A 72,089-nucleotide genomic window follows, 5' to 3' on the forward strand; every position below is an offset into this window, starting at 1 on the left:
CTGCCACTCTCACCATCTCCATCTGCTGGTTTCCATTTCTGACTGCAGTTACTGTCCCCCCTTATTATCTCCATCTGCTGGTGTCCCTGTCTCACCACAGATATTGTCGCCCTCTCACCATCTCCCTCTCCTGATGTCCCTGTCTCACTGCAGTTACTGTCCCCCTCCCACCACCTTACATTCACTTCGATTTTCAGCTTTGTCCACTGGCTACATTTTTTGACAACGCAACCACTAGGTGGCGCTGTACTGGCACATGCTCACATGTAGACAGTTCCACTAAAACGTCGTGATCTGCCACGTTCGGGCAGCTACCAGGATCAAAGATGGCGCCGGTCAAAGGCAGGTGGAGGGAGGGTGGTGGAGCGGGGTGGGGGGCGGAATGGGATTTAGTTTCAGTGTTTGAAACCCTTCGGCTCTTTCTATGATTTCACTAATTTAACAATGAGATTGAAAGGGTATTTCACCGCCTTCTTCAGCTCCTGTCTGAATTTAGTCTGGGTCACAGTGTAAATACATGTGTTGGTGCAGGAACTGAGGAGCTGCAGCATCCTTGATGTGTGATCTGTGATAAAGAGAGGGTCAGTGTAGGAGGAATAATCGTGAATTTCTGCAATTCGCACATAAATGATCAACACAATCCGGGTCACCCATAACAGTGTAAAACTGCCGGATATACTGAAGAGTAAAATTATTGATTTCCTGCGATTCTCCATCTCTGGGTCCTTGTGATTCTCTGTATTGCTGTGGCGCCGGAAACCCCTGCGGACTTTGCTGGAGAATAAAATCCGTCTGACAATCAGAACATTAAGCAGCAAAACCAGAAAGACCGGGACACAAGGGGTTAAAATGCGGTTAATCAATTCAAATGCCACCCACGCGGGGGACGTAAAGAAGCTCAGTTTACCAACACAACTCATGGGAACATTATCAATAATGTACTCTTGTTCCAGAGTAAAGTACCAGGGGAGAGACTCGAAACAGCCCAGCACACTCACTGTTCCTACAACTACAGCCACCGTTTTCTCGCTGCAATATTTTGTTTTCAGCTTCTCACAACAAATGGCCACAAATCGATCAAAGGTGAAAGTGACTGTGAGCCAGACAGAAACAACTGTGGCTGCAGAAAACAGGACGACAATCAGAGAACACACGGGAGTAAGGTTCAGGAATGAATATGGGAAATAAATTGGAACAATCCAGTACAATATAGGATAAGTGATAACGACCAGTAGATCAGACACTGTCATTCCCACCAGGTAGACGCTGATACATTTGGAGAGACCGCACTTTCCTCGGGACAGGATCACAATCGCCACCAAGTTAACTGGAAGAGAGAGAAAAGGAAGCAGGGAAATTACTGATCAGACCTGGAGGCAAAACAGCAGTTTGACATGATCTGGGCTGAAATTTCCAGCTTGGTTGCTGCATCGAGCAGTGAAATCTAATTCATTGAGCTGGGCAGTCCTGAGTGAGGATGCAGTGCCAGTGGGAAAATGCGATGGGGTTTTACAGATATGGAATCCAATGGGTTAAGTGGGAATGCGTCTCCAGACCGTTGGTTAAGAAGGTTTGGGGAGAGTGGGATGTGTAGCTGTTTTTTTGCTCTGGTCTCGGAGAACCGACAGGGACTGTTGCCAAATGGAAAAAGGGTGACAACTGCAGCGCTGAGTTTGACTATCGGCCATGATCCAGAATGGTGGAGCAGGCTCGAAGGGCTGAATGGCCTCCTCCTGCTCCATTGTTCCTGTATTCCTATCAGGTTGGTCGAGGCAGCTGGAAGTAGAGCCATTGAGTGAGATTGGGAGGGAGAGAAGGAAACGGACATGTTGGAGTTCGAAGGAAGACTGAAGCAGATGGTTTTGGAAAGTGGATAAATTGAAGCAATGGATGAGGAGACTGAGGATTCAGTACAGTGAAAGGAGAGGCTGAGATTCACAGGGAGAGACTGCAGCAGAGTGTTAGAGGAAATCTAATCGATAGATCCCAGTAATACAACTCAATTCTTGCATTCAAATAATAATCCCTGTGGTTATTGGTGTTGGAGAGCAGTTCATTGTTTATAGAATATAGTCAATATATTTAGTTAGAACAGGGTATTAAATATAAAGTTAAATACATTTCTGATGTCAAACGCGCTCTTTATTGAATTCAGTAGTCACAGCGATTTTAAAGTGCAGTATTTAAATAATGAATTCCCTTTAGTGAAGAACTGATTCTATTCTGTTTATTCAATCACTAAGTAAGGAACAGGAACTTTCTACAAAACAAAATGAGGCCTGACAGAAATCAACACAGAGGATCAAGCCCAACAGAAAAATGAACACGATCTGACAACAGTCAACTTCAACTCACAGTTTCTTTCACTAATTGTTCTGGACATTCCAGCACTTTATGATAGTGAATTATTCACGCTGCTGCTTCTTTCTCTTTCTCTTTCCTTCTGCTTATTTATTTCCCTCGGTTTCATTCTCCCTGCTCCTTTTCTCCTTCCCTATCTCCCTGGAGTACTCACACCCTTCAAACTGTTACTTGATGCTACTTTTGATATACGATTTACTCCTAACCTTCTGCTTCTGTGTTCTGTTCACCTGCCCCAGGTTCAATGATTCTATTTTCAAAGTCAGTTTGTTCAATGGTGAAACCTCTGTGAATAATTTATTGTATCCACAGAACACCCAAGTCTCCACATGTTCACCTGCACTCTTCACTTCATCTACAATGCGTGGAATAAACAGGATCGAAAGCTTCTTCGAGACAAACCTCCCAATCATTGAAATTCCTTCTCCTGGAATTATAAAGTAATCCGTTGTAATGTGGGATTGTTTAATTAATGAAACACCAACATCAGCGCTGGAGCTGATAATCCACAGAAAGATGGAAAGACTCTTGATTCCAACTGATGGAGTATAAACCAATAAAATATGACTTCAATACTTTCTATTTTACAATGTAGTCCAGTGACAGTGAACGCTCCACAATGAAGCAGAGAAGGAGAAGTGAAAGTGTTAGCAGCAAACACAGTTCAGTTGCCAGACCTCTGAAGCAGCGTCACACACACAGAAAGAAATAATATTTGAAACAGTGATGACCAATACGTACATTGATATTCCAGTTAAACTGAAACATGTTATTGGGGAGGGAGGACATTGTGCTGTGTCCTTGCAACACTGAGACCGTGAGATGTCTCAGGATCAATTACTGAAAAAAAAAATCATAAAAGTATTCCAGTGCCAGTTAGATCCACATCATGGAACTGTTAAAAGCTCCTGATGGTCTGATTCTTGACCTTCACCGAGCTATCTCTTTGAACTGCATTCAATACACAGAATAATCCAATAACAATGCCAGAGTTACAGAAAACAATGTCATTAAAATGTAATACAGCTCCTGCACGACTGAAAGAATAGTCAATGAGGTGATTCCATCGGTAACTTGCTGGAAAAGAACACGTGGCTGCGTAACGCACGCAGTGTGAAATAATTCCGAGTACAGCAGCACAGTTAACATCGATTTACACCATTATCAGATGAGATATTGGTTTACCAGGAACTCCAATTGCTGCAAGTGTAGGATAGTAAATGTCTTCTATCTGAAATATTACTGGATATCCCATTTGTGTTTGAAGCAGAGTCTTCTGTTAGCCTGTAATACACAGCTCCAGCAGGCGCTCTGAGCTGATCCATTCCAATGTGTCCTGATTTATACAGGGGATAGGTCTCCACTGACACGGTTATACACCTGAGCATTGCTGTTAGTTACATTCACCTGAACAAACACATTACATCAGCAGCTTTGACTCTGATGTAAATAATGTGGTGGATTAAGCACAATCATTTCAATGTCAATCAAATTTTCTTCGTAAGCCTTCTCTCGGGGATAAATCTGAAATTTCTTCTCACACTGGATGGTGCTACCATTATGAGTGGCATCATTTACATTTTCCATATTATTGCATTGACCTTGTTCACTCCTGGCGTTTCTATTGTAAATGCAACTGATCTGTCTGCAGTGGATACTGAATCCGGGGACAAAAACAATCCCACTTCACTCTGTTCCTGCCTTTTCCCAGTTAAAATAGAAACTTTGAGCCTCTGATTCGGGAACATGTTCAGAGTTACAGCCTAGAAATTACTGTGGGTGATATTAGGCGGCAGGCACTGTACATGTCCACTGGGGAGGCAGTTCCATAGTGATGATATCCAGAAGCCCAGACCAATGGCCTGGTGACTGGGGTTCAAATCCCAACATGACAGCTGCTGGAAGTTATATTCAATTAATTAACAGAAGTCTGCAATTGAAAACTGGTCTTTATAATGGTGCCATGAAACTATCACCGATTGCTGTAAAAATATATTTGGTTCGATAACTCCTTTCAGGGAAGGAAATCGGCCATCCTTACCTGGTCTGGCCGACATGTGCCAACAGACCCAAAGCAATGTGGCTGACTTTTAACTGCCCTCTGAAACGGCCCAGCAGGCTGTCAAGGGCTATGAATGCTGACCTTGTCAGCGGAGTTCACATCACACGGAAGAGTAAAAGAAAATCTTCTCTCTGCTATTTCACTGCAGATATTTACCTGTTTATTCTACAGTAGTTCATGGCTCCGGTAAAATTACAACTCTGACAACTCCTTACTCCTTTCCTCCAGTTCACTGCTGATCAGAAACCCAAATCCCACCTTCCCTCACTATCAACTGCTTAAATGCCTGCTTCCATGTCCAACTCTCACCAAGTCCATCTCACCCAATACCTTCAGCCTAACTTACCTGCATTGGCTCGCAGTCCTCCTGGTGCTGACATTTATAATTCTTAGCATTGGGTTAAAATTCTTCCATGTCCTCACCACTCCTCATGTTCTGCCACGCCTCCAAACCTGCAGCAAACCCTTCCATGACCTCCCCATATCTCTCACAATGATATCTTTCAGTGGGACTGTCCCCGTGTGGTTCCAATATTACTGATCTGATTGTAACCAGAACATCTCCAGCAATGGCCTTTTTTCCTGCACCAGCACCATAACCTCTGGAGTCCCGGAACTTTCCATTTTTACTCCATCCTCTTCCGTATCGACGCACTGCCCACTGGTGACATCATTGACAGATATGGGGTTAATCTCCACATGTGTGCTGACAACACCCAGCTCCAGCTCTCCATCATCTCTATCCATCCTCCACTGTCTCTGTTATCAGACTCTCACAGTCTGTTTTCCATGAGCTCCAATATCCTCCAATTAAACAGGGGACAGAATGAAGCCTCCACCTTTGGCTTCACCACAAAGTCCACACTCTGTCTGCGATTCCATCACCGTACCTCGTTGATGCATCGGGGTGACTATGGTGTTGTGTAAAATATGATCCGCATTCATCCCTGACCTGATCTTCTGACCTGATGTTGTAACCATCGGAAATGACGCCTCCATCCACCTCCATAATATCTCCGACTTCAGCCCATCAGTGAAAACACTCAAACACTCATCTGTGTAAGATTATTAGGTTATTAAAAGTTACCAAACAGTGTACTCATTGTTAAATGCTTGTAATCATAACCTAACAATTGTCTTATTATTATAAACTAAAATCTAACTTCATTCGAAATTTTCTTAGTAGCATAGACACGATGTCAAAGTATAGTGAATCTGGGAGATTATGTCAAGTTTTAAAATGCTTACTTGCAGTACAAGGGTGGGACCTCAAGAGCAGACAGTGGAAACAGCTTCAGTGTAGATATGCCTTGTAATGAGATAAGGAACCTAGAAATGTAAAAGCATTGAGATACAGTAGTCAACACAAAGGGGTACTACATGTAAAAATGCAAAAGGTCACAAAATGATTCCTGTATTCTTCAGAAAGTCATCCTTTGATACAAAGCTAATCACTGATAGGGAGAGAGACAGCGCGTGAGAAAGAGGTTGGGGAGGAGAACGTGATTGGTGGAGTCCGTTCCAGTTCAATAGCCGGCTGCAGTGCAGCCCCCCAATGTTGAATATCCACTTTGCACGCAATGAATTCAATCATCGTTCCAAAGGTTGGCCTGTCATCCTGTGAGCGGAATCTTTACCCCAGGGGCCCCGAGAGCAGTTGTTACAACCCCCGGGCCTAGTGGCACTGCCGTACCAATTGTGCAATATTCAACATCCCTGCCCCCCACCCTCCCCACCTCAGCTCCCCGCACCTCCCCCCAGGCAGTGGATGAAGCCCCGGTTAATGCAATTTCCTCAACAACATCCCTGCCAACACCTCCCTCTGCCCCACTACATGCCCCTGCAATCGAAAGAAAGAACAATAAGTCAACGTTTCAGAATTCTTTAAATGAGAACTGCACGATGCCACTGCAGTCAAATAGCTTCCTCATGGCACCGTATCTAGAGTCGTGAAGAGAACCTTGTTGTTCAGATCTTTAAAAGTACTTGGACAAGATGTGTTGCGTGGAGACAGAGCACGTTTTATGCACAGGTAGATCCCATGAGCACGTCAGTCAGGTTTCTTGTTTGCTGCCGGTGTATCTTCCTAACAGGGAAATGGGGATTTTTCCATTTGAATTATCTGTTCTAGGGTTGTGTGGGCATCGCTAGCAAGGCCTAGCATTTATTTCCCCTCTGAAATTGCCATTCAGGAGATGGCCTTCTTGAACCGCTGCAGTCCATGTGGGGTCGGTACACCCACTGTGCTGTTAGAGAGGGAGCTCAGGGATTTTGATGCAGTGTAGTAGTTATTCTATTCAGCAGGACACTGGTCCCAAATTGGTTTAAGTGGAGCCCGTCCCAGTGGAACAGCTCCCTCTTTCCCCAGCACTGGCGCCAGCAGCTGCCTCTCACGCCCCTCTTTCATATCCATATTTAATCTTCTAATCTGGTTCACGCTGTGCCAATTGGTGGGCTGGTGAGGCTTAGGTTCAGCTGAAAGTGTCCAAACTGAGATTGATAGATTTGTGTTTGACACGGGGATTAAGGGTAAAGGAACCAAGGCAGGCAGATGGGTTTAAGGTCCAGATCAGCTGAGATGTCACTGAATGGGGAACTTGATCAAGGATCTGAATGGCCTCTTCCTGTTCCTATAACAGTTAGAGACAGAGAGACAGAGGCAGTGAGAATAATGGTGTCCCTGTCTCACTGATATATATGATGGTTTCAGAACTGATCATTGTGGAAAATCATTTCCCTCTTATAGTAACTAGAAAAACACCAGTACAATGTCAACAGTGAAATTGTAATGTGTTTATTGAGACATTGAAAGCGCAGTGTTGCTGTACAATGAAATGTACAGTACTTTATAAAAAATATTAAAGCATCTTAAATATCGATACATGCAACATCGCTTCCCAGTAACAAACACAACCAAATTCCCCTGTCCTATTGGATTGGAATTTTGCCTTTCGTTTCTGGGCGCCTGGCCTCAGAGCAGAGAGAAAAATCAGCTGCAGCAAGGGAGCAATCGCCCATCGATCACAGGGTAGAACATCCTTAATATCACTGTAAAAGCATCAGTCACATTCCATAAGAGTCACATTGACATCCCTGACAGTTTTTCCTTCTGGCACATGGCTCAGGTTTTACTGAGCGTCCAGGAGGTAAAGAATAAAATCTGTCTTCTTTCATACCCTGCTAATAAGAACAAATTCACTACTGGGGTGAGGGAATGTATCAGTGAAGGATGAAAATGATGTTCATGCATGTTCCGAGTGTATTTTAGTTTCCCACGGTACAATATCCCGTATTTAATGTGCCAGGATATGAAGCAGGTCTGAGTTATCACAAGTCCCGTATTGAGAGAGTGGTGAGTAAAGCATATGGGATCTTCGGCATCATAAATAGAGGCACAGAGTACAAAATCAGGGAGGTTACTCAGAGCCTTTATCAAGCTCCAGTTAGGCCCCAACTGGAGAATTGTGTCCAGTTCTGCTCACTACACTTTAGGAAGTAGGTGAGGGTCCTTGAGAAGGTGCAGATGAGATTTACCAGAATGGTTCCAGGGATGGGGGAATTTAGCTGCAAGGTTAGGTTGGAAAAGCTGGGTTTGTTCTCTTCAGAAGAATGGAGATTAAGGGGAGATTTATTCGAGCTGTACAAGATTATGACAGGCTTAGATAAGTTGGACCATAAAAAACTGCTCCCATTAACAAATATTACAAGGATGTGGGGACACAGGTTGAAGGGTTTGGGCAAAAGATGCAGGGGGGAATGTGAGGAAGGAGCTTTCTACGCAGTAGGTGGTGATGACCTGAAACTCGCTGGCCACAAGGGCGGTGGAAGTGGAGACGATCAGTGACTTCAAGAGGAAGTTGGATGATCGCCTAAGAGAAATAGACTAGCAGGCATACGGGAATTGAGCCGCAGAGTGGGACAGACTGAATAGCTCAGTGGAGAGCCAGCATGGACTAGATGGCCCAAATTGCCTCCTTCTGTGCCATGATAGACTCTATGACTCTATGAGTCCAGTTTCTACACTTACACCACAACTTGGGTGCTGTTAACCTTTGTTAAATTGTTCACCTGGTTAATCCACAGTTCAAATTGTTGGACTGGAGGCTAAGTTTGTGTTTTACCCCCACACAACGCAGAAATAGCGATGCAGTATGCAGTTATCTCAAGAAGATTGGGAATACAAAAACGATGGAAGATAGGCTTCAGTTGTACGTATTCATAGTAGGACACCTTCTGGAGTCATTGTGTTCAGTTGTGCTCGCCACCCCTCAGGAAGGATCTATTGGCCTTCAGAAGGTGCAGCATAGATTGTCCAGACTGAGACTGGGCTCAGAGTGATGCATTATGAGGGCACGTTGCATAGGCTTGGCTTGTATTCCCTCGGGTGTAGAGGTTTGGTGAGAGATCAAATTGTGGTACTTATATATCAATTATATTAGTGATTTGGATGTGAGTAATGTTTTCCAAGTTTGCGAATGACACAAAACTAGGTGGGAATGTGTGTTGTCAGGAGAATGCATGAGGCTTCAAGGCGATTTGTAAGGGCTGACTGAGAGGGAAAGAACATGGCAGATAGAATATAATATGGAAAAATGTGAAGGTATCCATTTTGGCGGGAAAAGCAGAAATGCAGAGATTTTATGAAATGGTGAGAGGTCGGAAAGTGTTGATGTTCGAATTGGGACAATAAATGGCATATTAGCCTTATTTGCAAGGGAATTTGAGTGCAGGCATAATGATTTGTTAATGCGGGAAGATGGCACTGAGCTAGATGATCATCCATGATCTAGTTGCATGGTGGAGTCGATCGAAGGGCCGAATGGCTTACTCCTTTTCCTATATTAGAGCGAGGCAGCTCAGGAGCAAAATCCAGAAGCATCTTTGCACACAACAATCAGCAGAAAGTGGATACTTTTCTCCCCAAAGGGTGATGGATGGTGCTGCACTGTTGCAGCTTTAGAGACTGTGATATTTTTTTCTTAATTACAGGTATCACGGTTGATGGAACAAAGACGTGTAAAGTGAGCTGAGGTGCAGAAAGTCATGATATAATTGAATAATAGCAGGCTAGCTGGGCTGAATTGCTTACTCCTGTTCGCTATGTTTCAAAGGTTTCGTGTGATTGACATGTGAAGAAAACTCCATACCAGGATTGGGGTAGGATTTCTCTTGCAGATTCTGTTTCTTAAGCTGGCTGTTTGGAAACGCATATTCTCTCTTGGTAACAATGAATGAAGTGTCAATGATTATCATGTTACTTGGCATTGGACCTCTTGCGGAGGGGCCCACACCTTGTGCCCAGGAGATCTGTAAATGCTCGATATCTTCACCGCTGCATAGACGGTGGAGTCCTCACCAATGGTTGGGACAGTCTCTGGCTGACGCTGAAATAAATGGTGAAATTGGTCAGAAAAATCAACCTATTGTCTTAAAATCTGATAAAAGTTCAATGACGTTCTCTCAGCAGTGGACGACAGCAGAAGGAAGCAAAAATAGAAAATTGCCTTGTTTAGACCAAACAATGCTGTTCATCGTCTAGCCATAAACCGAAAGTGAAACAGTAAATGCTGTACAATACTTACATCTGGTTATATAGCGGTATATTTAACATCTACACTGAAATTGTCCTAACTTAATTGTCAATGCCTTTCATTTCTTATAGAGGGCGCAGCTCTGCTCTTCACTGCTCAAAGATTCATCTTCAGCTGGGGATCAATCCACTGAGAAAAACACAAACGGTTCACTTCCCTTGCCTGTGTGCATTGCTGTGGTCATTTTCAGATAGTTTGAAATGTGAATGAAAAACTATGTGTCCTCATGAATATTTACTACAAGAACCAGTGAGCTGAGATATTAATAACAGAACATGGATTCAGTGAGTGAAAGCAGCAAGATATTCGGGTACTGCTTGCCAAGCGCATGAATGAGTGAAATAAGAGCCGACATATTAAAAGGTTGGATGTAACCCCCAGGGCCATTTGTAACTTATTTTGTTTCTCTTCGGTTGTACTTTTAGGTTAAGGACAGCGTCTAAATGAAACAAAAAAAATAAATCATAAATGTGCAAATACTTAAAATATTTGCTCGTTTCTTGAAGAGTTCTGTGTCGATTGTTAGATTTTCCTCATTTGCACTTCAGTAAATCATTGCACCTATTGAGCATTCCTGATTTTATTAACTCCAGCTTTGGCAGCCGTATCTTCAGCTGCCTGGTCTCCAAGCTCCTGAATTCCCTCTCCAAACCACCCCAAACTCTATTTCCCTTTCTTCCTTTAAGATGCTCCTGAAAGTGGACCTCTTTGACTAAGCCTTTGGCCTCCTGCCCTATTATCACTTTATGTGGCTCAATGTCTAATTTTGCTGGATAACCCTTTTGTGACGTTATTTGGGATGTTTTTTGTACTTTACAGGCGTTATATAATTATAGGTCGGTGTTGTATCATATGGACGGGACACTGACTTTACTGCCAAGTGTTGGTGGCAGCTGATCCTTGACAAACCCTAAAGGCTCTTTGATTGTTCATGAAGAAGTGAATATATCTCCTTTGCTGACCTTTTCTTTCTCATTTCAACTATTGCTGCAGAAGCTGGATGGGATGGCCAAGATTTCCCTGGGGATGGGGAGCATATTTTCTGTGTGTGACTTGTTTTTGTTGAGGCTCTCACTAATGCAGCATTGCAGCGTCTGGTCCTGAGCTGAGCAATGGTCAAAATGATTGCTTAACTGTATCACTTTCCACTTTGACTATGAATCCGTATTTATCCATGTGCTGCAGTCCGAAGCATTTCTACAACGACATGCATTACTGTTGACATATTTGGATAGCTGCCATATTTGATCTTATTCCCTTGGACAATTTCTTACTAGCAGTGTCATGTTTCATATCCTACCTAGGGGTTACACTCTTCCCGTTATAACAACCTATGGCCATCACATCTCCACCACTGAGCAACTGTCTAAGCAAATAGAATAGGAGGGTCAGTGTCCAATTAGATTAGAAATTGGCAGCAGGACAGAAACTGTGAGTCACAGTATGTGGTTGATTTTCAGACTGGAGGATGGTAGACGGTGATGTACCCCAAGGATCAGTGCTGGGACCACTGTTTCTTTTCACTGTATATAAATGAATTGGATCTTGGGATACAGAGAAGAATCTAAATTTTTTTGGCGACAAAAAACGTGGAGGTGAGGCAATTACTGAGGATGATATGAACCGCCTGCAACAGGACATAGATAGGCTGGCAGAATGGGCAAAGAGGTGGCAGATGGAACTTAATACTGACAAGTGTGAGGTGATATATTTTGGCACAATGATAGGAAGAGACAATATATACTTAATGACACAGTTCTGAAGATTGTGCAGGAACAGAGGGCCCTGGGGGTGCATGTGAATCGATCTTTGGAAGTGGCAGGCCATATTGAGAGAGTGGTTAGTAAAGCATGTGGAATTTTGGGCTTCACAAATAGAGACATTGAGTACAAAAGCATGAAAGTTATGCTGAGCCTTTATAACTCTCTGGTTCGGCCCTAACCAGAATTGTCAGCAGACAATTACGAGGAATATTGTAATAACCTATTCTTATTCATTAAATGCTGAGAAAATTCTAAACGTTAATGACAATTCTGGAAGCAGGAATGCCAAACAGAACTTACATGTAAATCTTCGCTGGTTTGGTCGCGAGGATGTTCTGTGGTCGTTCAAACAATAAAACATCACCAATTATTAACAATGAATTTCATGACCCTGGTTATGAACTTATTAAGGCAGGTATTAAATGTGTTGCGGGCGAGGTTTATTTGTTATGTGTAAAGGTGCCCCTCTTTGCATGGGCAGGAACACATGTGCCTATCCAACTGTTCAATGTCCATATATATTTCTTAGATTGAAAATAAATTATTGAGTTGAATGAACCCAGCAAAGGTTTGGATGTGCGTGCATGTGTGTGTGTGTGTCTATTAGAGTGTGAATGGGTGTGTACGTTTCCCTGCGAGTATATGTATGTGTCTGTGTGTGATTGGGTGTTCGAGTGTGTATCTATATGTATATATAAGAACATATGAAATAGTAACAGGAGTAGGCCATTCAGCCCTTCGAGCTTGCTCCACCATTAAGGTAGATCAGGGCTGATCAACTTCAACACCATTTTCCTGCACTATCCATGTTTCCCGTGATGTTTTTAATTTGTCGAAATCTACTCGACCTCAGTCTTGAATGTACCCAAATGCTGAGATTCCACCGCCCTCTGAGGCAGAGAATTCCAAATATTCACACCCTCTGTGTGAAGAAATTACACCTCATCTCAGTCCTAAATGGCCTACCCCTTATTCTCAGACTGTGTCCCCTGGTTCTAGACTCCCCAGCCATGGGGAATGATCCTCTCTGCATGTACCCTGTCACACCCTGTAAGAATGTTGCATGCTTGAATGGGATCACTGTTCATTCTTATAAACTCCAGAGAATAAAGATCAAATCTACTTAATCTATCCTCCTAGAATAATCCCTCCATCCCAGGCCTCAGTCTAGTAAACCTGCAGTACACTCCCTCTCTGACAAGTATATATTTCCTTAGGTAAGGAAAGCAAACGGCACATAATACTCCAGGTGTGGTCTCACCAAGGCTCGATATAATTTCAGTAAGCCATCTTTACTCAAATCCTCTTGTAGTAAAGACCATCCATTTACCTTCTTAACAGCTTGCTGCACATGCATGTCAGGAGTCTGATGGAATACTCTCCACTTGCCTGGATGGATGCAGCTCCAACAACATGCAAGTAGCTCAACACCATCCAGGACAAAGACTTCTGCTTGATTGCCACCCCAATAAAAAACAATCATTCCCTCCACCACCGACACACAGTGGCCGACTTGAAGCTATATCAACCGTTGCTTCACTTTCGCTTGGAATCGCTGAGCACTGACTATTGCATGCAGCTTACGCAGTTTGTCACGCAAGTAGTCCTGTGTTGTAGCTTCACCAGGTTGACATCTCATTTTGAGGTATGCCTGGTGCTGCTCCTGGCATGCCCTCCTACAAACTTCATTGAACCAGGGTTGGTGTACTGGATTGATGGTACTGGTTGAGTAAGGGATATGCCGGGCCATGAGGTTACAGATTGTGGTTGATCACAATTCTGCTGCTGTTGATGGCCCACAGCACCTCATGGATGCCCAGTTTTGCATTGCTAGATCTGTTCGAAATCTATCCTATTTAGCACGGTGGTATCCTCAAGTGAAGGCGGGACTTTGTCTCCATAAGGACTGTGCGGTCGTCACTCCTGCCATGGACATCTGCGGTTGGCAGATTGACGAGGATGGGAGCAAGTATGTTTTTCCCTCTTGCTGGTTCCCTCACCACCTGCCGCATACCCAGTCTAGCAGCTATGTCCTTTAGGACCCGGCCAGCTCGGTCAGTAGCGGTGCTCCCGAGCCACTGTTGGTGATGGACATTGAAGTCCCCCACCCAGAGTAATTTCTGTGCCCTTGCCACCCTCAGTGATTCCTCCAAGTGTTGTTCAACATGGAGGAGTACTGACTCGTCACCTGAGGGAAGGCGGTTGCTGGTAATCATCTGGAGGTTTCCTTGCCCATGTACGACCTGATGTCGTGAGAATTCATGGCGTCAGGAGTCGATGTTGAGGACTACCAGGGAAACATCCCTCCAGTCTGTATACCATCGTGCAACCACCTCTGCTGGTCTTTCCTGCCAGTGGCACTGGACATAACCAGGGATGGTGAACGCAGTGTCTGGGAAGTTGGCTGCAAGATATGATTCCGTGAGCATGACTATGTCAGGCTGCTTCTTGACTAGTCTGTGTCATAGCTCTCCCAACTTTGGCACAAGCCCCCAGATATCAGTAAGGAGGACTTTGCAGGGTCGACAGGGCTGGATTTGCTGTCGTTTCCGGTGCTGAGGTCGATGCCTGGTGGTCCGTCCGGTTTCACTCTTTTTCATTGACTTCAGAACTCGCTTCCTCACAGCACTGTGGCTGTGCCTACATCACATGGACTGCTGCGGTTCCAGAAGGCTGCTCACCACTCAAGGGCAATTCGGGATGAGCAATAAATGCTGGCCCAGCCAGCGATGCTCACATCTCGTGAATTAATAAAAATAAATGTTAGCTTTCAGTGACTCATGAACAAAGACACCCAAGATCTTTTGAAGTCCAACTTAGCTCATATCATAAATGAAAAAGATACAATGCGGACAGAGAGAACACATTGTGCTTCACGCGTGCTTCTGAGAATTTTAATGGTTGGAGTGATTGAAGGTTTAATTTTCTCAACTGATTTCTCCGCTGCTTCTGCACTTCCCTGAGAAGGAAGGAATAAGTGTCAGGAATTGCAAGCCAGTTACTGGTCGACAGAAGAAGAGCATGAGAAAAGTCAAAGACCGGAAAGTTCTTCAAGCCCCAATGCCCACTACAACAGGCGGAGTTGCTTTGTTGCTAAGTGATGAGACATGTCATCCGGAAGTTTACACTAATGATCTGAAAGCAAAAATTCAAATCCCATCATGGCAGCTGGAGAATGTAAAGTCTGTTAGTTCCAAAGGTTTAGAATAATGAAGCCAGCAATGATGACCGTTTAAAAAAAATGGCTTGTTGTGAAAATAAAAAACACATCTGGCTCACTAATGTGCTTTCGGAATACAAATTCACCACCCTTACCCAGTCAGGCTGGGATGTGTTTCCAGATCCCACAACAACTTTATCGACACATGGTTACCTCTGGAATGCTTCCAAGGGCAATAAAAGCTGGCTTTGCCGGTGAGGCCCTGATCCCATGAACTAACCATAATAATAAGCACAAAATGTTTACATGGAGTGGCCCAAAAATTGCCAAGTGTGAAATGGCCATATTAGGCTCGCACTTCCAGTACATGCTTCTTAACACTGTTAATGTGCAAGATGATGATGAATATGTTGAAGGACAGAACCCAGGGTACAGTTGAAATACTGTATAGACAAGGTAGATGAAGCAAGATTAGATACTGTTATCACTCGTTTATGATACATAGGAGTAGCAGTGAAAGAAAATAGCTCCAGGGAGGTTGTCTGTGCAGGGCACAGGGTTTGGGAGCTGATCAAGAAGTGAGGATCTCGGAAGGACTGGAGATAGTTTCTTGATGGCAGCAGTTTCGAGGGATGCATCGACTGAGCCAAAAGTGGATCAGGGTACAGAGGGAACTGAGGTGAGGAATTGGATTGTGGAGATGTTCAGAAGGGAGCGGGTCCATTGAGCAGTTGGTGGGTCTCATGAACAGGGTAAGTTTAACAATTATGGGTGAGGGGATATCAAAATTGCACAGCAGCGTTGGAGCGGGGTACCCAAGCGGGACGGGCAGGCGCCATGGAAGCAGAGTGGCGGGAAGGAGTCACGTGGAGAAGCGAGTTATCTTTGACTTTGAAAGACAATCGTCATATGGAGAAGGGAACTGCATTTCAAAACATCTTCCAGGAAGTCTCTAAAGTTACCCCTGACCCCATTGCAGGCAGCATCTAAACATTCTGTTAATGATTCCAAAATAGTCACATCCGGAACTGTAGTTGGGAGTCCATTACTGACACTATTACTCATTGAAGGACTACTCCCTTATATTTTTTTAATTCATTCACGGGATATGGGCGTCGCTGGCCAGGCCAGCATTTCTTGCCCATCCCTAATTGCCCTTGAGAAGGTGATGGTGAGCTGTCTTCTTGAACCGCTGCAGTCCATGTGGGGTAGGTAGACCCACAGTGCTGTTAGGAAGGGAGTTCCAGGATTTTGACCCAGCGACAGTGAAGAAACGGTGATATAGTTCCAAGTCAGGATAATGGGTGACTTGGAGGGGAACTTGCAGGTTGTGGTGTTCCCATGTATTTGCTGCCCTTGTCCTTCTAGTTGGTAGCGGTCGCGGGTTTGGAAGGTGCTGTCGAAGGAGCCTTGGTGCATTGCTGCAGTGCATCTTGTAGATGGTACACACTGCTGCCACTGTACGTTGGTGGTGGAGGGAGTGAATGTTTGCAGATGGGGTGCCAATCAAGCGGTCCGCTTTGCCCTGGATGTTGTGGAGCTTCTTAAGTGTTGTTGGAGCTGCACCCATCCAGGCAAGTGGAGAGTATTCCATCACACTCCTGACTTGTGCCTTGTAGATTGTGGACAGGCTTTGGGGAGCCATGAGGTGAGTTACTCGCCTCAGGATTCCTAGCCTCTGACCTGCTCTTGCAGCCACGGTATTTATATGACTATTCCAGTTCAGTTTCTGGTCAATGGTAAACCTTAGGATGTTGATAGTGGGGGATTCAGCGATGGTAATGCCGTTGAATGTCAAGGGGAGATGGTTAGACTCTCTTTTGTTGGAGATGGTCATTGCCTGGCACTTGTGTGGCACGTATGTTACTTGCCACTTGTCAGCCCAATCCTGGATATTGTCCAGGTCTTGCTGCATTTCTACACAGACTGCTTCAGTATCTGAGGAGTTGCTAATGGTGCTGAACATTGTGCAATTATCAGCGAACATCCACACTTCTGACCTTATGATTGAAGGAAGGTCATTGATGAAGCAGCTGAAGATGGTTGGGCCGAGGACACTACCCTGAGGTACTCCTGCAGTGATGTCCTGGAGATCAGATGATTGACCTCCAACAACCACAACCATCTTCCTTTGCGCTAGGTATGACTCCAGCCAGCGGAGGGTTTTCCCCCTGATTCCCATTGACCTCAGTTTTGCGAGGGCTCCTTGATGCCATACTCGGGCAAATGCTGCATTGATGTCAAGGGCAGTCACTCTCGCCTCACCTCTTGAGTTCAGCTCTTTTGTCCATGTTTGAACCAAGGCTGTAATGAGGTCAGGAGCTGAGTGGCCCTGGCGGAACCCAACCTGAGCATCACTGAGCAGGTTGTTGCGAAGCAAGTGCTGCTTGATGGCACTGTTGATGACACCTTCCATCAATTTTCTGATTATTGAGAGTAGGCTAATGGGGCGGTAGTTGGCTTCGTTGGATTTGTCCTGCTTTTTGTGTACAGGACATACCTGAGCTATTTTCCACATTGCCGGGTAGATGCCAGTGTTGTCGCTGTACTGGAACAGCTTGGCTAGGGGCGCGGCAAGTTCTGGAGCACAGGTCTTCAGTACTATTGCCGGATTACTGTCAGGGCCCATAGCTTTTGCAGTATCCAGTGCATTCAGTCGTTTCTTGATATCACGTGGAGTGAATCGATTTGGCTGAAGTTTGTCATCTGTGATGCTGGGGACTTCAGGAGGAGGCCGAGATGGATCATCAACTCGGCATTTCTGGCTGAAGATCTGTCCAGGCTTACCTCCCACATGTTGCCGCTTTCTCTCTTCCATGTCATCTGAACAACATCTATACAATCACCTCTCCATGATCTCCCTCCAGAGAGAGAAGCCTGAGAATTCCCACGCATTCCTCAGAAACTGGCATGATTGGGGCAGGGAATTGTTTTGTTGGATCGGCCTGTGCGATATGACGCCTCTGTTTTTTTTAACCAGCTCAGGTACATTTCTAACCCAGCCATATGGCCCAGAAGCAGTGCTATGTATGAGATTCCACATCATAAATCCAGCCATGTATTCATCCCCAGTGAAAGCCATGGAACTGTATATCTGGTGTGACCGTCATTATGATATTGCCTCTCTTGGCATTCCGACCAAGGTGAATTTCTGCTCAGGTCAATTCCAGCTTCGCCATTGGCTATTTCACCTTTCAGGTCGTGATCGCCCGACATTTAAATGTCAGAGGTTAGGGGTCAGGGTCTAAATGGTTTAGAGATTTGGTCAGTTGTGTTGAAGCAGAGGTGACAGTTACCTTAGTATAAGCGTCTGTAATGTACGGTTACTACATCGGGTTTAACCAACCTTTCCTCCACAGGCAAACACCTAACAGAGCAAGGATAAGAATCTGAGCCACAGCTGAACCAAAACCAGCCTCCAGCGCAATGGATTTCGCTAAATTCGATAAAGAGGACAGGTTGGCACCAAGTTAATGATAAGATTCTACACAAGATAAATAATCTGGTGTTTAATTAAAAGCAAAATACTGCAGATGCTGGAAATTTGAGTTAAAAAAAAAGAAATGCTGGAAACACTCAGCAGGTCTGGCAGCATCTGTGGAGAGAGAAGCAGAGTTAACGTTTCAGGTCAGTGACCCTTCTTCAGAACTAGCAAATATTAGAACTGCAAAATGTTATAATTTGATTTGGAGATACAGCACTGAAACAGGCCCTTCGGCCCACCGCGTCTGTGCCGACCATGAACCACCCATTTATACTAATCCTGCACTAATCCCAAATTCCTACCACATCCTCACCTGTCCCGATGTTCCCCTACCATCTACCAATACTAGGGGCAATTTATAATGGCCAATTTACCTATCAACCTGCAAGTCTATTGGCTGTGGGAAAAAAACAGAGCACCCGGAGAAAATCCACGCAGGTACAGGGAGAACTCCACACAGGCAGTACCCTGAATTGAACCTGGGTCGCTGGAGCTGTGAGGCTGCAGTGCTAACCATTGTGCCACTGTGCCGTTCCTTTCTTTTAAAATGGTCTTACTGAAATGTTGCATCTTTTTGTTTTCCCTTTCCCTGCAGAGCCGAGATATGCTACATTTACAACTGTTCTCTCCCCCCTCACCCCTCCCGCCCCCTACCAGCCTCCCCTCACACGTTTAGTTGATTTGGCGCAGTGGTTAGCACCGCAGCCTCACAGCTCCAGAGACCGGGGTTCAATTCTGGGTACTGCCTGTGTGGAGTTTGCAAGTTCTCTCTGTGTCTACGTGGGTTTTCTCCGGGTGGTCCAGTTTCCTCCCACAAGCCAAACGACTTGCAGGTTGATAGGTAAATTGGCCATTATAAATTGTCACTAGTATAGGTAGGTGGTCGGGAAATATAGGGACAGGTGGGGATGTGGTAGGAATATGGAATTAGTGTAGGATTAGGATAAATGGGTGCTTGATGGTCGGCACAGACTCGGTGGGCCGAAGAGCCTGTTTCAGTGCTGTATCTCTAAAACTAAAAAAACTAATAAAACTAAAGATACAGCACTGAAACAGGCCAGTAAAGCAAGTAAAGCGGGCGTGGATCAAGAGATAACAGAGGAGAAGGTGTAGATAGGACAAAGTCACTGCATAGCTGACCAGAAGGTCATGGAGCAAAGATATGTTAATGATGTTGTGAAAGACAAAGCATGAGTACAGAAAGGGTGTATATGGACTGAAAATTGAACAGCCGCAAGTAAAAACATGAAAAAAACAGTGGGTAAGCAAACTGAACAAAGATGAAATAAAATAAAATAAACACAAAAAAAAGGAAAAAGAAAAAGGACCTAAAAATAAAAGTAAAATGGGGGGCCCGTCATGCTCTGAAATTGTTGAACTCAATGGTTAGTCCAGCAGGTTGCAGTGTGCCCAATCGGTAAATGAGATGCTGTTCCTTGAGCTTGCGTTGGTGTTTACTGGAACACTGCAGCAATCCCAAAACAGAGATGTGAGCATGAGAGCAGGAGGGAGTGTTGAAATGGCAAGCAACCGGAAGCTCGGGGTCTTGCTTGCGGACTGAGTGGAGGTGTTCTGCAGAGCGGTCACCCAGTCTGCGTTTGGTCTTCCCAATATAGAGGAGCCCACATTGTGTGCAGCGAGTACGGTATACTACATTGAAAGAAGTACAAGTCAATCTCTGCTTCACCTGAACGGAGTGTTTGGGGCCTGGGATAGTGAGGAGAGAGGAGGTAAATGGGCAGGTATTACATCTCCTGTGATTGCAGGGGAAGGTGCCGTAGGAGGGCGATGAGATGGTGGGGGTAATGGAGGAGTGGAGCAGGGTGCCAAGGAGGGAACGATCCCTTCTGAGTGCTGACAAGGGAAAGGAGGGGAAGATTCGTTTGGTAGTTGTATCATACGATTCATACACCCACTTTACTTTTATTTTTAGTTATTTTTTCTTTTTCCTTTGTTTACCCTCTGTTTTTTCATTTTTGTCCTTGAGGCTGTTCAATTTTCAGTCCGTTAACACCTTTTCTGTACTAATGCTTTGTCTTTCAACACATCATTAACATATCTTTGCTCCATCACCTGCTGGTCAGCTCTTCAGTGACCTTGTCCTATCTGCACCTTCTCCTTTGTTATCTCTTGCCCCACTCCCACTTTACTTGCTTGTACCCTTTTCGGTTTCTAATATTTGCCAGTTGAGAAGAATGGACACTGACCTGAAACTTTAACTCTGCTTCTCTCTCCACAGATGCTGCCAGACCTGCTGAGTATTTCTAGCATTTCTTGTTTGTAAATCTGGTGCTTAACACAGGACACAAATTGTAACTGAATTACTACTACACGATAAACAGAGAACATAATGAGATATGGATTGAAAGGTCTTGGGGCAATAGAGCAAAATGGGCGTGTTGTATGGGCCGCCATTTTCGGACCCGCCCGATATTCAGCTCCACTGAAGTCAATGCAGGTGAATATTGGGCGGGTTGTAAAGCGGGAGGCAGGTGAAATTCAGCTCAAGATGAATTTTTACATCAATCTCTCACTTCACACCGTGGTAAACCGGTCCTTACACAACTGACACGGATTGAAAATCAAACAGATACAGCTTTTACTGAGGTCAAACGAACACAGTGAATGTTACAATGTCACTCACCTCTTACAGTGATGTGTGTACATCACTTAGAGCTGATGTTATCCTCCTTCCCCCTACATCAGCTTCATACTGACAGGTATAATGTTCTCCTTCACCGTGATCTATATTCCTGATGGTGAAGGTGAGAGAATTACTCCCTGCAGCAGCAGACTGGACATCAGAGTAATTGGTTTCTCCTTGCCTGTACAAGTGAAATGTGATGCCAGGAACGTCCTGGGGGCATGTACAGTTAAATAAGACATTCCCACCCTTAGTGGTAACTCTAGAATCCACGGAAAGATTTGGTTTGGGGAGATCTGTAATTGGTAAAGTTGAATTAGTGACAATTGGTTTCAAATGCACACCAGATTTATTGTTCACACACAGCACATGTGTTCAACGTTTCTTATCTTCAACAGAGATGATACTCTTACGTCCACATAAGCGAGGTTACTTAGGTTCATCCGAGAGTCAGAACCGAGTGTATGTTCAGACCTCCCCTTCCGATTCTCCAAGTAGTTGATCAGACTACTTATTTCTGAACGAGCTATCCAGCACTTGGAAGCACACTTTCTTATACCCTACTTCGTACATGCTACCTGTGTGATCAGCTCGGGCTGGGCCGGCCCTGACTACACGATGTACAGTGATTGGTCGGTCAGCTGTTTCTAATGCCGTGGGTGCACTACGTCAGCCACAGTGGGTCTCCCTTTCACCAGTTTTGACATACACTCATTTCTGGTAACCTCATCCCTAATGTTTTGATCACATTTCCTGGCTAGTTCTCTGTTTTCCAGTATTTGGCTGATAACAAGGCATTACTTCACTCTGCCAAAGCAACGTCCACCCCCCCCCCCCACCCCCCGCCCCCACGCACTCCCCGGTCTCCAAGCAACCAGCCCACATGGTGCGTCTGATACAAATTTAGCTATAGTTTAGACATGCCTTAATGACCACCTTGCAGTTTTCACCACATTCACTTCCCCATTATCAGTTCAGTGACACGACAGTGCTGATTCAGTGCATCCCACTTCCCTACTGTGGAGTTATTTACCACTATTAGCCACACACAATTCTTTTCCCACATACCAGGTTACATACAGTTCGCGGGTTGGAAGGTGCTCATCTACAATTGATAGGGTAGATGTAGAGAAGATGTTTACGCTTGTGAGACAGACCCAAACAAGGGGGCATCAATAGAAGATAGTCACTGATAAATCCAATGGGGGAATTCAGGAAAAAAATCTTTACCCAGAGAGTGTGGAGAATGTCGAACTACTTCCCACAGGGAGAGATTGAGGAGAATAGATTAGATGCTTTCAAGGAGCAGATAGATATTTATGAGTGAGTGAGTAATGGAAGGATATACAGTTAGGATGAGATGAAGTAGACTGGGATGGGGATCGTTTGGAGAATAAACACTAGAGCCCAGCAGTTGAGTCGAATGATCTGTTTCTGTGCTGTAAATTCCATGCAATTATTTGTAGATCAACACTATTCTCCTTCAACATAAGAGATGAACATGTGCTTCATTGTTACAGAGACAGTCAGAAGCTGAGTGCACAGGCACACACTGCGATATCTAAACACTGTTACATTGATACAAATATGAATTTCTGTAAATAGCAAACGGTGTTGAACAGATATATTAACAATCTCTCTTCCCCTTCAGGACATGCGCAATGCCAATATCATCACCATCTATAAAAACAAAGGTGACCGCGGTGACTGCGACAACTGCCGTGTAATCTCCCTTCTCAGCATAGTGGGGAAAGTCTTTGCTCGAGTCGCTTCAAACAGGCTCCAGAAGCTGGCCAAGCGCATCTACCATGAGGCACAGTGTGGCCTTCGAGCAGAGAGATCGACCATCGACATGCTGTTCTCTCTTCATCAGATACAGGAGAAATGCAACGAAAAACAGATGCACCTCGACATTGCTTTCATTGATCTCACCAAAGCCTTTGACCTCGTCAGCAGACGTGGTCTCTTCAGACTACTAGAAAAGATTGGATGTCCACCAAAGCTACGAAGTATCATCACCTCATTCCATGACAATATGAAAGGCACAATTCAACATAGCGGCACCTCATCAGACCCCTTTCCTATCCTGAGTGGCGTGAAACAGGGCTGTGTTCTCGCACCCACACTTATTGGGATTTTTTGTCTGCCTGCTGCTCTCACATGCGTTCAAGTACTTAGAAGAACGAATTTTCCTCCACACAAGATCAGGGGGCAGGTTGTTCAACCTTGCCCGTGTAAGAGCGAAGTCCAAAGGACGGAAAGTCCTCATCAGAAAACTCCTCTTTGCTGACGATGCTGCTTTAACATCTCACACTGAAGAGTGCCTGCAGAGTCTCATCGACAGGTTTACGGCTGCCTGCAACGAATTTGGCCTTACCATCAGCCTCAAGAAAACGAACATCATGGGACAGGACGTCAGAAATGCTCCATCCATCAATATTGGCGACCACGCTCTGGAGGTGTTCACCTACCTAGGCTCAACTATCACCAGTAACCTTTCCCCAGATGCAGAAATCAACAAGCGCATGGGAAAGGCTTCCACTGCTATGTCCAGACTGGCCAAGTGAGTGTGGGAAAATGGCGCACTGACACGGAACACAAAGGTCCGAGTGTATCAAGCCTGTGTCCTCAGTACCTTGCTCTATGGCAGCGAGGACTGGACAATGTATGTCAGCCAAGAGTGACGTCTCAATTCATTCCATCTTTGCTGCCTCCGGAGAATACATGGCGTCACATGGCAGGACCGTGTCTCCAACACAGAAGTACTCGAGACGGCCAACATCGCCAGATTATACACACTACTGAATTAGCGGCGCTTCAGATGGCTTGGCCATGTGAGCCGCATAGAAGATGGTACGATCCCCAAAGAAACATTGTACAGCGAGATCGCCACTGGTTTCAGACCCACCGGCCGTCCATGTCTCCACTTTAAAGACGTCTGCAAACGCGACATGAAGTCCTGTGACATTGATCACAAGTCGTGGGAGTCAGTTGCCAGCGTTCGCCAGAGCTGGTGGGCAGCCATATAGGCGGGGCTAAAATGTGGTGAGTCGAAGAGACTTGGCAGTTGGCAGGAAAAAAGACAGAAGGGGTGAGCCAACTGTGTAACAGCCCCGACAAACAAATTTTTCTGCAGCACCTGTTGAAGAGCCTGTCACTCCAGGATTGGCCTTTATAGCCACTCCAGGCGCTGCTCCACAAACTACTGACCACCTCCAGGCACTTACCCATTGTCTCTCGAGATAAGGAGGACAAAGAAAGTTCCCCTTCGCTCACCTGCTATAGTGACCATCACAGATTCACTGAACTGGGATTCTAACCATTTTCCATCGATGAAGGCTGTATAGATGAACGTCCAGCACGCTTCCAGCGTTCCGGATGACTATTTCTGCAGGAAGTGCACCCAGTTGCAGCTCCTCACTGACCGCATGGATCGGTTGGAGCGGCAACTGGATGCACTTAGGAGCATGCAGGTGGCAGAAAGTGCCATCGACAGGAGTTTTAGAGAAGTAGTTGCACCCAAGGTGCAGGCAGATAGATGGATGACCGCTAGAAGGGGCAGAGAGTCAGTGTAGGAATCCCCTGTGGCTATCCCCCTCTCTGACAAGTATACCGTTTTGGATACTGGTGGGGGGATGGCCTATCAGGGGAAAACAGCAGCAGCCAGAGCAGTGGCACCACGGCTGGCACTGTTGTTCAGCAGGGAGGGACAAAGCGCAGAAGAGCAATAGTTATAGGGGACTCTATAGTCAGGGGCACAGATTGGCGCTTCTGTGGACGTGAAAGAGACTCCAGGATGGTATGTTGTCTCCCTGGTGCCAGGGTCAAGTATGTCTCTGAACGGACAGGGGGCATTCTGAAGGGGAATGGTGAACAGCCATAGGTTGTGGTACAAATCGGCATGAATGACATAGGCAGGAAGAGTGACGAAGTCCTGCAGGGGGAGTTCAGGGAGTTGGTAGAAAGTTAAAAGACAGGACCTCTAGGGTTGTAATCTCGGGAGTACTCCCTGTGCCACGTGCCAGTGAGGCTGGAAGCAGGAGGCTAGTGCAGCTAAACATGTGGCTGAACAGCTGGTGTAGAAGGGAGGGTTTCAGATATCTGGACCATTGGGATCTCTTCAGGGGCAGATGGGACCTGTACAAGAAGGACAGGTTGCATCTAAATGGGAGGGGCACATATATTCTGGCTGCGAGGTTTGCAAGCGTCACTCTGGAGGGTTTAAACTAGTGTGGCAGGGGGGTGGGAACCAGAGCAGACGGACAGCAGGTGAAATAAATTAGGGGGAACGAGTAGCTCAGGTCAGTAAGACTGAGAGGAAGAGCAGGCAGGGAGATGTTGCGGAGCACAGCGGGACTGGTGGTCTGAAGTGCATTTGTTTCAATGCGAGAAGTATAATAGGTAAGGCAGATGAACTTAGAGCTTGGATTAGTACTTGGAACTATGATGTTGTTGCTATTACAGAGACTTGGTTTGAGGGTAGGACAGGATTCGCAGCGAAATGTTCCAGGATTCAGAAGCTTCAGGCGGGATAGCGGGGGATGTAAAAGGCTTGGGGGAGTTGCATTACTTGTTAAGGAGAATATCACAGCTGTACTGCGGGAGGATACCTCGGAGGGATCGTGCTCCCAGGCAATATGGGTGGAGCTCAGGAATAGGAAGGGTGCAGTCACTATGTTGGGGGTTATCTACAGGCCTCCCAACAGCCAGCGGGATGTAGAGGAGCAGATACGTAGACAGATTTTGGAAAGATGTAAAGGTAACAGGATTGCAGTGGTGGGCGATTTTAACTTCCCCTATATTGACTGGGACTCACTTAGTGCTAGGGGGTTGGATGGAGCAGAATGTGTAAGGAGCATCCAGGAGAGCTTCTTGAAACAATATGTAGATAGTCCAACTAGGGATGGGGCCAAACTGGACCCGGTATTGGGGAATGAGCACGTCCAGACGGTCGAAGTTTCAGTAGGGGAGCATTTCGGGAACAGTGACCATAATTCCTTAAGATCTAAGGTACCTGTGGATAAGGATAAGAGTAGTCCTCGGGTGCAGGTGCCAAATTGATGGAAGGCAAATTATAACAATATTAGGCAGGAACTGAAGAATTTAGATTGCGGGCGGCTGTTTGAGGGTAAATCAACATCTGACATGTGGGAGTCTTTAAAACGTCAGCTGATTAGAATCCAGGACCAGCATGTTCCTGTGAGGAAGAAGGATATGTTTGGCAAGCTTTGGGAACCTTGGATAACGCGGGATATTGTGAGCCTAGTCAAAAAGAAAAAGGAAGCATTCATAAGGGCTGGAAGGCTAGGAACAGACGAATCCGTTGTAGAATATAAAGACAGTAGGAAGGAACTTAAGCAAGGAGTCAGGACGGCTAAAAGGGGTCATGAAAAGTCATTGGCAAACAGGACTAAGGAAAATCCCAAGGCTTTTTAGACGTATATAAAATGCAAGAGGGTAACTAGGGAAAGGGTTGGCCCACTCAAGGACAGAGAAGGGAATCCACGTGTGGAGCCAGAGGAAATGGCCGAGGTACGAAATGAATACTTTGCATCAGTATTTACCAAAGAGAAGGACTTGGTGGATGATGAGCCTAGGAAAGGGAGTGTAGATAGTCTCAGTCATCTCATTATCAAAAGGGAGGAGGTGTTGGGTGTGTTGCAAAGCAGTAAGGTAGATAGGTCCCCAGGGCCTGATGGTATCTACTCCAGAATACTGAGGGAGGCAAGGGAAGAAATTGCTGGGGCCTTGACTGAAATCTTTGCATCCTCATTGGCTACAGGTGAGGTCCTAGAGGACTGGAGGATAGCCAATGTTGTTCCTCTGTTTAAGAAGGGCATCAAGGCTAATCCAGGAACTTATTGGCCGGTGAGCCTTACGTCAGTGGTAGGGAAATTATTGGAGATGATTCTTCGGGACAGGATTTACTCCCATTTGGAAACAAACGAACTTATTAGCGAGAGGCTGCATGGTTCTGTGAGCGGGAGGTCGTGTCTCAGTAATTTGATTGAGTTCTTTGAGGAAGTGACAAAGATGATTGATGAAGGAAGGGCGGTGGATGTTATCGATATGAACTTTAGTAAAGCCTTTGACAGGGTCACGCATGGCAGATAGGTACAAAAGGTGAAGTCACACGGGATCAGAGGTGAGCTGGCAAGATGGATACAGAAATGGGTCGGTCATAGAAGACAGAGGGTAGCAGTGGAAGGGTGCTTTTCTGAATGGAGGGATGTGACTAGTGGTGTTCCGCAGGGATCAGTTCTGGGACCTTTGCTGTTTGTGCTGTATTTAAATGATTTGGAGGAAAATGTAGCTGGTCTGATTAGCAAGTTTGCGGACGACACAAAGGTTGGTGGTGTTGCGGATAGTGATGAGGATTGTCAGAGCATACAGCAGGATATAGATCGGTTGGAGACTTGGGTGGAGAAATGGCAAATGGAGTTTAATCCGGACAATTGTGAGGTCATGCATATTGGAAGGTCCAATGCAGGTGGGAAGTGTACAGTAAATGGTAGAACCCTTATTAGTATTGACAGGCAGAGAGATCTGGGCGTACAGGTCCACAGGTCACTGAAAGTGGCCACGCAGGTTGATAAGGTAGTCAAGAAGGCATACGGCATGCTTGCATTCATCTTTCGTGGCACAGAGTATAAAAATTGGCAAGTCATGCTGCAGCTGTCCAGAACTTTAGTTAGGCCACATCTGGAATATTGCGTGCAATTCTGGTCGCCACACTACCAGAAGGACGAGCAGGCTTTGGAGAGGGTGCGGAAGAGGTTTCCCAGGATATTGCCTGGTCTGGAGGGCATTAGCTGTGAGGAGAGGTTGGATAAACTGGGATTGTTTTCACTGGAACGACGGAGGTGGAGGGGCGACATGATAGAGGTTGACAAGTTATGAGCGGCATGGACAGAGTGGATAGTCAGAAGCTTTTTCCCAGGGTGGAAGAGTTAGTTACGAGGGGATATAGGTTTAAGGTGAGAGGGGCAAAGTTTAGAGGGAATGTGCGAGGCAAGTTTTTTACACAGAGGGTGGTGAGTGCCTGGAATTTGCTGCTGGTGGAGGTTGTGGAAGCAGACATGATAGCGATGATTAAGAGGCATCTTGACAAATACATTGATAGGAAGGGAATAGAGGGATACGGTCCCCGGAAGTGCAGAAGGTGTTAGCTTTGGCAGGCATCAAGATCGGCGTGGGCTTGGAGAGCCGAATGGCCTGTTCCTGTGCTGTACTGTTCTTTGTTCTTTGTTTGTTCTTTGTATTTGCATTTGTACCGCCGTCCTTGGTTTGTACTGGTCACTGGGAATGTTTCAATGTTGCCCTTTGTGATGAATTGAGGATCGCACTGTCTCTGGCTCTCTTTGTAAAAGCAGAATGTTTCACCGTGATCATCTCCAGTCACGGTGCAGGTAATGGTGACATCCTCCCCTCCGACATACATGCCAGTCGATTGATCCAGGGATACCCCTGGCGCTGATGGCCGATCTGATACAGAATAATTGGACAGTTTGAAATGGATCTGTGGAATCTGTGCTGTCTTTCTCCAGTAAGTTACAGACCTTCACATTTTATGCTCTTTTTGCATGTACTCTCAATAAATTCAATGGCTGGTTAAATGGAGTGGGGTGTGAAATAGGTTTTGGACCTTTACCTAAACCAATCCCATTCCATCAGGGCGGGTTCCAAAATGCCCTCTCACTGGCTTTGAATTTGAGCATGTTTGAAGTCACAATATTGTGTGACATCAATTCTCTTGGGTGGTCCGATCGTTTGGCAACTCCTTTTACAAATTGGGAATAACATTTTCACTGAAACTTATACCAAGATAATGGGGCGCGGTGTGTCATGGGATGGGTTTCAATACCTCCTGTTTTACCCTCCAGAATATCTACCACAATACAATATCCGGTATAATTTTGCCTTGGACTGGAGTGGAAAATGGAAGATAGCGTATTTGTTGTCTACACCCAGTGGAAAGGAAGAATTGGCAGGGTCTAAAATGGTGGTACGATTCATCAGCATCGAATTTCCACTAGCGAGGATCAGTTCCACTCCATGGAGAGCCCACATGGACTATATAGGCCGGATGGCCTCATTCTCTGCTATTAACGACTCTATGACTGCATGGTCTATCCATATTATTCATGGCATGTGTGGACATCGATCGGTATTGGATTGTCTTAGAGTGAAAGTTATCGAAACTTACCCACGACTGTCACCTTCAGAGTATCACTTCTCTCTGAGGTGATCTCCCTCACTGACACTGTCTTTCTGTGAACACAGGAATAATCTGCTCATCCAGTTCCCTATAGCTTTGTCACATGAAAGGTGACTGTGTATTGCCATGATCTGGCAGTCTGGGTTTGATTGGTTCATTTTGGATTCCTCTGTTCGAAATAGAAACTGCTGCCTGAATACAGATATGGTGCTTTACAGGTAATCTTGACCAGTTCTTCTCTCAGAAATACACGATCCTCACGGTTAACAGACAATGATGGTTTTCTGGGGCAATCTTTAAGTATAGGAAGGAAGCACGGTCATGTTATAAAAAAGTATGCATACTGGAGTAAATTTAGCCTAATGCAGCATGTGGGAATAGGGTGAGATTGGGTCTGCCGCCCGTTTTCCGCCCAACCAAATTTTCATCCGCGTGGAACTGAATATCAAGTGCTGCTTAAAATGGACCAAGCTGAAACCGCTCGTTTTGGGGCACCACCCGATATGGATTTATAGCTTAGAAAATTCTGTCATTACATCGGTACCGAGTGGGTCTCTGCGCTCTGGAGTACAGCATTAGCGCAGTACTAACTTAAATTAGCAGTTGTAACAAACAGAAGTTTGCACTCTATTCAAGTCAATGGAGGGTAAAATCAGACAGAGAGCAAAACTGGACCCAGACCAGAATTCGCCTCTTTTCTACTTGAAGGATTTGATTAAAGCGGTAATGTGAGATCATATTTCTCGAAACGGGTGAATTGACCAGATTCTGACGCAATCAACCCCACCCTTTCCTCCCCGACTACCTTGCCCTGCCCCTCTATGTAACCCCGTCCATACCTTCGCTGCCATTCCTGGAGATGATTCATCCTTGCTGGTGCCAAGTCTGGAGGTGAACATCCATTCCGATGCTGGCCTGGGGTTAAACATCCATTTCAATGCTTGTCTGGGGTTAAACATCCATGCCAATGCTGGCCTGGGGTTATACATCCATTGCAATGCTAGTCTGGGTTTAAACATACATTGCAATGCTGTCCTTGGATTATACATCCATTGCAATGCTGGTCTGGGGTTAAACATCCATTCCAATGCTGGCCTGGGGTTATCCATCCATTGCAATGCTTGTCTGGGGTTATACATCCATTGCAATGCTGGCCTGGGGTTATACAGCCATTGCAATGCTGGTCTGGGGTAAAACATCCATTCCAATGCTGGTCTGGGTTTAAACATACATTGCAATGCTTTTCTTGGATGATACATCCATTGCAATGCTGGTCTGGGGTTAAACATCCATTCCAATGCTGACCTGTGGTTATACATCCATTGCAATGCTGGTCTGGGGTTATACAGCCATTGCAATGCTGGTCTGGGGTAAAACATCCATTCCAATGCTGGTCTGGGTTTAAACATACATTGCAATGCTTTCCTTGGATGATACATCCATTGCAATGCTGGTCTGGGGTTAAACATCCATTCCAATGCTGACCTGTGGTTATACATCCATTGCAATGCTGGTCTGGGGTTATACAGCCATTGCAATGCTGGTCTGGGGTAAAACATCCATTCCAATGCTGGTCTGGGTTTAAACATACATTGCAATGCTTTCCTTGGATTATACATCCATTGCAATGCTGGTCTGGGGTTAAACATCCAATCCAATGCTGGCCTGTGGTTATACATCCATTGCAATGTTGGTCTGGGTTGAAACATACATTGCAATGCTGTCCTTGGATTATACATCCATTGCAATGCTGGTCTGGGGCTAAATATCCATTGCAATGCTGGTCTGGGGTTAAATATCCATTGCAATGCTGGTCTGGAGTTAAACATCCATTGCAATGCTGGCAGTAGTTGAATGGAGGTGTGAAAGAGAGAAGAACACAGTCCTGAGACTCAACTGCACAAATCCGACCAGGCCAAGCCATGTTGAAACATTCATGAACTGTGTGGCATGGGGATATTGTGCGCTGTTCACCTAATCTGGCAGGTAGGGCTAAATTGTAACTATGTGTCGAGTAATGAGGATTGAAGTTATTCTTATTATTTAAGTGAATGCAAAGTTGCAATCTGCCACAACGTTGGGAGAACCCTGGATGCTGCAAACCGACTGCCGATTTAACTCTTCAAAAAATCCCGCCGTCGAGAATCCGAAAAGACACACCCGCCTAATTATATCACTCCACGTGCCACCAAATACGCCACGGTGGACAGAATATAATCCACCCCGCCCCCTCCCCCACCAAGAGTGTTGATAAAACATATTACCAATCTCAGTTCTCTGCCATTCACCTTCGGTCGTTATCTTTACAGCTCTGCTGAACTCTGACCATATATCCATTGTTTGCACCTAAGTGCGATATTTCCATTGATACTGCTCGCCTCGGGTTTTACTGTCAACCCTGAATGGTGCCCACTGTGACAATTTGCTAATTGTATAGTTCCCATCTCTCTCTGTAAAAGTGGAAGGTTTTATCACGATCATTGCCACGACCAGGATAGTGAAGATGATCTCGACAGGGGCGAGAGTAACAGGGTAGTTGTTATGGGGGACTTTAACTTTCCAAATATTGACTGGAAATACTATAGGTCGAGTACTTTAGATGGGTCAGTCTTTGTGCAGTGTGTGCAGAAGGGTTTTCTGACACAGTTTGGAGACAGGCCAACCAGGGGCGATGCCACATTGGATTTGGTATTGGGTAATGAACCCGGCCAGGTGTTAGATTTAGATGTAGGTGAGCACTTTGGTGATAGTGATCACAATTCGGTTAGGTTTACCTTAGCGATGGGCAGGGACAGGTATATACCGCAGCGCAAGAATTATAGCTGGGGGAAAGGAAATTATGATGCGATTAGGCAGGATTTAGGATGCGTAGGATGGGGAAGGAAACTGCAGGGGATGGGCACAATCGAAATGTGGAGCTTATTCAAGGAGCAGCTACTGCGTGTCCTTGATAAGTATGTACCTGTCAAGCAGGGAGGAAGTTGTCGAGCGAGCCGTGGTTTAATAAAGAAGTTGAAGCGCTTGTCAAAAGGAAGAAGAAGGCTGATGTTAGGATGAGACGTGAAGGCTCAGTTAGGGCGCTTGAGAGTTACAAGCTAGCCAGGAAGGATCTAAAGGGAGAGCGAAGAAGAGCAAGGAGAGGACACGAGAAGTCATTGGCGGATAGGAACAAGGAAAACCCTAAGGCTTTCTATAGGTATATCAGGAATAAAAGAATGACTAGAGTTAGATTAGGGCCAATCAAGGATAGTAGTGGGAAGTTGTGGGTGGAATCAGAGGAGATAGGGGAAGTGTTAAATGAATATTTTTCGTCAGTATTTACAGTAGAGAAAGAAAATGTTGTCGAGGAGAATACTGAGATTCAGGCTACTAGGCTAGATGGGATTGAGGCTCACAAGGAGGAGGTGATATCAATTTTGGAAAGTGGGAAAATTGATAAGTCCCCTGGGCCAGATGGGATTTATCCTCGGATTCTCTGGGAAGCCAGGGAGGAGATTGCAGAGCCTTTGTCCTTGATCTTCATGTCGTCATTGCCGACAGGAATAGTGCCGGAAGACTGGAGGATAGCAAATGTTGTCCCCTTGTTCAAGAAGGGGAGTAGAGACAGCCCTGGTAATTATAGACCTGTGAGCCTGACCTCGGTTGTGGGTAAAATGTTGGAAAAGGTTATAAGAGACAGGATTTATAATCATCTTGAAAGGAATAAGTTCATTATCGATACACAGCACGATTTTGTGAAGGGTAGGTCGTGCCTCACAAACCTTATTGAGTTTTTCGAGAAGGTGACCAAACAGCTGGATGAGGATAAATCAGTGGATGTGGTATATATGGATTTCAGTAAGGCGTTTGATATGATTCCCCACGGTAGGCTATTGCAGAAAATACGGAAGTATGGGGTTGAAGGTGATTTAGAGCTTAGGATCAGAAATTGGCTTGCTGAAAGAAGGTGGTGGTTGATGGCAAATGTTCATCCTGGAGTTTAGTTACTAGTGGTGTACCGCAAGGATCTGTTTTGGGGCCACTGCTGTTTGTCATTTTTATAAACGACCTGAAAGAGGGTGTAGAAGGGTGGGTTAGTAAATTTGCGGATGACATGAAGTTCGGTGGAGTTGTGGATCGTGCCGAAGGATGTTGTAGGTACAGAGGGACATAGACAGACTGCAGAGCTGGGCTGAGAGATGGCAAATGGAATTTAATGCGGAAAAGTGTGAGGTGATTCACTTTGGAAGGAGTAACAGGAACGCAGAGTACTGGGCGAATGGGAAGATTCTTGGTAGTGTGGACGAACAGAGAGATCTTGGTGTCCAGGTACATAAATCCCTGAAAGTTGCTACCCAGGTTAATAGGGCTGTTAAGAAGGCATATGGTGTGTTAGCGTTTATTAGTAGGGGGATCGAGTTTCGGAGCCACGAGGTCATGCTGCAGCTGTACAAATCTCTGGTGAGACCGCACCTGGAGTATTGCGTGCAGTTCTGGTCACCGCATTATAGGAAGGATGTGGAAGCTTTGGAAAGGGTGCAGAGGAGATTTACTCGGATGTTGCCTGGTATGGTGGGAAGGTCTTACGAGGAAAGGCTGAGGGACTTGAGGTTGTTTTCGTTGGAGAGAAGGAGGAGGAGAGGTGACTTAATAGAGACATAGAAGATAATCAGAGGGTTAGAAAGGGTGGATCGTGGGAGTCTTTTTCCTCGGATGGTGATGGCAAACACGAGGGGACATAGCTTTAAGTTGAGGGGTGATAGATATAGGACAGATGTTCGAGGTAGTTTCATTACTCAGAGAGTAGTAGGGGCATGGAATGCCCTGCCTGCAACAGTAGTAGACTCACCAACTTAAAGGGCATTTAAGTGGTCATTGGATAGACATATGGATGAAAATGGAATAGTGTAGGTCAGATGGTTTCACAGGTCTGCGTAACATCGAGGGCCGAAGGGCCTGTACAGTGCTGTAATGTTCTAATTCTAATTGCCAGTCACGGTGCAGGTAATGATGGCCACCTCTCCTGTTACATTCTCCCCAGTCCGTTGATTAAGAGATATCACTGGCGTTGTTGGCAGATGTGCAGCAAAATAGATGGAAAGAAGATTTAGCAATGGATCTGTAACTTTGCCTGTAAGGTACATGTTTGTAACACAATACCAATTGCACTGTGTCAAAGTGAAGTGTTTACATCAGGGACTGCGATTCCACAGCAGCAGTTTTCGGGATTTGCTTCAAATGAAATGAGCAATTAAGCAGAGTCCTGAATTTATATAGCACATCCAGGAACTCAGGAGGACCTCGAACCCTTTCCAGCCAATTTGAGCAATTAGGTGGTCTGGTAATGAGTTCTGAGATTTTGATCCAGCAACGATGAAGGAATAAATGATAAATCTCCAAGTCAGGATGGTGTGGTACTTGGAGGGGAATGTGTAGCTGATGGTGTCCCCATGCAACTGCTGCCCTCGCCCTTCTCAGTGTTGGACCACGAGTGTGAGAGATGCTGTCAAAATGCCAGCCGATACGAGATATGAAAGCCCTCTCAATGTACTGAAGTTCAAATATTATGCACGACGGGATCATTTTGAAAATCTCGGTATACAGATTCTGTTCTCTAACAGAGAAACCTGTAAAGTGACAAGGGCTGTCAGGCCGTCAGTGCCTCTTGAGCTGGCACTACATACAGAGGATTTTTATCCCTGTTACCGTACTGTCAGTGTGACATTAAATGTTGATAGGTCAATCGTGTGGGGGTAAAACTGGCCTTGGGCAAATTTGAAACGGACAGTAATAATTGGGTTTTAATCCCTGTTTCAATTGAAAACACAAACAGGTGGGGAATAAAATAAACGGCCGAATCATTGCCGTCCATTTCGCAATACATTTAGGAGATATTTCACCCTCGGGTATTGTCAGCAACAAGCAATTATGAAGGCCAATGGTATGTTGGCATTTGGTACAAAGGGATTGGAGTACAAGAATAAATAAATCTTATTGCAATTATACAGGACACTGGTGCGGCCACAATTGTATTATTGTGTGCAGTCCTGGCCTATTTCCCTGAGAAGGGATAAACTTGCCCCAGAGGGTGGACAATGAAAGTCCACCAGACTGGCTGCTGGGTGCGGACACTGTCCAATGTGAAGAGATTCAGTTGTGTAGACAGGAGTTCAGGAGTGTGAGAGGTGATCTCCCTGAAGCAGAACAGTTTTAAGATGCTTCACAAGGTAGATGCTGAGGAAGTGTTTCCTCAGGCTGGATAATCTAGACGCAGGGTCACAGTTTCAGAATACATGACCAGCCAGTCCGCAATGAGATTTGGAGAATTTTCTTCACGCAAAGTGTTGTGAATCTTTGTAATTCTCTACACTAGAGATTTGTGGATGGTCAGTCATTGACTATATTCAAACAGATGTCGATAGATTTTTGAGTCCTGAGGGAACGAATGGATGTGGGAAGTGTGCAGGAAGGTCGAGTTGAGGTAGGAGATCAGCCATGATCAGATTGAATGACAGAACAAGCTCGAAGGGCCAAATGGCCTCCCCTTGCTCCAATTCATATGTTCCTATGTTCAATGGTATTCTGTATTCTTAGCGTGAAAGAGAGTAAAACTTACCCGCAAGAGTTGCCTTCACGGTGTCACTTAAATATGAGATGATCTCCCGATCTGGCACTGTCTTTCTGTAAACACAGGAGTAATCTACTGACCCGGGAGACACCAGGTCTGTGACGAATATACAGATGGATTGACTGTGTCTGCTTTGATTGGTTCTTTCTGGCTTCCTCAGTACCAAGAGAAACTGCTCCCTGAATATGAGGACGGTGCTTCACAAGTAATCCTGACTGACTTTCCTTTCAGAAATCCTCTAACTGAACGCTCCAGGTATAATGATTTTTTCAAGGTAATCTATAAGGAGAGTAAAGAAACACATTCCAGTTAAACACAAGAACCCACTGGCTGCGAGGGTGATCAGCGCCTGATTTTCATTGCAGCTGAACTTACTGTTCATGAAGTCAAATTAAAGTAATTTCCAGCATGTTGTGAAGTGATCAGCTAATCCCGATTTTACGCTGCATTAAAGTGAATGGAGGTGAAAATTGTGTGGAGTGTAAATCATGCAGCCGATCCAAATCCCTTTCTTTACACTTCGTGAATTTGATTAAAATTCACCATCAATGTCTCCATGAGGTGTGAGTTCATTGGTTGGGCGTAGTTTAAGTCCCTAAAGTCAGACTCAGTAGGATGTATGTTCCTCTCGGGCAACAGTCTAAACCCGCCAATATCGCATCACCAGTTCATATTAAACACCACCAGATTTCCATTTATTTGGCCTCCAATTGAACAACAGTTGGAAAAGCAGGCGTCTAATTCACTTCCATGGCCGGAGATATTTTTTAACCCAATACATTTAAGTCATACTTTTGCTGGCAGTAGATGCAGAGCGAGTGAATTGGTCAGGTGTTGACTCTTGCATCGCTCTGTTTGGAAGGAAAGCGCTATACTCGGAGACACAGATTCCACAAAAACAAGAGATTTCAGAAATTGACTAAAAAGAGAAAGTAACATTTGCATTTCCGTACTGCCTTTCAGTAACTCAGATCGTGCCAAACCACATCACAGCCAATGAAATAGATCTGAACTGAAGTCGCTGCTGCAATTTAGGAAATAAAACAACTAGGGAGATTGCAAGAGCAAAGGCATTTATAGACCTGCGGGAAGAAATAATTTAAAAATGTAGTGTAAATATCCACTATAAATTAAAACAGTGAATGTGATATTAGATTGAAATTCAACGAGGCTGATGGAGTTATGCTATCGTTTTATACAGATGTGTTTAGGCCAAGGCCGGAATACCACATTCAGTGCTGGGCACAACAGCTCAGGAATGATATATCGTCCGTCGAGTGGGTACAGAACAGATTCACTAGGATAATACACGGACTAAATTGGAGAACATAGAGAAGAGTCATGCATGATCTAATTGAGGCGTTTGAGGGAAATTAAATATTTTCTTTTCATACTTGGAGGATGTAGCGCCGTTAACAAGGCCAGCATTTGTGCCCATCCCTGAATGCCCTAGAACTGAGTGACTTACTGGGGCCATTTCAGAGGTCAGTTAAGGGCCAACCATGTTGCTGGAGGTCTGGAGTCATATGGAGGCCAGACCAGGTAGGACGGCAGATTTCCTTCCCCAGAGTACATTAGAGAACCTGATAGGTATTGACAACAATCCATGACAGTTTCCTGGCATTATTACCGACAAGAGTTTCTAATTCTCGATTTATTTTAATTAATTGAATTGAAATACCAACAAATTTGAGGAATTGGATGGCTAACTGTGAGAAATCTAGAAGTAATGATAATATTCAATAAAATCTTGTTCTGGGACCAGCTGGAGTGCTATGTACAGTTTTGTAACCCTCGTGACCAAAAGGAAATGGATGAAATGTCCAAAAGTAATCACATTTCCAACAGTGCCTTCCCAATGACAACTGCTGAGATGCAGACCTGCATCACCGCTATCAATGTTACAACACGATTAGATACAGACACAGAAATGAAATGTTATAAAAACAATCTGAATGATTTAACAGTACAGGACCTCAGTGTCTCCTTGTCAGCAATTTAGAGAGATACATTGAAACTAACCTTGAGAAGCACTGCACCGAATCCCAAAAAGCACTAAAAGGTAAAAGATAAAATTATTAAACGAACGTTAATGTCCATGGGATCATTAAATGATATACCACAGAATGAAGGTCGTTCGACCCATCGTGCTTGCAGTGCCTGTTTGGTACAGCTATGGAATCAAGCTCATTCCCCTACCCTTTCTGCATACTCCAGTATTTACCCATTCACATGCTTATCCAATTACATGTTGAATGTTAAAATTGAATCTGCTTCCACCTCTATTTCAGGAAGTGCATTCCAGATCATAACAACAAGATGCATAAAAAAAAATCATCATGTTGCGTCTGGTACCTTTGTCACTCGGGTTAAATCTGTGTCATCTGGTTACTGCCTCTTCTGCCACTGGGAACTATGTTCCTCATCCACTCCATCAACAACTTCAATGATTTTGAGCAACTTTATCAAATCTCCTCTTAGATTTCTCTAACCTAAGGAGATCTGTCCCATCTTTTCCAGAAACACTGCATAATTGAGGGTAAGGACGGGAGAATATCGTCAGCATTTAGAACAATCCTTTCAGGAGTGAAGTTGAGAAACACTTCTACACGTACAGGGTGTTAGAAGTTTGGAGCTCTCTTCTGCAAACAGAAATCAATGCAAGGTCCATTGCAAATTTTAAATTTGAGATTGAGAGATTTTTATTCAGTAAATATATTGAGGGGTCTGCGGCTAAAGTGGCCATGTTGTGTTAGGGCAGAAATCAGCCATGATCTGATTCAATGACAAAACAAGGTGGAGGTGTGAAAAATACTTCTTCCTGTTCCTACCTTCCTATGACGAGATGTAGGACAGTGAATATAGACCTTTATGTTTAAAGGTTTAAAATACAAGGGGATGGAAGTTATGCTTCAGTTTTACAAAGCCCTGGATAGACCACACCTGCAGTTACTGTGAGCAGTTCTGGGCACCACACATTAGGAAGGATATATTGGCATTGGAAGGAGTGCAGTGAATGTTTACCAGAATGAAAGCTGGTTTCCAAGGGTTAAATTATGAGGTAAGATGACACAAACTAGGGCTGTATTACCTGGAAATTAAAAGGTTAAGGGTTGTTTCATTCGACGTTTTCAAGATATAAATGGGAACTGATAGGGCAGATAGAGATAAACTATTTCCAATGTTTGGGGAGTCTAAGAATAGACGGCATAGTTTAAAAGATAGCCTTTCAGGAGTGAAATTAGAAAATACTTGAACAAGCAATGAATGGGAGAAGTTTGGAAATCTCTACTGCAACTGGCAATCTGTTCTCGATTAATTATTAATGTTAATTTGAGATTGATAGATTCTGCTTAACTAAAGGTATTAAGAGATGTGAGGTAAAGGCGGGTCAAGGGGGTAATGTCACAGATCAGCCGTAATCTTGCTGAATGGCGGGATCGGCTCCAGGGGCTGAATGGCCTCTTCCTCTTTTTGTGTTCCATTTCAGTTTCCACATTTATATTCTTTCAAGACAAGTTATCTTGTGACACGGTTGTTAATGTAATATATTTGAAATTATAGTGAGCAGTGAGGATTTGACAAAATACCAAAATGAAGTTTACAGTGAGAGCAAGCGTTTGTAAAGGAAACCTGTAGTTTCAGATCAGAGTTTGTTCACTGCAGGCAGAGAGGAGCGCAACCGTTGACACTAAGAACAGTGTTTCAGAATTAAACTTATGTTTAAACGCATGGAATTGACATACATTGTGCCAATCTTTATTATACTCTTTCAATCGAATAATTAATTAATTCTTGGACAATACACCACCTGTGCTGCAATAGTAGACAGAATCTCCATCAATCCATAAATTAATCCAATAAAAGTCAAGTAATTTGAACTTTAAATGGTTACTTACTATTCCGCATAACGTAACACAATTTTTCAACAATAGACACAATATTTCAATCGATTGATTAATTACTTATGGACTATAGAGCATGCGGTGCCGTAGCAGTCTGAATCTCCATACATTCATTTATTAACAGAGTTAAATTCAAGCTACTGCAAGTACAAATAAAATCCACATAACATCTCACAATCTGGCAATAAGGGCGTCACAGTGGCACAGTGCTTAGCCTCACAGCTCCAGGCACCGGGTTCGCTTCTGGGTACTGTCTGTGCGGCGTTTGCAAGTTCTCCCTGTGATTGTGTGGGTTTTCACCAAGTGCTCCGGTTTCCTCCCACAGCCAAAGACTTGCCGGTTGATAAGTAAATTGCCCATTGTAAATTGTCCCTAGTGTGGGTAGGTGGTAGGGAATATGGAATTACTGCATGAGTAGTATAAATGGGTGGTCGTTGGTCGGCACAGACTTGCTGGGCCAAAGGGGCCAGTGCAGTATCTCTAAATAAAAAGGGACATATAGGATGATTGCCATTAGTTGTGCATTCCCACACTAGATAAGGCAGTTAAGATAAGGGATGGAATGCTGGGCTTTCAAAATAGAGACGTTGAAAACATAAAGCATTTACTAATCATCTGGAACATTTCATCCCATTTTGGGCAACACACTTTAGTAAGATGGCCAATACCATGGAGATGGTGCAGATGATATTATCGATGAGGGATTCAGTTATGGGGAGAGATTGGCGAATCTGGGATTGTTTTTCTTCCAGCAGAGAAGGTTATGGGAATATCTAATAGACATATTCAAAACCATGAGGGGTTTTGATGATGTAATTACATCACATGGAATTACATAGCATTTACAGATGTGTTTTAAATACCCCACAGAGCACTGTAACACAATCCCCAGGCTTGGGCTGTTAAGTGCCAGGCCAAGACCATCTCCAACGATAGAGAGTCCACTCATCTCCCCTTCACATTCAATTGCATTAGCATCGCTGAATTCCCCCACTATCAGCATCTTCCAGCAGGTTACCAATGACCGGAAATTTAACTGGAACAACCATATAAATAATGTGGTTAGAAAAGCAGGTCAGAGGCTAGGAATTCTGCGATAAGTAACTCACCTCCTGACTCCCCAAAGCCTGTCCACCATCTACAAGGCACAAGTCAGGAGTGTTATGGAATGCTGTTCACTTGCCTGTATGGCTGCTGCTCCAGCAACACTCAATAACCTTAACACCATCCAGGACAAAGCAGCCTGCTTCATTGGAACCCTATCCAACACATTCAACTGTCACTTCCTCCACCACCGACGCACAGTGGCAGCAGTGTGCACCATCTAGAAGATGCACTGCAGCAATGACCAAGGCTCATTCAACAGCGCTGCCCAAACCCGCGAACTCTACCATCTGGAAGCGTGAGGACAGCAGTTGCATGGGAACACCACCACCTGCCAGTTCCCCTCCAAGTCAGACACCATTCAGATCTGGAACTCTGTCGGCCATTCCTTCACTGTCACTGGGTCAAAATCCTGGAACTCGCATTCGAACAGCACTGTGGGTGTACCTACCCCACACAGGCTGCAGTGGTTCAAGAAGGCAGATCATCATCACCTTCACAATGCGATACATGATGTGCAACAAATACTGGTCGAGCCAGTGACGCCCACATCCCATGAAAGAATAAAAAACAGTAAAAAAAATAGGCCATTCTGTCCAACCATTCAACACCATTGCACACACTCCACGCCAGTCTTCTCCGCCACATTGCACCTCATGTCAGCTTTTCACCCAATGCTTCTATTCCCTTGTCTCTCAGGCAATCATCCAATTTCCATTGGAATGCAGCAAAACAACTTCCTTCAACTACTTCCTGTGGTTGTTGTGTGTTACACATACAAAGAAGCAGGAAGCTGTTCCAGTGCCAAGTCAGATTTAACCGCATTTCATAACTGTAACTCATTGTCAAAAGAACTAGAAGTGAACCAGAGAACTGTAGAGAAATGTTTGACTCAGAGGGATGCTAACATCTGGAACTGAAAGACTGGTGGAATCACATTCCATGGGAACTTCAAAAAGGTGATTGAAATTGTACTAAAAGATGATTAATTTGCAGGGTTATGGGCATAAAGAAATGGGATGCTGGACTGAATTTGACAACTCTTTCAAAGAGCGGGAATGGAGATTACGAGCGGAATGGGCTCCTTCTTGGCTGTTAGCCTCAATGATTTTTATTCAATGAGTCAATGTCATGTTTTTGCACAGTATCAGTAATCCATGGCGAATATCAAGACCTGCATCAATATTTACCAAAGAGAAGGACTTGGTGGATGATGAACCTAGGGAAGGGAGTGTAGATAGTCTCAGTCATCTCATTATCACACATGAGGAGGTGTTGTGTGTCTTGCAAAGCATTAAGGTATTTAAGTCCCCAGGGCCTGATGGGATCTACACCAGAATACTGAGGGACGCAAGGGAAGAAATTGCAAGGGCCTTGACAGAAATCTTTGCATCCTCATTAGCTACATGTGAGGTCCCAGAGGACTGGAGAATAGCCAATGTTGTTCCTTTGTTTAAGAAGGGTAGCAAGGATAATCCAGGAAATTATAGGCCGGTGAGGCTTGCATGAGTGTACGGAAATTATTGGAGAGGTTTCTTCGGGACAGGATTTACTTCCCTTTGGAAACAAACGAGCTAATTAGCGAGCGGCAGCATGGTTTTGTGAAGGGGAGGTCGTGTCTCAATAATTTGATTGAGTTTTTTGAAGAAGTGACAAAGATGATTGATGAAGGAAGGGCAGTGGATGTTATCTATATGGACTTCAGTAAAGCCTTTGACAAGGTCCCTCATTCAGAATACAGAGGGGTGTCTCGGGACAGGGGGATGGGGGCAATGCAGAGATAATCTTACAGGAAAGGACGAGCAGAGATGGAAAGGTTCAGGGATTTGGAAGTAAGTAAGATGCAGAGACAGAAAGATGTGGCGGGGCAGAGATACAAAGCAAGATGACGGAGGCCATGCTAATAGGCAACATATGGTTCCTAATTGGCCTCTGCTTGGGAAGGACATTGATGCACTCTCCCACTCCAAGGAAAATGGCGTGGCGAGGGGGCATCTGTCTCCTGAATCCGATCACATCCCTTCAATGATGGGGGTGGGGGTGGGGTGGGCATTCGGAGTCAATAAAGTCCAGCCAGCATTGTGGAGGTTGTTACGGTGTTTGGCACGGTTAACCACAGCATCCTCCTGCAATGCCTCCCCACGCCTGGGTCTACTGTCACCTGGTTCCATTCTTATCCAGCTAATCATAGCCAGTGTATCACTAGAAAAGGCTTCTCTTCCAGTTCTCGCAACGTTACCCCTGGTGTCCAGTAAGGATCTATTCATGGACCCCTTCTGTTTCTCATCTACATACTGCCCCTGGTGATGGACAGAAAAACGTCCAGAAAAAAAAGACCGAGCAAGCAAAATAAACTCAGAGCAACAGAGACAATGAGAGACAGACAGAGATAACAAGAGAAGATAAAGGCCGTGCCAGGAAGTGAATTTAACCCACAGAGTGCAATGACTATATATCCTTTTCAGACAACACCTTATAATGAGCCTGGAGAATGCACAAAGAACAAAGAACAGTACAGCACAGGAACAGGTCATTCGGCCCTTCAAGCCTGCGCTGATCTTGATGCCTGCCTAAACTAAACATCCTGGTAAACCTCTTCTGTACCGTCTCCAAAGCCTCCATGTCCTTCTGGTAGTGTGGCGACCAGAATTGAACGCAATATTCTAAGTATAAGAAATGCTGGAATCACTCAGCAGGTCTGGCAGCATCTGTGGAAAGAGAAGGAGAGTTAACGTTTCGGGTCAGTGACCCTTCTTCCGAAGAAGGGTCACTGACCCGAAACGTTAACTCTGCTTTTCTTTCCACAGATGCAGCCAGACCTGCTGAGTTATTCCAGCATTTCTTGTTTTTATTTCAGATTTCCAGCATCCGCAGTATTTTGCTTTTATATTATTGCAATATTCTAAGTGTGGCCGAACTAAAGTTCTGTACAGCTGCAGCATGACTTGACTATTTTTGTACTCTATGCCCCGACCCATGAAGGCAAGCATGCCGTATGCCTTCTTGACTGCCTTATCCAGCTGCGTTGCCACTTTCAGTGACCTGTTGACCTGTACGCCCAGATCTCTCTGCCTGTCAGTACTCATAAGGGTTCTACCATTTACTTTATACTTACCACTGCATTCGACCTTCCAAAATGCATTACCTCACATTTGTCCGAATTAAACTCCATCTGCCATTTCTCCGCCCAAGTCTCCAACCGATCTATATCCTGCTGTATCCTCTGACAATCCTCATCACTGTCCGCAACTCCACCAACCTTTGTGTCGTCCACAAACTTACTAATCAGACCAGCTACATTTTTCCACCAAATCATTTATATATACTACAAAGAGCAATGGTCCCAGCTCTGATCCCTGTGGAACACCACTGATCACATCCCTCCATTCAGAAAAACACCCTTCCACTGCTACCCTCTGTCTTCTATGACCGAGCCAGTTCTGTATCCATCTTGCCAGCTCCCCTCTGATCCCATGTGACTTCACCTTTTGCATCAGTCTGCCATGAGGGACCTTGTCAAAGGCTTTACTGAAGTCCATATAGATAACATCCACTGCCCTTCCTTCATCAATCATCTTTGTCACTCCCTGAAAAAACTCAATCAAATTAGTGAGACACGACCTCCCCTTCACAAAACCATGCTGCCTCTCGTTAATAAATCCATTTGACTCAAAATGTGAGTAAAGCCTGTCCGAAGAATCCTCTCCAATAATTTCCCTACCACTGATGTAAGGCTCACCGACCTATAATTTCCTGGATTATCCTTACTACCCATCTTAAACAAAGGAACAACATTGGCTATTCTGCAGTCCTCTGGGACCTCACCTGCAGCCAATGAGGATGCAAAGATTTCTGTCAATGCCCCAGCAGTTTCTTCCCATGCCTCCCTCAGTATTCTGGCGTAGATCCCATCAGGCCCTGGGGACTTATCTACCTTAATGCTTTGCAAGACACACAACACCTGCTCCTTTTTGATAATGAGATGACTGAGACTATCTACACTCCCTTCCCTAAGCTCATCATCCACCAAGTCCTTCTCCTTGGTGAATACTGTTGCAAAGTACTCATTTAGTACATCGCCCATTTCCTCTGGCTCCACACATCGATTCCCTTTTCTGTCATTGAGTATCCAACCCTTTCCCTGGGCACCCTCTTGCTCTTTATATACGTAGAAAAAGCCTTGGGATTTTCCTTAATCCTGTTTACCAATGACTTCTCATAACCCCTTTTAGCCCTCCTGACTCCTTGCTTAAGTTCCTTCCTATTGTCTTTATATTTTTCAAGGGATTCGTCTGTTCCTTGCCTTCCAGCCCTAACGAATGCTTCCTTTTTCTTTTTGACGAGGCTCTCAATTTCCTGCGTTATCCAAGGTTCCCGAAACTTGCCAAACTTATCCCTCTTCTTCAGAGGAGCATGCTGGTCCTGGATTCTAATCAACTGACGTTTGAAAGACTCCCACATGTCAGATGTTGAGTTATCCTTATACAGCCGCCCCCAATCTAAATTCTTCAGTTCCTCCCTAATATTGTTATAATTAGACTTCCCCAATTTAGCACCTTCACCCGAGGACGACTCTTCTCATGCAAGCTCTCTTAGAATCAACAGATGGAACAAGCAGTCAGGTTAATATCTTTTCTGGGAAATACACTTCTGGGTTTTATGTCAATTCAAAAGGTAATACGTATAGTATGAGTTTTGTAAATGACCCTTCTCGCATTTACTACAGCAGTTTCACCTACTGCTATATGCAATATAACTTTACTAGTGAGCTTCAGTTTTGTGTAATCAATCAGAATGAATTTTTACCCATTCTTTTGTCTTCCTGAACTAGGTCCCACTGCACTGTAGTTTTCTCTGTTTTCACACCATATTTTATTTCTGATTCGCATTGCATATTAAAGATGGTGATTGATGGGATGTCAACTAAACACTGGATTAGAAGCACTCTCTATCTCAGCCCAGTTTTATGTCTAACCTTTGAAATAACAGCTCCAATTACATATTTGACACAAAATGCCCTCTTCCAGCGCATTGCATCAAAATACTACACTTCCGTCCATTTACTTTAAACAGACGTCATTATTTCATTCAATGCACTGCATTCTCTGTGTTAAACATTTTAGTATTACAAAATCAACACAACATTCTCTCTGCAGAAGTTCACATTGCAAGGATTAATTCACTCAATCCAATACATTCCCTGAGTTAATTCCAATCTTGTCATTTCTTAAACACTTTTTGCAGGTCTGATTGCATTAAACCTGTTCATGTATTGCAAAGATTGATTTAAAATGAGGAACACATTAAGTTTTTTGATTTCTATCACCTATACCCTCGGGCGCATATGAATGTTTCAAGGTCACTTAACAGCCCATTCTGCCTCACACATGATATAGTACAATGAACTGGAACAACCAGTAACATACCCGTATGTTAATTCGATGGTCAATGGTCCAGTTCTGCCATCCCTTGGAAGAATTCTCGGGAAATAAACTGCGATAGGAAAAAAGAAATGGTGATGCAGAAATCTATTGCAATGGGAGGAATGCATTGAGATTCCAGAACCTATGAGGACAGGACTAGACCCATCAGGATTCTAATTGTTGGTTGAAATGGTAGAAATAATTTGCTTTTCCAGAAATCAAATGGGTCAGGGGAAAAAAATATAATTGAGGTGCCAGATATATACAGAGAAAATAGCACTGAGCATTGGAACGTAAGAAATCGATTGGGATCCACAAATATTGGACAGAAAATAATGGGTTTTTAGAAATCCGCTTGGATGGGTGAAACCAATGAGGTTTACATAAAGCAATTGCATCAGGAGAAATCCGTTGCGTTGAAGAATTTCATTGTGTTCCAGGAATTAGTTGAGGCAGAAAATTCTGCTGGTGTTCCAAAAATCTACTGGGGTTCCAGAAATCCAGAATAGTTGGAGAAATTCATTGGTGCATCAGCACGGTGATTATGACGGCCAATGTAAATATATTTTTTGCTCTATTGTACAGGTCCCTCACAATAACTTCTTACCTGGACAGCTAGAAAATTAAAATGAATGAGATTGTGTGTCTGAGATAGAGTTCCACCAGTATTTCAAACATTGCAATGAAGAGCACACGAACTCAGATTGTTAGAAACAGTTTTGTCATGTCGTGTCTGGTGCCTTTACATCTGTGTCCTCCAGCTAGTGGCTTATTTGTCAGCGGAAATAGTTTCCTCTTAGTCACTCTGTGAAAACAATTCTTGATTTCAGACACCTCAATCAAATATACTCTCAACTGTCGCTGTTCAGAGCGGCAGTTACTTCATCAAAGCGGAGATGTTATTATATCAAATGTCATCGTGGAAATTTGATTTGAATTGGATTTCGAGTTCTCAGCTTAGTGGGCTGGCAGCGACTTTTGTAAAAGCATAAACAGCGACATTTTCTCAGAGACCAGGGCTATCAGAATCACCTGAGAACAAATGCCCCTTTTCATCAAAAGACAGACTGCATTTCCCATTCAAGACAGAAACCAGCTATTTCAAAACTGATTGCAGGTACTGGCAACTTCTCTAAAGTCTGTTCCTTTCTAGAGTGAAGATAGGGCAGTTTTCTGAAACAAACTGCTGTAGAAACGACAGGAGAGCAGGCTAAACTGAAATTTGTAATAAGTAATGAGCCAGAATTAATTAATATTCAGACACCAAATGAGCAGCGAGCAACGATGGTCATAATATGTTAGAGGTAGACCTTCAGTTTCAGGAGAAAGGTAACGGAAATGCTCTGTTATTCACCTTATCTAAAGCTGACAGGAAATGAGACGTAGGCTGAGCACGTTAAAATCGGATGTGTTAATAACAGGCAAAACTAGACGCAAACAATCGGAGGCACTGCAAGAAGTATTTAGTACAGTAGGTATCCAATACATAGAGTCTGTGCCAATCACCTTAAACTTCTCTCCTCTGGTTACCTTCCCTTCTGCCAGGAAAGAATTTACACTGGGAAAACAATTCCTGATTCGAAAAACGTCTGCCAAATCTCCTCATGGATTTGCTGATTTGAGAAAACAAGGCTAAACCATCCAGGCACTGCTCCAGGTTGATATGTAACGTTCCCCATCTCTCACTCACATCGACTGCTCAGAGAAAAGCGCCAACTCCCTGTAAACAAAACCCAGTTCTTCTGTTAGCATCCCCTGTATCAGAAGATTATCCCGGAACATTTTGTGAACAAACTGGCCGCTCTCCTTCCAAAAGCCATCCCTCCATTTCCAGAGCTTATCTATTGTGAAGACTCTCAGAATAATGACTGAGTTCAGGGCACAAAGGAACATTGATGTGAATGGAACATCTCCCCCAAGGAGCAGCTGTAGCAGCAGAGCTAGGTAAACGATGTAACCTAATGACAATGAAAAACTGCGGCGCGGCCGTAGTAAAATGTCAATAAAATGGAAGCAGATCAGCATTAAAACTGGACAGGAGACTATGCTGGGGGAAGGTGGAGGTTTTCATGATGGAGAGTGAACTACAGACATGTGTAAGTGCAGGGATGTAAAAGGAAAACAATGGGTTTTGACCATCAAGAACAAACGCATTTACATGGATTGATTTTTGGCTCCTTGTTGCAGTTCTATTACCAGGTGTGGCAGATGTTTAAGACAAAATGCAAGGTAAACCTTGTTTCAGATTTACATTGACGTTTTTGTGCAGAGTATTAACCATTGTCCAGTGAAAGCATCCAAAAATCCTCTTAAATAGTCCAATGCACTGCTGGTGTAAGGAAGGTATTTTTGCTAAAGAGCATCTCTCAAAAAAAGCTGCCTACTCTGCTCAGATTTCCGCAGTCAACTGCTTTCATTTCGGGTTTCCCTTCACAGCAGTTTTTCTGACAATACAACGCCAAGAACTGCAGTGATGGGATTTGAGCTTGACAGAGACTCGAACCTCAATCCAACCCCTTTGGCTGTTCAGTCCCGCCACCACGCCAGGCCTAACTCAGGGTTGATGCTGTTGACTGGTAGTTCAAAGCTTTCATACCTGTTGTTTATCCTCTGAGTGGAATGATTGCAGAGAGAAAGAAGGAAATAAGAGAACATTGTGAGATGCGTTAACGGAATGAATTAGCCGAGAGGTTAAAACAGCGGACTATTAATCCATTACTCTCAGCATGCATGGCTCAGAACTCCACCATCATTGTTATTGTATTTCAGACGAGATGTGTTTTTCCCTTTTTTTGACAAATCCAAAAGTCTAGCATCTGAGTCCCATCCTTCCACAAGCCGCAGTGCAGGTGTTTTGCAGAGCTGTCTAAATCTTTTGCCCAAATCAGCACTGTCATAATTTCCACCCAAACTGTTTCTGCAGGGAGGTGTTGATAGTGGAAGATCGGAGCTGCATTAATTCACATTTCAACTGACCGATGACATCCTGGGACAAGAAATATCTCTGCACAGATGCTGCCTGATTTCACCAAAGTTTTAATCATTTTTCTATTTTTAAATTTCTGCTTTCACAACAAGAGTATCACTGAAAACACAAAACCTGCCTCAGGTTCACAGCTCCGACATAACTTTTCTCAGCTCTTCTCAGACACATGTTCACTCTTCACTTTCTTACAGGCAGTGTTCGTTCGGCGTTCCCACGCACATTAGCCTGAAGCATGGCTCTTGTTATCAGGGTTTCTCAGTGAATTCCAAAGGGAGGGGTTCCGCACTGGCTGTGAGGGAGTATAATGGGTTAATGAGTTATCAAGTGGATTTGGAGACTTTAAGTGGGGCGGATCGGGGGCGTGTGGTCGGCGGATGGAGGTGCCAAAAGATTAAGGGAGTTTCACATGATGTCGGAGAGGTAAGAGACAAAGTGTGGTTGAGAACAGAATGATCTCCAGGAGAAGGAAAGCATGCCAGGTACTTCTCAGGGGGTATTGGATGGGATAAGGGACCATCAAGAGGTATCAGAGAGGGTCGAGACGCTTTCGGGGTAGCAGAGATGGTAAGGAACATTGAAAGGCGTCACATGGGTTATTTGATCCTCAGGATGTCTCAGAGACCAGAAGGGACGTTCAGGAGTTATTGGGGAAGGTGAGGCGTGCTCAGCTTTTACCAAAGAGCGTAAAGAACCGCTCAGGAAGTTTCAGAAAGGGTAAGTTAGGCTCAGGCTATTTCAGAGAATGTAAAAGACACTTATACACCTCAAGTGCTTTGCTCAGACACTTTGGCATGGAAGCTTCAACTGTGATAAGATTGAGGCATTTAAGATGTTTGATGGATTGAGTGGATTGATCGAGTGAAACTATTTGAACAAGAGGTCATAACGAGAAATAATAAAATACTCTATAGACACATGAATAATGCAGGGTCTGAGGGCAGGAATATGAACATTCAGACAAGCTCACTTTAAACTAATAGGTAATGGCAGGGACATGGCCATAATATACAAACACATTCCTGGCTCCTCTGCCACATTCTCTACTCCATAAACTTGAAATGATCCAAAGTTCTGCTGCCCATGTCTTAACTTTTCAGAAAGTCCTTTTTTTCCCTATCACCCCTGTGCTCGCTTGCCGACAGTGGCTCCCGGTCAAGCATTGTCTTGATTTTGAAAGCCTCCTTGTTGTCAAATTCCACCATTGCCTCGCTGCTCCCTGTCTCTGTAATCTCCTCCAGCTCCACAAACCTCAGAGATATCTGCACATTCTTATTCTGGTATCTTGTCCATCCCTGATTTTTATCGCTCCACCATTGGCGGCCGCACCTTCAGTTGCCCAGGCTCCAATCTCTGGAATACCCTCCCTACACCTGTCTGCTTCCCTACCTTGATTTCTACCTCAAAGAGACTCCGTACAACCTACCTCTTTGACCAAGCCTTTGGTCATCTGACCTATTATTTATTTATGTAGCTCGGTGTCATACTTTGTGTTATAATTCTCCATTGAAGCACCGTGTGACGTTTTGATACGTTAAAGGCATTCTATGAATATAAGTTGTTGTTGTTACTTAGATGATCCCTCACTATAAACTCCATCTTCCCGAACTATGTGTCACTTAACTAATCTATCAGGAAGGTTTGACAATACATTCATTCCCAAAGGTTAACGTTCTGCTTCTGCTCCATCACCAAGTTTTCTCATTACTCTTTCATTCGATGTGAATCCGGGAAAAGGCAGTAAGGGGAATAAGAAAAGTGATAGGCAGAGAAATCAAGGGCAGAGTCAACCAGAGTCACAGTGAAAAATGTTGGGAAGAGGACATGTAATGTTAAAAAGACAAGCCTTCAGGGTTTGTACCTTAATGCGCGGAGCATTCGCAATAAAGTGGATGCATTAATCACGCAAATAGATGCAAACGGGTATTATAGACTCGGGATTACGGAGACATGGCTGCAAAGTGACCAGGGATGGGAAATTAACATTCAGGGATATTCAGTATTTAGGAAGGGCAGGCAAAAAGCAAATGGCAGTGGAGTAACATTGCTGGTTAAAGAGGAAATTAACGCAATAGTGAGGAAAGATATTTGCTCTGCCGATTTGGGATCTGTATGGGTGGAGCCGAGAAAGACAAAGGGGAAAAAAACGTTATTGTGGGTTGTATATAGACTCTCAAACTGTAGTGGTGATGTGGGGAATGGCATTAAACAGGAAATTAGAGATGCATGCGGTAAAGGAACATCAGTAATTATGGGTGATTTTAATTTGCATATAGATTGGGCAAATCAAATTAGTCACAGTACCGTAGATGAGGAATTCTTGCAATGTATACGGGATGGTTTGCTGGACCAATACGTTGAGTAACCAACCACAGAACAGGCCATCCTAGACTAGGTATTGTGCAATGAGAGAGGAATAATTGAAAATCCAATGGTGTGAGACCCCTTGGGAATGAGTGACCATAATCTGATAGAATTCTTCATCAAGATGTAGAGTGATGTAGCTGATTCTGAGGCATGGTCCTGAATCTAAATAAAGGAAACTAGGAAGGTATGAGGCGCGAGTTGGCCATGACGGATTGGGAAACGGTGGATAGTCAATGGCAAACAGTTAAAGAGCGTTTGCACGAACTGCAACCATTGTTTATCGCTGTCTGGCACAAAAGTAAAATGGGAAAGGTAGCCAAACCAAACTTACAAGGGAAATTAGAGATTACATTAGATCCAAGGAAGAGGCATATAAATTTGCCAGGGAAAACAGCAGACCTCAGGATTGGGAGCAGTTTAGAATTCAGCAAAGGAGGACCAAGGGATTGATTAAGAAGGAGAAAATAGAATATAAGAGCAAGCTTGCAGGGGAACATAAAAACTGACTGTATATGTTTCTATAGGTATGTAAAGAGAAAAAGATTGGTGAAGACAAATGTAGGTCCCTCACAGACAGAAACAGGAGAATATGTTATGTGAAATAAAGAAATGGCTGACCGACTAAATGCATACTTTGGTTCTGTCTTCAGGAAGGAGGATACAAATATCATATATTTTTAATCATTCATGGGATGTGGGCGACGCTGGAAAGGCCAGAATTTGTTGCCCATCCCTAATTGCCCTTGAGAAGGTGGTGGTGAGCTGCCTTCTTGAACCGTTGCAGTCCATTTCGGGTAGGTAGACCCACAGTGCTCTTAGGAAGGGAGTTCCAGGATTTTGACCCAGTGACAGTGAAGAACGGCGATAGAGTTCCAAGTCAGGATGGTGTGTGACTTGGACGGGAACTTGCAGGTGGTGGTGTTCCCATGTATTTGCTGCCCTTGTCCTTCTAGTTGGCAGAGGTCGCGGGTTTGGAAGGTGCTGTCTAAGGAGCCTTGGTGCATTGCTGCAGTGTATCTTGTCGATGGTACACACTGCTGCCACTGTGCATCGGTGGTGGAGGGTGTGAATGTTTGCAGATGGGGTGCCCATCAAGCGGGCTGCTTTGTCCTGGATGGTGTCGAGCTTCTTGAGTGTTGTTGGAGCTGCACCCATCCAGGCAAGTGGAGAGTATTCCATCACACTCCTGACTGGTGCCTTGCAGATGGACAGGCTTTGGGGAGTCAGGCATTGAGTTACTCGCCTCAGGATTCCTAGCCACTGACCTGCTCTTGTAGCCACGGTATTTATATGGCTGCTCCAGTTCAGTTTCTGGTCAATGGTAGCCCCTCTGATGTTGATAGTGGGGGATTCAGTGATGGTAATGCTATTGAATGTCAAGGGGAGATGGTGAGATTCTCTCTTGTTGGAGGTGGACATTGCCTGGCACATGTGTGACGCAAATGTTAGTTGCCACTTATCAGCCCAAGCCTGGATATTGTCCAGGTCTTGCTGCATTTCTACATGGACTTTATCAGTATCTTGAGGAGTCACGAATGGTGCTGAACATTGTGCAATCATCCGCGATCATCCCCACTTCTGACCTTCTGATTGAAGGAAGGTCATTGATGAAGCAGCTGAAGATGGTTGGAGCTCCTACAGTGATGTCCTAGAGCACAGATGATTGACCTCCAACAACCAGAACCATCTTCCTTTGCACTAGGTATGACTCCAGCCAGCGGAGCTTTCTACCACTTATTCCCATTGACCTCAGTTTTGCTCGGGCTCCTTGATGCCATACTCGGTCAAATGCTGCCTTGATGTCAAGGGCAGTCACTCTCACCTCACCTCTTGATTTCAGCCTTTTTGTCCATGTTTGAACCAAGGCTGCAATACCAGATATGTTGGGCAACACAGGGCTTAGTGTAATAGAGAAACTGACGGAAATCAGTATTAGCAGAGAAATGGTGTTGGGTAAATTGATGGGATTGAAGGCCGTTAAATCCCCAGGGCCTAATGGTATGCATTCCAGAGTAGTTAAGGAAGTGGATGCATTGATGGTGGTATCTTCCGAGATTCGATAGACTCTGGAACAGTTCCTGCAGATTGGAGGGTAGCTAATGTAACCCCACTATTTAAAAAGGGAGGTGGAGAGAAAGCAGGGAATTGTAGACCAGTCAGTCTGACGTCGGTAGTAGGGAAAATTCAATCGTCCATGATCAAAGATTTTATAGCAGAGCACTTGGAGAACAGTGGTAGAATTTGACAGGGTGAACATGGATTTACGAAAGGGAAATCATGGTTGACAAATCTACTGGAATTATTCGAAGATGTACCTAGTGGAGTTGATGAGGGGGAGCCAATTGATGTTGTTTATTTGGGCTTTCAGAAGGCTTTCGACAAAGTCCCACATAATAGATTAGCATGTAAAATTAAAGTGCATGGGATTGGGGTAGTGCATTGCGGTGGATAGAAAATTGGTTGGCGAACAGGAAACAAATAGTAGCGATAAATGGGTCTGATTCCGAATGGCAGGCAGTGACTAGTGGGAATTAAATGTAATATCTCCAAATTTGCAGATGACACAAATTTGGGAGGGATGGTGAGTTGTGAGGAGGATGCAGAGAGGCTTCAGGGTGATTTGGACAAGTTGAGTGAATGGGCTAATGCATGGCAGATGCAGTATAATGTGGATAAATGCGAGGTTATCCACTTTGGTAGCAATAACAGGAAGGAGGATTATTATCTGAATGGCTATAAACTGAGAGAGGGGAATAAGTAGCGAGATCTGGGTATTCTCGCAAAACAGTCACTAAAGGCAAGCATGCAGGTGCAACAGGTGGTAAAAAAAGGAAAAAGGTATTTTGGCCTCCATAGCGAGATGATTCGGGTACAGAAGCAGGGATGTCTTGCTACAATTATACAGTATCTTGGCGAGGCCTCACGTGGAATATTGTGTGCAGTTTTGGTCGCCTTATCTGAGGAAGGATGTTCATGCTAAAGAGGGAGTGCATTGAAGGTTTACCGGACTGATTCCTGGGATGGTGGGTCTGATGTATGAGGAGGGATTGAGACGGTTAGGATTATATTCACCGGAGATCCGAAGATTGAGGGGGTTCTCATAGAAACCTATAAAATGCTAACAGTACTTGACAGGGTAGATGCAGGAAGGATGTTCCCTATGGTCGGGGTGTCCAGAACCAGGGGCCATAGACTAAGGATACGGCGTAAACCTTTCAGGACTGAGATGAGGAGAAATTTCTTGACTCAGAGAGTGGTGAGCCTGTAGAAGTAGCTTTCACAGAAAGCAGTTGTGGCCAAAACATTGAATGTTTTCAAAAAGGAGTTAGATATAGCTCTTGGGTATAAAGGAATCAAAGGGTATGGGGCGAAAGCCAGAACCGGTTACTGAGTTGGATGATCAGTCATGATCATAATGAATGGCGGTGCAGGCTTGAAGGGCCAAATGGCCTACTCCTGCTCCTATGTTCTATGTTTCTATGCAAAGTAAAGAGGCATGGAAGGGATGGAGGGATAAATCTGGATTTCGTTTGGGATCTCTGTTTGATATTCATCGCTGTGTAACTTGGGTGAAGAATTCCATTTGGGACTGTAAATGTCTAAATGCTCTCGGCCCTTTGGGAAACTGCAGTGAGATATTGCAAAATGCATTCAAGAAAAGATATTAATACATGCATGTTACATAAATAAACAAACAGAACGGGATTCAAACCCGTGCATTGCAGAGCACGATAGATTAGCATTCCATTGTCTTAACCACTCGCGCACCTCAGCTTGAGTACTGGAGACGTCACATGTCCTCTTTGAAACCCAGCAATGTTGGACAAGGAAGCTAACATTTGCACATGTCCCGATTGTGCAGCCACAAGCTCAATTTGTACAGACTCAGGGAATTATCCTATGTTCGATGTTTCTATGCAAAGTAAAGAGGCATGGAAGGGATGGAGGGATAAATCTGGATTTCGTTTGGGATCTCTGTTTGATATAAGCACAGAAGAGGCCATTTCGCACTTGGTGTCTGTGCTGCATCTCCGGGGGAACAATTCACCTCGATCCACACCGCCCCCACCCTCCGCCCCCGCTTCTTTCCATTGACGGGAACATATCTCCATTTCAGATATTCCTGATATATTTTAATGACCTAGAGCTTAGTTTACAGGGCATAGTTTAAAAGTTTGCGGATAATATGGAACATCGAAGCATTGTAAACTGTGAGGAGGAGAGTGTAGAACATCAAAAGCACATAGACAAGTTGGTGGAATGGGGGAGAGGTGGCAGATGATGTTCAATGCGGAGAATTGTGAAGTGACACATTTTCGTAGGAAGAACATGGAGAGATAATACAAAGTAAAGGGTACAATTCTCTAGGGGGTTCAGGAGCAGAGGGCATAAGTCAGTGAAGTTGGTGGGACAGGTTGAGAGTGTTGTTAATAAAGCACACAGTATTTTTGAGCTTTATTAAGGGACATAGAGTACAAGAGCAAGGAAATTATGTCGAACTTTTATAAGACACAAGATCGGCCTCTGCTGGAGTATTGCATCCCGTTCTGGGCACCGTACTTTAGGAAGGACTTGAAGATATTCTGGAGGGGCATTGCCAGCGGGGATTTTGCAGGGGGGAGCATTTTCGAGGAGGGTGGATTTTGCTTTGGCGAAATGTGCGAGGTGTGGAAATTGTGTTTGGGAATTTGAGTGGAGGGAGTATTTCCAGGGGAGGAGAGGGAAATTTGTGGGAGGTAGAAATTTGTGGAGGGCAGAAATTTATTTGAGGGGGTTGGCGGATTTATGATTTTGGTGGAATTTACGGGAGTGAAATTTGTGGGAGGCGAAGTTTGCAGGGGAATTTGTGATTGGGGTTAATTTGTTTGGGGGAATTTTGTGTGGGGGGATTTGTGGTGGGTGGAAATTTGCCTGGGGTTTGGGGAGATTTGCGGGTGGGGGAGGCGATATTTTCAGCAGGGCAATCCTTGCAGGGGCAGGGGAGGAATGTGTCTGGGGGGTGGGGTGGGGGATGAAATCCAGAAAGAGAGAGAAAGCCACAGAGAATGAGAGAGATAAGCCACAGAGAGAGAAAACCATAAAGAGCCAAAGAAAGAGACAATAAAGTTAGCAGAATAGAGAGAAGGCAGAAAAGTCATAGAACTAGGCAAAAGACAGAAACAGTGAGAGAAATAGAGAAATGGCTGATGCAGGCCATGAAATTCTGGTCAAGTAATGCTTTATACCCAGCATGATCGAAGGTAGCTAAATTAGGGCGCAGAACTTGCTGAAGTAAGCCAAAAGACATGTCAAAGCTTGTGGTTAGGGATATGTGACCCTTCGACTAGACTATTGAACAAGAATAGATTTTAAATTGGAACTCCAATTAGAGCAGTGCTTTAAACTTCAAATTGGATTTCTGCCGGGCATCTTCAGACCTTCAAGGTGGAAGCTTATCTCTTAGAAAATTGTTCTTTGCCTTTTCACAGCTGCAAAACCTACTTTTAAAATAAATATAAAAAACTTTAATTTAAATTTATAATTAAATTTTATCCCCACTCCTGGGTGCACAAACTTAAATTGAAATGGACACATTCAACGATCACATTTCACACTCATTCAATTCCAAACAACTTAGAAAATTGAATCCCTAATGATGAATTCAAAGTACCAAAATCTGCATCAAATTCCCTGTCCCGATTGAAATGAGCACACACAAGTTCAACTCGTTCACAACAAAAGCATTTCTCAAGTTTCCCACAAAATATACACGTGTAAAAATAGAACAAGTAACAGACTCATGCTTTCATCATTAAGGCCAGACAACAAAGAGTTAACGACTGTCCGTTCGACAAAACACAAGCTGCACATTCCAAGGACATACATTTCATTCGTGGAAGCTTCCAACATCCGCGCATTCGACTCAAAAGGCACAGTAACTTGTTTGTACTCACTTGAAATTTCACTAAAACATAGTCTTTTTATGTCACTCTGCTACAAACTTAGTCGTGGAGCCCTCTGGCCCACACGGATTCCCTGAATCCTTGACTAACAGTTTCTATCTCTCTATTACATAAGTCTCTCATGCAAATACCTATTGTAATGGCCAATTGAAGTTTAGATGCGCGCTTTGCCTGGCTTAGCTGGGCTTCTTCCCAATTTTTCTGTCCAACGGGTCCCAGAACTCCAACACCTTTTCGGCATATTCGACCCATTCGGACCACTAACGGTTTAAGTTTTCTCTGAGCGCTGTTTCCCATTCCTGCCGGTTATTTGTCATTTCCTACTCTCACAGTTTAGTCAAAAGGTACGGGAGGTTTTCGGGGTTGGGGTCCGGTGACATTGCCCCACTGAAGGGAGGTGTGTTGAATGCCTCTTCAGTCTTCCGTGGTGGTCTGTTGTTCATTAAATTCCCGTCTGTTCCCTCTGAGTCAATGCTCAGGAGGTATGCAGAACACCCCTCAATGCTGATTTTCAGAGTTTACCGTGACCTATCAACTGGTTAACTTTAACTTCCTACCGTTATGATTTTTGTATGTAACGTCTGTGATCCGGACATGCTGTGATTTAAAGCAATCACTTAACCGTGCCCACCCAGGGACGCTAAAATGTTGACCCGATTCCTCTGCAGGCATGGACGTGACTGTCGTGACAGACAAAGATACACTAAAACCAAAGTCTCGGATAACTTCATTTTATTAGTACTAAAATCACGTAAAGCATGCGAATACTTACAACAAATTTATTAAGACACCAAATAAGTACAGGTCTCACTTCTTGTGCAAGATACCACCCGTCAACACAGAAGTGGTCGTTCTCTTGTCATGGTTGATCACTGAGCCTCCAGACTCAGGGTACTGCCTTCAAGAGTTGTTCCCGGCTTCTCGCCAAGAATACCCTCCATTGTTAACCCTTATATATTGTTTGAAGGTTCCTTACTCAACTTATGACTCACATGATCATGGTTTGCACAAATCTTCTAGCATTATCGCATCTTTGGCAAGCATTAGCCATTTAGCCACCTGGACCGAAGTCCAAACTTGTTGACAATGACCAACATTCGTTCCCCTATATCTGTTCCTCTTTTATCTATTCTTGTTCAATCGTCTAGTGTAACGATCACAAATCCCGAACCACAAGTTTCAACCGGTCTGTTAGCTTACATCAGCAAGTTATGTGCTTATCTTTAGCTGCGTTAGAGTATGCTGGGTATGAAGCGTTACTTGACCAACTTTTCAGGTCTGACACAGAAAAAGACAGAGAAATAGCGAAAAGGCAAAAGAAGTCAGAGAAATGGAGGAAAGGCAGAAAAGGTCATGGGATAACGGAGAAAGGCAGAAATAGTCAGAGAAATAGAGAAAGGCAGATAAGGAGAGAAATAGAGAAAAGGCAGAAAAAGTCAGAGAAATGGAGAAAAGGCAGAAAAAGAGAGAGAAATGGAGAAAAGGCAGAAATTGAGAGAGAAATGGAGAAAAGTCATAAAAAGTCAGAGAAACAGAGAAATGACAGAAAATGTGAAAGAAACAGAGAAAAGTCAGAAAAAGTCAGAGAAATAGAGAAAATACAGAAAAAGAAAGAGAAATGGGGAAAAGATGGAAAATGTGAAAGAAACAGAGAAAAGTCAGAAAAGGTCAGAGAAATAGAGAAAAGACAGAAAAAGGCAGAGAAATAGAGGAAAGTCGGAAAAAGTCAGAGACATAGAGAAAACGCTGAAAAGGTCAAACAAATAGAGAAAAGGCAGAAAAAGTCAGAGAAATGGAGAAAATGCAGAAAAAGTCAGAGAAATGGAGAAAATGCAAAAAAAGTCAGAGAAATATAGAAAAGACAGAAAAAAGTCAGAGAAATAGAGAAAAGGCAAGAAAAAGTCAGAGAAAAGGCAGAATAAGACAGAAAATTTCAGAGAAATAGAGAAAAGGCAGAAAAAGTGAGAGAAATAGAGAAAAGAGAGAAAACGTCAGAGAAATGGAGAAAAGGCAAAAAAAGTCAGAGAAAAGGCAGAATACGACAGAAAAATTCAGGGAAATGGAGAAAAGACAGCAAGAGAAACAAAAGAAAGCAGGAAATAGAGAAGGCAGAAAAAAAGATAAAGAAAGAGAAAAATGAGAAAACGTGGAGGGAAAAAGTGGAGGGAAAGAAATGGAGACACATAGACATTGCAGGCACCAGAGCGACTGACAAAAATACCAGAGAAAGTGAGAGAGTAAGTCACACAGACAATCACACACAGACAAACAAAGGGAGAAAGAGCGAGAGAGAAAGAGATAGAGAGAGAGAGAGAGAGCGAGAGTGAGAGAGACAGAAGGAGGGAGAAAGTCAGGGAGACACAATAAAGATGCAATACCCTCCATCCACATGATCTAGGGCGGCACAGTGGCGCAGTGGTTAGCACCGCAGCCTCACAGCTCTAGCGACCCGGGTTCAATTCTGGGTACTGCCTGTGTGGAGTTTGCAAGTTCTCCCTGTGTCTGGGTTTTCGACGGGTTTCCTCCCACCACCAAAAGATTTGCAGTTGATTGGTAATTTGGTCATTATAAATTGCCCCTAGTAGACGTAGGTGGTAGGGAAATGTAGGAACAGGTGGGGATCTTGTACGAATATGGGATTAGTGTAGGATTAGAATAAATGGGTGGTTGATGGCGGCACAGACTCGGTGGGCCGAAGGGGCTGTATCACTAAACTAAACATCTGCGCTCCATCGTTGGACTCTGACAACTTCCCTCCATCAGCTCATCCATGGGGAAAAGATCCTGGACAGGGGTATAGGGGTGGGAATTGGACGAAAGGGTCAGGACTGGGACAGTGAGAGAGGTATTCAGACAGGATTCTCTCTCTCTCTCTCACACACACACAAACTGTATTCAGTTCCAATTCACCTGGGCACAGCGAACTAGAGATTGAGGCACAAAAAGTCACCTTTCACCCATCAGCCGTTTGGAAAGAAAGAATGGTGGCTGATGTTGAGCTAACATATCCCAGAACCTATCACTCAAACAGCCAGTCCACCCAAAGTACAGCTCATCCAACCAGCTCTCAGCTTCCTCCATCTGTACACAGTCTCCCAGGTCTGGGACAGTCCAAGGTGAGTCTTTGTGCAAACAGGGAATGGGGGAGGGAGGGATATTCCAACCATATCCCAAATGGACCATTCCAGACAGAAACCTGTCTGTCTGTCTCTCTTTCCCTCCCCTCAAAACCTCTTTAACAGAGCAGAAAAGCTGCTGTGATTTTAAAACATGGAGTGGCAGGTTTGGAGAATGGCCGTTGAATGCAAATTGTATTAAATGTCTTTCACTTTTCACCTGCAGTTTGCAGAAAGTTCAGAAAATTACTGAACATATCTCACTTCAGTTACCTTAAAATTCTGACAATGAGTTTTTACTGGAGAGGCCTGTTTGAGTGTAGTGTAAACAGGCAGTTTTTAATCGGATTTTCAGTTCCACCATGTGACAAATCCGAAAACTAGAGCCAGGTTCATGATGCATCCAAGAGAACTTTTACAACTGGTAACATTTCACACAACGATTTTGACCCATATTTACAGTTATATTTGTCAATGATTCTTTGTACTTTATTTGATGCTGCTTTATTTATGTATTAGCCTGTTTTTGCTGGAAGACAACTTTCTTAACATTTACCCCTTTAATGTGACGTTAAAAATGTAACTGGAAAATGGCCATTTAAGACAAATTATATGAAAGATCTTCCACTTTTCACCTCCCGTTTATATAAAACTCAACGATAACGACCTCCACATTCTGACAAAGCGTTTTTGCTGCTGTAATAAAGTGTCACTTGTTTCCATTTGCTTTCTGACTGTTTCCTTCCTCTGCTCTCCTGCGGGATTCAGAGATGATTTTTGTTCATCACTTGTCCATATTCAGGATGTTCCAGCTCCTCTGCAGCTGCTGTCCTGGAGAAAGTAATTGAATTCAAAATCTTTTCCTCAGTTTGGAGACATGAGGAGAGAATGTTTCCACGAGCAGAGGGGTGAAACAAACAGACAGGGAGTTGTTCTGGTCTGGAATTCACTGTCCGACAGGTTTCTGAAAGCAGATTCAATACAAACTAGGGCGGCACAGTGGCGCAGTGGTTAGCACCGCAGCCTCACAGCTGCAGTGACCCGGGTACTGCCTGTGTCGAGTTTGCAAGTTCTCCCTGTGTCTGCGTGTGTTTTCTCCGGGTGCTCCGGTTTCCAAAAGACTTGCAGGTTGTTAGGTAAATTGGCCATTATAAATTGTCACCAGTATAGGTAGGTGGCAGTTAAATATAGGGACAGGTGGGGATGTTTGTTGAGAATATGGGATTAGTGTCGGATTAGTATAAATGGGTGGTTGACAGACTCGGTGGGCCGAAGGGCCTGTTTCAGTGCTGTATTTCTAATCTTATCAAAAGACAATTGGCTCAAAACTTCGGTTACTCTTGTTCTAGTCGAGAAGATATCAGCGTAGAAAGAGAAGTGAAAGAGAGAGAGATGTCATAACGTTCGTGATGAAGATCTCAACGCAACCTATTCAGAGAGATTTTATTTATAATTAGTAGTTTGAGTTTAATTTGATGCTGTTGCATTATTTATGCATTACTTTAATCACTGAAAATAATTCTCCAAACAGTCCCGCTCTTATCATCTCCATCTGCTGGTGTCCCTGTTTCACTGCAAGTTCTGCTCTTCCACTGTCTCGCAATCACTGTGATTTGCAGCGTTGTCCATTTTACTCTGGTGGGTTTAATTTCATCCAGCTGAGTTTTGCAAATACGCCCTTTTGGAGATACAATTCCTGAATCTTCTGTAGAGCAAGTCCCGCCTCAATAGGTCAGATTATCAATAATATATAGTCTCAGAATCAGATTTAAAATCATTTCAGGGCACATTGCTGCGAATATAAAATGTACTTTCGGTCCCGAGGAGAGTGCAGGGAATGGAATATGAAATGGGATTTAGTTCCAGTATTTGAAACACTTCAGCTCTTTCTATGATTTCACTAATTTAACAATGAGATTGAGAGGGTATTTCACCGCCTTCTTCAGCTCCTGTCTGAATTTAGTCTGGGACACAGTGTAAATGCATGTGTTGGTGCAGGAACTGAGAAGCTGCAGCATCACTGATGCGCGATCTGTGATAAAGAAAGGGTCAGTGTAGGAGGAGTGATACTGAATATCTGCAATACACACATAAATGATAAAGACAAACAGTGTCATCCATAACAGTATAAAACTGCTGGATATACTGAAGAGTAAAATAATTGATTTGCTGCGATTCTCCATCTCTGGGTCCTTGTGATTCCCTCCATTGCTGTAGCCCCGGAATCCCCTGCGGACTTTACTGGAGAATAAAATCCGTCTGACAGTCAGAACATTGAGCAGCAAAATGAGAAAGACCGGAACACAAGGGGTTAAACTGAGCTTAAACAATTCAATTGCCTCCCATGTGGGGGAAGTATAGATGCTCAATTTATAATCACAATCCATGGGAACATTCTCAATACCATAATATTGTTCCTGTGTAAAGTACCAGGGGAGAGACTCTAAACAACCCAGCACACTCACTGTTCCCACAACCACAGCCGCCGTTTTCTCGCTGCAACATTTTATTTTCAGCTTCTCACAACAAATGGCCACAAATCGATCAAAGGTGAAAGTGACTGTGAGCCAGACAGAAACAACTGTGGCTGCAAAACGCAGCAGTAATGAGAGAACACACAGGGGTAATTCTCAGGAATGAATATGGGAAATACATTGAAATCATCCAGTTAAATATGGGACCAGTGATAACGACCAGGAGATCATCCACTGCCATTTCCACCAGGTAGACAGTGATACATTTGGAGAGACCGCACTTTCCTCGGGACAGGATCACAATCGTCACCAAGTTCACAATCACCACCAAGTTAACTGGAAGAGAGAGAATAGAAAGCAGAGACATTTATGATCGGACCTGGAGACAAAGCAGCAGTTTGATAGGATCTGGGCTGAAAATTCCAGGTTGGTTGCTGCATTGCGAAGTGAAAACTGATTCATTGAACAGTGCAGTGCTTTTCCACAGTGAAATGTTTGAAAACACAATTATTAATAATGAATTGGAAGATTGATAGAGAAAGGAATAAAGTCAGCACAATTAAATATAAATGTAAATATATTTCTGATATCAGCCTCGCTCTTTACAGAATTCAGCAGTCACAGAGATTTTAAAGTGCAGTATTTAAATAATGAATTACCATCAGTGAAGAACTGATTCTATTCTGTTTATTCAGTCACTAAGTAAGGAATAGGGCCTTTCTACAAAACAAAAGGGGGACTTGTCAAAAATCCACACAGAGGATCAAGTCCAACAGGAAAATGAACACAATCTTACAGCAGGCAACTTCAACTCACAGTTTCTCTCATTAATTGTTCTGGACATTCCAGAACTTTATGATGGTGAATTATTCACGCTGCTGCTTCTTTCTCTTTCTCATTACATCTGCTTATCTCTTTCTATCGGTTTCATTCTCCCTGCTACTTTTTTCCCTTCCCTATCTCTCTGGAGTACTCACACCCTGGAAACTGTTACTTAATGCTACTTTTCAAATATGATTTACTCCTAACCTTCTGCGCCTGTGTTCTTTTAACCAGCACCAGATTCAATGATTCTGTTTTCAGAGTCAGTTTATTCAATGGTGAAACCTCTGTGAATAATTTAATGTATCTACAGGGCGCCCAATTCATAACCTGTTCGCCTGCACTCTTCACTTCATCTACAATAAATGGAATAAACAGGATCGAAAGCTTTTTCCAGACAAATCTTGCAATCATTGAAATGCCTTCTCCTGGAATTATAAAGTAATCCGCTAGAATGTGGGATTATTTAATTAATAAAACACCAACGTCAGCGCTGCAGCTGATAATTTACGGATAAATGGAAAGACTCTTGATTACAATTGATAGATTGTAAACCAATAGAACATCACATCAATACTTTATATTTTACAATGTAGTCCAGTGACAGTGAAGGTTCCACAGTGAAGCAGAGGAGCAGTGACTGTCAGCAGCAAACTCAGTTCAGTTGCCAGACCTCTGAAGCAGCGTCACACACATACATAATGAAATAACATATGATAACAGTGATAACCAGTAAATACATTTAAATCCGAGTTAAACACAGCCATGTTTTTGGGGAGGGAAGACATTGTGCTGTTCCTTTGTAGCATTGAGACCGTGAGATGTCCCATTATCACTGAAAAATAATCATAAATATATTCCAGGACCAGTTAGAATCACATCATGAAACTGTTAAAAGATCCTGATGGCCTGATTCTTGATCCTAACCGAAACAACGCATTGAAATACATTCAATACACAGAATTTTCCAGTCACAATGTCACAGTTGCTTAAAACAATACAATTAAAGACATAATTCGACGACTGCAAGACTGAAAGAGTAGACAATGAAGAAATTCCATCAGTAAACTGTTGGAAAAGAGCAAGTAGCTGTGCGATACCCACAGTGAGAAATAATACCGAGTACAGCAGCACAGTTAACATCGATTTACACCATCATCAGCAGAGATACTGGCTTCCCAGGAACTCCAAATGCTGCAAGTGTAGGATAATATATGCGTTCTATATGATACATTAGAGGATATCCCATTTCTCTGAGGAGTAGACAGTTCTGTTAGCCTGGAATCCACAGCTCCACCAGGCATTCTGAGCTGATCCATTCCAATGGGTCCTGATTTATGCAGGGGATAATTCTCCACTGACACGCTTATACCCCTGATCATTGCGATCAGTTACACTCACCTGAACAAACACATTATATCAGCAGCTTTGACTATGATGTGAACAATGTGTTGGATAAAACACAATCATTTCAATGTCAATGACTTTTTCTGAGTAAGACCTCACTCTGGAACAAACCTGAAATCTGTACTCATACTGGGTGGAGGCTATAGTTATCAGTGGCATCATTTACATTTTCCATATTATTCTATTGACCTTGTTCATTCTTGGCATTTCTGTTGTAATTGCAACTGATCTGTCTGCAGTGGACACTGAATCTGCGGACAAAAACATTCCAGTTTCACTCTGTTACTGCCTTTTGACTGTTAAAATGTGAAGGTTGAGTCTCTGATTCGAGAACATGTTCAGGGTTACAGCATAAAAACTACGGCGGGTGCTATTAGGGGACAGACACTGGCAACGTCCATTGGGGAAGCAGTCGCATAGTGTTAATATCACTGGGCTAGTAATCCAGAGGCCGAATCTAATGGCCAGGTGACAGGGGCTCAAATCCCACTATGGCAGCTGTATAAAATAGAGGGAGCTCCCACTCTACGTAGAACGTGGAGGGAGCACCGTCTCTATGCATAAAGTGGAGGGAGCACCCTCTATACGTATTAAGGAGAGAGAGAGAGAGAGAGAGAGAGAGAGAGAGAGAGAGAGAGAGAGAGAGAGAGAGAGAGAGAGAGAGAGAGAGAGAGAGGAGAGAGAGAGAGAGAGAGAGAGAGAGAGAGAGAGAGATGGGTTAATAGGGATGTTAAGAAGGCATATGGTGTGTTAGCTTTTATTAGTAGGGGGATCGAGTTTCGGAGCCACGAGGTCATGCTGCAGCTGTACAAAACTCTGGTGAGACCGCACCTAGAGTATTGCGTGCAGTTCTGGTCACCGCATTATAGGAAGGATGTGGAAGCCTTGGAAAGGGTGCAGAGGAGATTCGCTCGTATGTTGCCTAGTATGGAGGGAAGGTCTTACAAGGAAAGGATGAGGGACTTGAGGTTGTTTTCGTTATAGAGAAGAATGAGGAGAGGTGACTTAGTAGAGACATATAAGATAATCAGAGGGTTAGATAGGGTGGATAGTGAGAGTCTTTTTCCTCGGATGGTGATGGCAAACACGAGGGGACATAGCTTTAAGTTGAGGGGTGATAGATATAGGACAGATGTCAGAGGTAGTTTCTTTACTCAGAGAGTAGTAGGGGCGTGGAATGCCCTGCCTGTAACAGTAGTAGACTCGCAAACTTTAAGGGCATTTAAGTGGTCATTGGATAGACATATGGATGAAAATGGAATACTGTAGGTCAGATGGTTTCACAGGTCGGCGCAACATCGAGGGCCGAATGGCCTGTACTGCGCTGTAATGTTCTAATTCCAATTCTAATTCTAACCCCAGCTTCTCCGATCTATCCACGTAACTAAGACTCTCATCCCCGGAGTCTTGCTCGTGAATCTTTTCTGCACCCTTTCTGATGCCTCCATATCATTCCTGAAATTCAATTAGTGACCTCGCCTCCACAAATCTGTAAGGTAGAGAATTCCAGATTTCAACAGCAAAAACTTGGTCAAAGAGCTTGGATTTAGGGAGAGTCATCAAATAGGAAAGAGCATTAGTGAGACGGAGAGGTTTAGGATAGTAATTCCAGAGTTAGAGCCTTGGTGGCTTTACGGCACGGCCACCAATGGTGGAACGATTCAATTTGGGGATGCTCAAGATGCCGGAATTAGAGGATCGCAGATATTGGGGGATTGTGGAGCTGGAGGAGTTTTTAGATATCGGGAGAGGTTATTTGTGGAAGACAATTCCAAAATTCCACCACCCTTTGTGTGTTGAAGTGTTAATAAATTTCACCCTTGAAAAGCTTTTCAACATATGTTCAATTTTTAGACTGCCCCCCTCGTCCGAGATTCCCCCAACTAGTGAGAAGAGTTTGTCTCTATCTACCCCATCAGTTCCCTATATTATCTTGCAAACTTTGATCAAATCAACCCTTACCCTTCTAAATTCCAGGATACAGAGTAAAGCTCTGTCGACACTGTCCCATCAAATTCTGGCATGCCAAGTTATATACAGAACAAATCTCTGTCTTCTCTGTTCTGTCAGACACATCCAGGACAGGTACATTTTAGGGATAGATACAGAGTAAAGCTGCCGCTATAGATACCTCTCTTTCTCCTCCTCCTTCCAGATGGTGAGAGTGACATTGAACAAGACAGGGATAGATATAGAGAGAGAATAGCAGAGAGAGGGAAGGATAGCAATGGGGAGAGAGTACCAGAGAGAAAGAGGAAGAGATTGGGATGTAGAGTGTCGGTGAATGTTTCTGCAAAGCTTTGTGCAGCAGCCTGGAAGGTACCACGCAGGTCCTGTTCCATGATAAATAACACATGCCTGCAAAGATTTTTCAAATAATATAATGGCAGTGGACAAAAAAATAATTGGCCCTGCACAACAACTGAAATTTCTGGGAACATTGGAGCCAGCTGTGGCTCCATGGGTAATAATCCTACCTCTGAGTTATATGTTTGTGGGTTTAGGTCAGAACACAAAATCTAGGCAGATGCCACCCAACAGAAAATCAGAACAGACCAGCGAGACTCAGAAAAGGAAACTTGTGTTAAATTTGTGAGCCTCGCGTTTTGGATTGTTTCAGTGTTTGAGTAAATTTTCAATATTTGCCGAAGATCCCAAACCTAGAGGAGATACAAACAGCGAGGATGATAGCAATCGACTGCAACAGGACATAGATAGGCGAGCAGAATGGGCAGTCAAGTGGCAGATGGAATTTAATGCTGGCAAATGTGAGGTGATGTATTTTGGCAGAAGGATAGGGAGAGGCGATATAGACTGAATGGTACTGTTCTAGAGCGTGTGGAGGGACAGAGGGACATGGGGGTACATGTACATACATCGTTGAAGATGGCAGGACTTATTGAGAGAGCAGTCAGCAATGCATGTGGAATCTTAGGCTTCATAAATAGTTGCGAGTACAAATGCATGAAAGCTATGCTGAACCTTGACAAATCTCTGGTTAGGCCACAACTAGAATATTGAATCCAGTTCTGGTTACCACACATTAGGAAGGATGTGAGTTTTCATCGGGGCATCAGAGGAGATGGTAGTCCCTGGGAGGGCAGAGTTTAGCAAAGTGGATTGGAACCAGCTACCTGAAGGTAAATGCGTGTCAGAGCAGTCAGTGTTAGTGAGGGTTGAGAACAAATATTTTCCCACAAAGAGAAACAGGATGAGACTCCCAAATCGAGAGCCCCTTAGATAACAAGGATCAAACCGGGTAGGATAAGGGACAAGAGGGAAGCTTATGTCATATACCAAGAGCTCAATAAGCCCAGAGGCGTGAAGAAAATGCAGGGGTGAAATTAAAAAGCAAATTAGGAAAGCAAAGAGAGGGCCGGAAAATAATGTTACCAAGTAAAATCAAGGAAAATACAAAGATGTTTATTGATACATGAAGAGCAAGAGGAAAACTAAGGATCGAGTATTAGGGACCAAAAAGGGAATGTGTGTGTACGGAGGTGGGAGATGTGGGCATGGTTCTTAATGAACACCTTGCGTCTGTCTTCATAAAAGAGGGGGAACGATGCAGACATTGTCGTTAAAGAGGAGGAGTCTGAAATACTGGATGGTCTAAACAGAGTGAGAGGGAAATATTAAGGTGTTTGGCATCTTTGAAAGTGGATAAATGGTCATGTCTGGATGCATTGGAATCAGTTCAGAGAATGTTCATTGGGCTGATTCCTGGGATGAAGGGGTTGTCTTATGAGGAATGGCTGAACAGGTTGGGCCTGTACTCATTGGAGTTTAGAAGACTGAGAGGTGATCTTATTAAAACATACAAGATTCTGAGGGTACTTTACAGGGCAGAAGCTGGGAAGATGTTCCCCTTGTGGGTGAGTCTAGAACTAGGGCGCACTGTTTAAAAATAAAGAGCCTGTCATTTAAGACTGAGCTAAGAAAGATCACTATCAGATCAGTTAAGGTCACTTTCAGATCAATTATGAGCGTATTGAACGGCAGAACATGCTCGAGGGGCTGGATGGCCTACTCCTGCTCAGATTTCTTAGAATCTTGTGCATAAATTGGAGGGTTTTCTCACCACTTTTTAATCTATTTTTATCGCAGAGATAGGGCCATGTGTAATATAAACAGAGACGGGGTCTAGTATAGTCCTAACTAGTGCATTGATAACTGACAGTAGTGTAAAAGGTATGAAGGATACAGAATTCTAAACATGCATTCAGGGGAATATTTTAGGCCAGTACGTAGCAAGGCCAACAAGAGATGGGTCAGTCTGACACTTAGTTTTAGGGAATGAAGCTGGGCCGATGGAAGGCGATTTAGAAAACGTGGAGTGGAAAAAGCTACTTGAAGGTAAATCAGTGTCAGAGCAGTGAGGGTGAATAATTTCATCTTGGAGGATTTATTATTCCAGAGTTATTTTTTATTTTCAGAGAAACTCAAATTCACAAGAGCCCAATGTGGGATTTGAACTCCTGCTTTTTCAGTCATTAGCTCAGGCTTTTATTTTACAAACTGGAAAAGACATTCACCTTCCGACTGCTGTTGTCTGACTGTCTCAGCTTTTGTATATTCTCTCCAATCTTGTTCTTTCACGTTTCTAAAGACTTTGATGTTATTCACACATTGGTAAACAACTTCATTCTCTCAGGGCTTAAAGACCTTCAGGGATGCAATCCACAATCTAATTCACAACCTATTGAAGCAACCAAAATCTTCAACTCCATTCAAACACCCCGATATCCTGTCTTTGCACAGACAACTGACGGTTTCACAATGCAGGAAAGTCCGAACGAGAAACCACATTTACCTGACAGAATCCAAGCTCCAAATTGAATCATTAAGAAATAGAAAATACCACAGAAATGTGACTTGTTCCTTGTAACAGTGAGACTGAAACATTTCAGGGCACTATTCAACCTAGAAGGATTCTGAAAAAAGTCAGGATCAGGATTGAAAGAGAGAGACAGCAAAAAGGGGGTAGAGAAAGAGACACACACACTGTCAGCTCCTGTCTGTGTAAGGTCTCTCTGTTGCTGCACCCATTTAAACATTGTACCATTTAATTTAGATTGCCTCTCCCACAGTCTTCCTTCCAAAATCCATCACTTCACATTTCTCAGCATTGAAGTTAACCTGCCATGTGTCTGTCCAATTCACCAGACTGCCAACAGCTTCCTGAAGTCTGCTGCTATTCTTTTCTCTCTTTGCTGCATTTCCAACGATTTGTGTCATCTACAAACTTTGAAGTTCTGCTTTGTAAACCCAAGTGAAGTCATGAATATGCAGAGTAAAGCTCCCTCTACACTGTCCCATCAAACACTCCCAGGACAGGAACATCATGGGGTGGATACAGAGTGAATCTCGCTCTACACTGTCTGAAACAGAGACAGAGAGAGACAGAAAGAGAGAAATAGAGAGACACAGACAGACAGGGTGACTGAGAGTGAAAGACGGATATTTCACATCGGACATAGGAAGAGGAGGAGGCAATTTAACCCCTCCAACCTGTTCCAGCATTCAATGAGATCAGGGCTGATCTGTGATCAAACAAATACCATATATCCCACCTTTGCCCCTTATCTCCTAATACCTTTGGTTAACAATAATCTATCAATCCCAGTTTCAAAAATTAGCAATTAAGCCAGCATGAATTCCTGTTTGCAGGAAAGAGTTCCAAAATTACAACGACATCCAAAGGAATGATTGGATCGGCTGGGGCTGTTTTCTTTGGAACAGACGAGGCCGAGGAGAGATTGATTTGAGGTGTATAAAATTATGAGGGGTCTCGTTAGAGTGGATAGGAAGGACTTATTTCCCTTAGCACAGTGGTCCATTAGCGGGGACATAGATTTCAAAATGCCCACAACCAATATCATGAGGGTGTGATGGCTCCCACAGTGAAATATATTGCTGGCTTTTAAAATGGAGGATAATGCCTCTGGATCTCTCCTGATTTTTCTCTCTCCATACCTATCTCTTATATGTCTGTGCACACAGCAGTGAAGGATTACATCAAATTATTATATCTTGCATAGAGAGGCAGAGATGATGTTAGAGAGAGACAAACACTGTCATGGACAAATAGAGAAAGAGCGATCAGGAGAAACTGAGTAAAAGAAGGAGAGAGAGAGAGAGGCAGAGAGTCAGAGAGAGAGAGACATAGACAGAGAGAGATGGAGAGCCAGAGAGAGAAGGAGAGATGGTGTGAGAGAGACAGAGTCATGGACAGAGGCGAAGAAGGAGAGAGGGGGAGAGAGAAACAGAGAGGGAGGGAGAAAGATAGGGAAGGAGAGAGAGACAAAGAGGGGATTGTGAGAGAGATGGAGAGACCACGGAGAATTAAAGAAGGAAAAGATTGGAGTACTGCTAACGTTGTACCATTGCGAAAAAGGAAGAAAGAGATAGACTGAGTAATTACAGGCCACTCAGTCTAACCTCAGTGGAGGGCAAATGATTGAGAAAAATTCTGATAAACAGCAGTAATGGTCATTTAGAAAGGTGCAGATTAATCAAGCACAGTCAGCATGGATTTGTTCAGTGAAGATCGTGTCAGACTAGCTTGAGTGAATTTTTTGTAGGGGTAACTGGGAGGGTCGATGAGTGGAGCAGCTCATCACCACCTTCTCAGGGAAATTGGACAATAAATTCTG

The sequence above is a fragment of the Heterodontus francisci genome, unplaced genomic scaffold (genome assembly GCF_036365525.1).
Source record: "Heterodontus francisci isolate sHetFra1 unplaced genomic scaffold, sHetFra1.hap1 HAP1_SCAFFOLD_69, whole genome shotgun sequence".
In the NCBI taxonomy this organism is placed as follows: domain Eukaryota; kingdom Metazoa; phylum Chordata; class Chondrichthyes; order Heterodontiformes; family Heterodontidae; genus Heterodontus; species Heterodontus francisci.